Below are 64,174 nucleotides of genomic sequence, written 5' to 3'. Positions count from 1 at the left end.
GGGGGAGGGGGGGGGTGTTGTAAAATGCATGATGCGCAGTTTAAAATGAGCTAATACTGAAAAAAAAAATTAAATTAAATTTTGTTTCAATATGATTGAAAATCCTTATCGAAACTGTTTTAAATGTAGGGGTAAAGATTGAATTTATTTCATAAAAAAAAAAATCCTCTGATGACTCAGATTTAGCTTTAAATGATACGTATCAAATTTCGAACCAGGGGGTACCCTTAAGCTTTTTTCGAGTTAACTATGAGGAAGATATTATCGTATTTTCTTTCTTGAAAAGATTTTAATTCTCTTAATTTCCTTCATTGTCTGTGTTGCACAAATCCGCGATTTTTAAAGAAAACGCACTGATTTTTGGTTCGACGATCAACAACTTAAAATGAAGGCTCTCTGAAATAAAATGTAATATTTATTTTTTAAAAAGAAAAAATACAACGATGTTTATACCATTTATTTTCGCTCTAAAGCTTCTTTATTTACAATCTACATGTGTTTATTAAAACCTGTATTTAAAAGAGATAAAATTGTTTTGGCGAGCTTAAATGGAGGTGTGTCAATGCTTACTCTAACCTGTTTTAAGTTGAAGTTTTTTTATTTTCTTTAAAAATTTTCAAGTTTTTAATGTTTATTATCTGAACTTCCAATTTACATCTCTAGCAAACCTTTTCGATTAAAGATGTCAGATAACACGCTTATGGGAGAGATCGTTGGCCGTTGTTATGTTTATTTTTGTTTAGTCCCGCAAATGTGGACGCCAGCGTGATGTACCGGCGGTGGAAGGAGAGCAAGGGTCGGGACAAGGAGTACGAGAATATCATCAAGTAAGTCAATTTTATTGAAATCCGGGAAACAAAGATGTCACTTTATTGGGGTTGAAGGTAATAAAATTAGCCTTAAATTCAGAAAAATGCAACATACAACTTAAACCGTAAAAAATCAATTTAATTTCAAACAAATCATTCAGATATAACAACCTACAGTCATCGATTATCTTTCGCCACATTTGTATATAGTTTATATTTTATAATATTTTATTTTTTTAGAAAACGTTTTAACGTAACGTCCATATTTAATAACTAGTCCGTCTATCTATCTACATGGCAATCTATCTTTCTATCTTTGCAGTTTAAAGATTTACTGTGTCCCTGTAAACTGTGTTCAATATGTCTGCCTGGTTGAATTCTATAATATTTATGTTTTATTTTATATCCCTCCTTCTCTCCTCGCTACCATATCCATTAATGTCTTTTTACTCTTATCTTAGATATTCGTCAATTTTCTGAGGGTAAAGGGAAAATACTGTTAAATAAATATTTCTACTTTCCTCACTTGAGTAAACATGTGAAATTATGAAGTCAAGCGTGATGTTTTTATTTCGATTTTAATTCCCACTTTGAGGTTTTATGTTTTTTAATAAAGGTATGAAATCCGTTTTTTGACACAACCTCTACCAATATTTTTTATCGGGGGAACTGGACACTTACTCAAAAACTCTAATTTTCTTAGTCCTATATTTTGTTTACCTGGTGGTTTTACACTGTAATATTTCAAGTTCTGACTATTTGATATCGCTGAGTTCAGATTGCCAAGATATGAGGAAATTAAAATTTAAGTTAATAAAAAGTCGTTCCGTTACTTTATTAGTTAATTAATCTCGTCTTAATTATTTATAAAAACTAATTTTGTACGTTTTCAGGTATTGTCTCAAGCCGAAGGCAAAACCCCCAACTCAGGAGAACATCGACATGACTGATTTCTACGACGACGACTACGATCTTGATGACGACTATGACGATTATGACGAGGAGGAAGACGAAGCTGCCGACGACACGGACGATTCTGGGACTGGAAAGGTATAGAAAATTTACAAAATAAGAAAGAATTAAATCTTTGTCTTTGCCACAATCTGAATTTCTAATTCCTGTATCTTTGCATCACAATGGCGTAGACCTTAGATATTTCAAACTATGAATTCTGTTAAATCAAATAGTCACAAGTTTTAAATATCATATGTTCACACCTTCAGATTGCAAAGATATAGGAATAAGAAAATTTTAATTCAAAGATTTAACTTCTTTCTATGCTATTAGTATTAATTATGTTTCTAGGTCGCCTCATTTAATTTTCTTGCGTATGATTCTCTTTTCTAGCTGATTCACACCCCGTGAGATTTATTATGAACTTTTCTCTCACTTTCAAACTTTTTTATTTCTTAATATTTCCACAATACCGCAATCTTCTGTCCATTGTTCGACAAGTTGAACATAATGAAAAAGTTAAAAACTTGTTATTAAATTATTAAACCCATTAAGGGAAATTTTTCTAAAGGGGATGGTGGAGTTGGCACATTTGATGTAGGGGGGGGGGNTGCAGCCAAAAAATTGGAAGATTTGAACCAAAAATGAAGGCAGCCCCCCCCCCCCTACATCAAATGTGCCAACTCCACCATCCCCTTTATTTGTTTCCTGACTTTAATCTAGCGTTCGATTTTTCCATTTAACACAATTCAACCCTGACCAGTAGCTGTGTTTTACATGTTGTAAAATTAACATTCGTCATTTTTACTCGCTGAAGGAATTGAGTTAAAATGAGGAAATGGGTAGATGCCCTGCGCCGATAAAAAGACAAATAAATTAAAGGAACTGTCTTTGGAAGTTAAAGGAACTGTCTTTGTAAATTAAAGGTAATGTCTTTGTAACGTTGTTTTCCTGCAGCAAAAATGCGCAACTCATTTGGTCCTTGATCTCGATCTTTTGTTAATATTTAGATAAATTAAATTTTTATTTGATATCCGCAGTGTTAATGTACCCTGAAGGGATAACTGATCTCAAGAGATTAACCATTGATCCTCAAGTTAAAAGTGTCCACCGTGGATATACAGATCAAACTATCGGGATTATGAGTTCGAGTATTCACACAAAAGTTACCAGCTCTAAGGCCCAATTTAAAGAATTTGAGCCGCGGTTTAAATTTAAGTCGCGGCTCAAATATGGTTGGTTCCACTTAAGTTTGTATTCCTAAATCATACTCGATCAGACAAATGCTTCTGAAGGTATCGTTGTGAATCGGAAATTCGACTTTCACTTGAAACTTCAGGTCCTTGAACCTTGTTTTATTATTTTCTATCGTATTTCTCTAATTATTCTGTTTTCAGGTTTAAGTAGAGGTGACGGAATCTTGATGAAAATTCAAACTGAAAATTAGGCAATAGTGCATTCTTACTGCAGATTATTTTATACCCGTTAATCCCAGTTAATTACAGATTAATTTTGGTGAGCTATTTCAGTGAGCTATTTCAGTCCTATCTAGCTGTTTCAGTCCTATATAGCTGATGCAGTCCTATCTAGTTGATGCAGTCTAAATTAGCTCACTCAGTCCGATTTAGTTGTTTCAGTCCTATCTAGCTGATGCAGTCCAAATTAGCTGACTCAGTCCGATTTAGCTGTTTCAGTCTAAATCAGCTAATTCAGCCCTATCGATATCTAGCGAATCATTCCATTTCAGCTGATTAAACACACCCGGAAACCTCGGGGTAATATAATTGAACTAAAATAGCTTTTGAGTGCTGGACAAGGCATCTATGGCTGATTAGGACTTGCATTTGCCTAATTATCTCTTGGCTAATTAAGCTCACTCAGGTCAACTAGGCTCACCAGCCTCCTATACTGAATAATTAACTGGGTCTGGTGGGTCATTAGCACATTCATCATTGGTGGATTAGTCATTAGTTTCCTACTCTCTTCATTAATCTCATTAAACTCCTGCTCAGACTAATAATACATTGGACTGTTTTCTGACCGCTCTTAGACCAAAATGTTGAAGATAACCGTTCATGTGATTAAATCTCTTTCTCTTTTATTTTTAATCTCAACATTCTACGCATTAAATTTGTGACGAGTTTAAAAGAATTGCGTCATTCTCTATGCGTATGCATAAACATATACTCATTCAGGGATCAATATATTCTACCCAAATATTAAGATTTTCTTATCTGAGGGTTAACGTCACTGTATATTTTAGTCAGTATTATTTATGAATAATATAAATTTTTAGATAATTTGAAAATATTGGTAGAATATATTTATTTCTCAGCACAATTGTGCTTAAACCTTTGAGAACAAATAAAGCTACATATTTTGCTCTGCTCTGAGTTAGACTTTTACGAACTGGTCTCGAATCAAAACAAAAAAGCTGATGTTTATTGCTGCTGATTCAAGACATTGTTCGTTCATTCTTACTTTTTTGTTCTTTCTGGATTTTAAATATAATGTAAACTAAAGTATTTACCCATCACATGCATCCATTCATCTATTCATCCTTGTATAACACGTGTCTAGGTTTATATGCTTATTATTTATTGAACACGTATCGTAAAAGTTTATTAGTAAGATATGTATATTTGTAGCTGTTCATCACAATGTAGCAAAGTTTCGTTTTACGCTAGTTGCTGAATCCTATCCACATATTTTTTTTAAATCAAGATAATTGGCATTTAATCTTTATACGTCCAGTTTTCGTTTCCATCAATCTAAATCTACAAATAAAGAAATAGATGTGTAATTGATTTTACAGCACCTTCACGGTTTCACCTTTGACGACTATTTGTGTTAAGATTAAGTCTAACTCTTGCTAAATGTGTAATTTTTGTAATATTTAAAAGAACTGATTGTTTTTAAGGCTGAAGAATGACGAAATAGAAATTAGAAGAAAACTTGCTTATTGTTTGTTGAGAGAGTTGGGAAGGCAGGCGGCCATTGATATACAAATATGTTTCCCTTCCACGCTCTTATTTCTTTAAATTTAGTGCTTAGGATCCAATTTGTAAAAAATGGATCCCGATCCAGGTCCTTAACGCTTAACGATGTACTGATTTTTGAAGAAATGAAAATATGTCTTAATTTTTTCCCTTTCCTTGATTTTATGCTTGAACTTGATGAAACATTTAGAGATTCGAAAGTTCTATCTCTCATTTTTGATGCAACATTTTTTAACAGGTTTTGGTGGATTTTGTGCTACTTGAAGTCCTTGAAGCGGATCCGTAGATACGCATATTCTTGCTGGATATACAGCATTGTTAGAATAATGTTCATTAGAATATCATGATTTTAATTCAAGATTGAAAGTGTCGAGTTTTTGAAATACGTTGCAATCTAAAGTTCGAAGAATTTTAGTCCTTTAGTTGTTTTCTTTATAAATTTTTTGGCTTGGAGCACCCTTCAAACATTTAGTTTTACTTCAATCTGAATTAAAAGTTGGAACATTTTAGGGAGGCGGAGAACTGGGAGGAAAAAATAAGTGCTTCACTTGACAGTAAAAGAAATCATTATTATTCACAGTCAAACTTTTTAAATCAAGATTTCTAGACGTTGGCTAGAGTTTTGAAAAACACTAAGAACATTTGATTTTCTTCTAAAAACTATCATTCATGCATTGCTAAAAACATAAGACCTTAAATGTGACATGAACGGAGCGAACAAGTTGTGGGCAGTGCTGAGGTTCCGCAACATTTTGACTTCCTGGATATGGATCCGCAAAAATATGGGGATCCACGGGGCAAAATATTAATCAAGAAATGCAAAAAAAAATTTTACTCTTAAAACTCAAATCTGAGCTGTTAAAAACGGAAGATTATCAAAAAAAAATCTTTTTGTTGAATTGTTTACTAGTAGCATAAAAATAAGAAAATAAAAGAAGAATTTGTAAAGTTTAATTTTGTTTAAAAAATCCAATTTTCATATTCTGGATCCGGATTAATTTTTTCCAGTGCGGATTCCAGATCCGGATCAAAATTAAATGATCCTGAGCACTGGTGTGGTCTAGCTGCGAAAGACGAAAAAGGCTAACTTGTGGCATCAAAGAGAAAATAGTTGTGGCTCAAGGCCGCCTGGCTCCCCTGCTCTTTATGAGAGACGGATAAAATTTGGCAGTTGCAAAATAGTTTAAATAAGACTCTGCATAAGAAGAAATATTTTATAAGAAACCTCAAGAGGTACAAGAGGCTTTTGTTACCTTTACAGCTGGGATTGACAACAAACCAGGGAATTGAGTCACACCTTTGATCGATCTCGAGGTTTTAATATGAATAAGATTTGTGTCAAAAATATATTGAATCCCAGGTGTGACACAATAATAGAGAAGCCAAAGAATTTAAGTTTTTATCCCCATTGTTACCGCCAAGGAGTATGAAATAGAAGGGAGACGGTGACGCGGCCCGCCGTACCATATGATTAGACAATAGACATGCTTTGCAGCCGGTACTCCATTTGTATAAGAAATATTCAGAATAGGTTATTGTATACGCGGTAATTTTACATCAGACAAATATTTCTTATTCAAAGTACCCTCTGCCAAGAATGTAAGGCAAGGAAAGTCAATTACGGTTGTGTATACTATGTGTACATATTGAAACCAGTTCTCTTTGGGGGAATTTGTAAACAATAATAGATGCATCAGTGTTCGTTCAGTATTCGAGGAGGGGGGTTCAATGGAGAATTCCTTACCCAAAAACGACCATAATATAGTTTATAGTTGATAGTTTATTTCTGTTCTTGAGATTTTTTTCAACAAAAAAGACGTTGTGATCCAATTTGTACATTTATTGGGTCTAATTGTTAAATAATTAAAAATGCAGAAGTTTTTCCACAACCTTAGTAAAATATTACAATGGAATAACTTAAAGTTTTTTTTTAATTTTGATAATTTATGTTATAAATTCCTATGACCAGAATAAATCATTGATTTTTTATTTGAAAGATGGATCCCATGTCAGGCTGTGACACCCCTACTCTTGTGTTTAAATTAGAGCCCAAAGACAGTACACTGCAGTACAAAAATTCGTAGACCACTGAAATGACTTTCCTTGCCTTACATTCATTGCCCTCTGCAAAGCATATCATATGGTAGGGGGCGGTAGGACGGACCGCGTCAGTTATATCTCCCTTCTATTTCATACTCCTTGGGTACCGCGCGTAGGAAAGTACACAATAGTAATGTCAATGGTGAGATTTTCTGACTAAAAGGTTCGTAAATCCCTTTGAAAATTTAGATCTTAGAGAGCAAAGTCAAGAGTTACGACAAAGTAAAGTAAATTCAGCGACGGATTAGAATCTAATATGTTTTCACTCATATTACTCCATTTCTTCAATAGATTGAGAAAAGAACATTGAACTTCTAATATTTACTGAATAAATTCCCTGCTCTCATACAGAGCGTCCGGAATATTATGTTAGATTATCTCCAAGCTTTAACGCCAACATAAAACAATAATACTCGAAAAAACTAGTATTTTCCACAAGAAAATTCTTATATTAACCTTATCCAATTTTTCAAAATGATTAATTTTTTTTTAATTTTCTGAATAGTCCCGAAAATCGTAATCGTAATCGTAAACTGTTTACTAATATTGATATACTATGTAGGTTAGGCCAGAATCAACTTATAAAAAACAAATATGCAGTACGCTCTTGGTAAAGTTTATGGCCTATATTAGTAAAGAATTAGCGTACATCATCACACTATACACTATAACCTCGTTGGGGTAGCCTCACGAGTAACGCGTCACATAAATATAACCTCATTCTGCCCAGTTCAGTGAGGATAGGAATTAGGATCTTAACCGCAAAATATTTACCAAATCTTTTTCATTTCAAACACAAAATATAAGCAAGTGTCAAGATTGATAAAAGAAACCTTCCTTATCTCTGACTGGTAAATCAAGTCACAAGTGTCGGCTCATGAAAACTAGACAAGAAAAAAATGACGGAAATTTTGTATTTATGATTGGGATCAATATTTTGTATTTATGATTGGGATCAATATTTTGTATTTATGATTGGGATCAATATTTTGTATTTATGATTGGGATCAATATTTTGTATTTATGATTGGGATCAATATTTTGTATTTATGATTGGGATCAATATTTTGTATTTATGATTGGGATCAATATTTTGTATTTATGATTGGGATCAATATTTTGTATTTATGATTGGGATCAATATTTTGTATTTATGATTGGGATCANCCCCCCCCCCCCCAACCAAAAATAGGAAATTAGGAACATTCATAAAAATGGACTTTTTAAAATGTTTATTCAATTCTAAAATCGGTATTCTTTTACAAAATCAGTGATGTAAAATGTTATTCTTCTCCATTCTGAACCCCCTCTGGGGAATCTGTACACCTAGTAAATGCATGAAATATATTCATAGAAACCTATATTGGCCTAGCTCACTGTGATCTTGCCAGGTTACATTTGTTGCTTAACACGTGCTCAGGGTCAACTATACATTAGGTAGTTCAGACTGGACTGTACATTACAGTGGCCTAAACCCTCAACATTTTGAGTTTGTCCAAAAAAAAATTAATCATGAACAATTATAGAATGTTAGATATTAAAGAATTCTGCGCATAATTGTGAACAAAATGTTCGTAATTTTAAATTGCTCGTTTTTAAGCTAAATTATTCTTTATAATAGCTCACGCGCAGGATAGAATAACTACCTTGAAGTATATGTGAAGGGGGATAAATGCTCTTGGATATTTGATAATTTATGATTAAAAGTGGTGTTTACACAAAGTCGTAAGAAAGAAGAATCACTGTGACCATTTCTTAACACTTTGATTTGAGCTAATATTGTCGAAATTATGATATTCTTCAATGATTTTGAAATTGTTTGGAATAATACCTTTTTTCATCTGAGGATATTATCCCGTTTATTTGCTGCTCATCCTCAACTGCTTTTCCCACGTTAGCTGCTTCTTCAACAGCTGCCATTCCTATAGAAGCTGCACCGTCTCCTGTAGTTGCTATCTGCTGCCTTTGTTCACTGATAATGCTCTTTAAAAAAACGTTTAAGTAATTTTTTTCAGTTTTCAAGGGACTGGCAACGGAATACCTGCTGTATCTGTATCTGTCTCTCTAGTCCTCTGATTCTATCCAGAAGATCTGGGTCCCCGGATACATTAGGAGAGGATAGGCTCAACCCTCGGGCTAAACCTCCCCTGGGAGGAGCAGCGGAGTTGGATCTGAAACCTGAATCTTGAACCTTCTCAACCTCGGAGATTTCAACGACCTGGAGAAAAGAAAGAATATCTGGACCGGTCAACTTTAAGACTGACATCTTCCGGAAGCGCTATTAACTCATTTTCATAATAACTATTCAAAACACTTTATTTTGTTTCGCAGTACTCTTCGCTTTGTACAGATATTTTTCTTTTTATCGAGAAGTATTGAATCTTTAATATACATGTATCTCGATATCGATTGTCTCGAAAAAAATTTGATCCGGTTTTTATATTTAGGAGAGTAGAGTTCTTTGTCATTAATAAGAAATATAAAATGGCAGTCATTTTATAGTAAAATTGATTTCAAAGTAAAATATATTTGAGTAAAGATTTTGCTCACGAAATAAACTTTAGTCTGTAATTTCTAATATTTTATGCAGAGGAAGACATTTAAAACCATCTGTCATGTTTCGTGGGACACCCTGTAGGTTAAGGGATTAAAATATATAAAATTCACAAAATACAGTCATAATCAGAAAGACCCGGAATATTTGACAATTATTCAGACGACTTTATGTATATATCTCTGGTAAAATTCAACACAAAATAAAGGCAGACCACATTTTGGAATTGGCAGTACTAGGACTATTTTGTTATTTTCGTTTCATTAATCAAATTTGTAAAATAGATTGTAAAGTCGTCTGATTATTGATTAATTATAAATTAATTCCGGGTCTTTCTGATTATGACTGTGTGTGTTTTTGTTTGCGTACAGGGTTACCCACAAAAGATAAGACGACTGTACGGAATTTATACTATAGTTTTTATTTATGATTCCCTTCAACTATAAACTTGTTTTTTTTTCTAAACGAAAGAAGTCATTAAAAGACTATATCAAAGTCAGTAGACTTAATTCAATCATGCTATTCATATTTAAAGATTTTAAGGTCGTCTTAACAGACTCACCCTTTGTGGCTAACCCTGTAATATTTCTGACCTGGCCGCGTATATCATTCCAAACATATATTTTATGATCTAGGTAGAGTTTATCATATTCCAGTCTGCATACTCGTTCAGGGGCTTTCTTCTTTATCTACATAATCATAGTAGAATTTATTATATTCCAGTCTACATACTCGTTCAGGGGTTTTCTTCTTTATTCTGTTCTGTTTTGTCTTATAAACCTCTGATCTGTCTTATAAACCTCGATCTATCTTATAAACCTCTATCTATCTTATATACTTCTGATCTATCTTAAAAACCTCTGTTCTGTCTTATACACCTCTGATCTATTATATAAACTTCTGATCTATCTTTTATACCTCTACTCCATCTTATAAACCTCTGATATATCTTATAAACCTCTGATTTATCTTTTATACCTCTGCTCTATACCTCATAAACCTCTGATCTATCTTATAAACCTCTGATCTGTCTTATATACCTCTGATCTATCTTATAAACCTCTGATCTATCTTTAATACCTGTACTCCATCTTATAAACCTCTGATTTATCTCACAAACCTCTGATTTATCTCACAAACCTCTGATCTATATTATAAACCTCTGATCTATCTTTTATACCTCTGCTCTATATCTTATAAACCTCTGATTTATCTTATAAACCTTTGATCTGTCTTATTAACCTCTGATTTATTTTAAAACCTCTGATCTGTCTTATATACCTCTGATCTATCTTTAAACCTCTCATCTATCTCATAGACCTCTGATCTGTCTTATGAACTTCTAATTTGTATAATGAACCTCTAATCTAATATCTGTCTAATGAACCTCTAACCGGTGTTATAAATTTCTGATCCTGTTTAGTCCTGAAAACAGCTCTTGTCTATTTTTATACATGAACTAACCTGTCTCATAAACCTCGGTAGCTCTTGTCTATATTAGACATGAACTAACCTGTATCATAAACCTCTGTAGCTCTTGTCTATACTAGACATGAACTAACCTGTTTCATAAACCTCTGTAGCTCTTGTTTATTTCAGACATGAATATAACTAACCTGTTCCATAAACCCTGTAGCTCTTGTCTATATTAGACAAGAACTAACCTGTTTCATATACCTCTTTAGCTCTTGTCTATTTTAGACATGAACTAACCTGTCTCATAAACATCCGTAGCTCTTGTCTATATTAGACATGAACAAACCTGTCTCATAAACCTCCGTAGCTCTTGTCTATATTAGACATGAACAAACCTGTTTCATAAACCTCCGTAGCTCTTGTCTATATTAGACATGAACAAACCTGTCTCATAAACCTCCGTAGCTCTTGTCTATATTAGACATGAACTAACCTGTCTCATAAACCTCCGTAGCTTTTGTCTATATTAGACATGAATATAAGTAACCTGTTCCATAAACCCTGTAGCTCTTGTCTATATTAGACAAGAACTAACCTGTTTCATATACCTCTTTAGCTCTTGTCTTTTTTAGACATGAACTAATCTGTTCCATAGGCCTCTGTAGCTCTTGTCTATATTAGACATGAACTAACCTGTCTCATAAACCTCCGTAGCTCTTGTCTATATTAGACATGAACTAACCTGTCTCATAAATCTCCGTAGCTCTTGTCTATATTAGATATGAACTAACCTGTCTCATAAACCTCGGTAACTCTTGTCTATATTAGACATGAACTAACCTGTATCATAAACCTCTGTAGCTCTTGTCTATACTAGACATGAACTAACCTGTTTCATAAACCTCTGTAGCTCTTGTCTATTTCAGACATGAATATAACTAACCTGTTCCATAAACCCTGTTGCTCTTGTCTATATTAGACAAGAACTAACCTGTTTCATAAACCTCTTTAGCTCTTGTCTTTTTTAGACATGAACTAATCTGTTCAATAGGCCTTTGTAGCTCTTGTCTATTTTAGACATGAACTAACCTGTCTCATAAACCTCCGTAGCTCTTGTCTATATTAGATATGAACTAACCTGTCTCATAAATCTCCGTAGCTCTTGTCTATATTAGATATGAACTAACCTGTCTAATAATCCTCGGTAACTCTTGTCTATATTAGACATGAACTAACCTGTATCATAAACCTCTGTAGCTCTTGTCTATACTAGACATGAACTTACCTGTTTCATAAACCTCTGTAGCTCTTGTCTATTTCAGACATGAATATAACTAACCTGTTCCATAAACCCTGTAGCTCTTGTCTATATTAGACAAGAACTAACCTGTTTCATAAACCTCTTTAGCTCTTGTCTTTTTTAGACATGAACTAATTTGTTCCATAGGCCTCTGTAGCTCTTGTCTATTTTAGACATGAACTAACCTGTCTCATAAACCTCCGTAGCTCTTGTCTATATTAGATATGAACTAACCTGTCTCATAAACCTCCGTAGCTCTTGTCTGCTTTCTCTAGTTCTCTTAGACAAGTCTTCTGTTACGGTTACAGCTGATTTTTTCAGTACCTGACAAGAAAGAAAAAACCAGATTTTTTCATTGTTTTTAAATATACCAATTTATTAGTATGTATTTGACAATATTATCTGTCAAAATAACCATTGCATATCCAGTGAAGAAAAAAAAAACTTGCTTATCGTTTAGGGTAAGCTAATCTTAGAGATTCACTATTCATGTTTTTAAACTTTTAAATTTTTAAGACCAACCTTGGAATTTTTTAGAACATCCTCTCTATCCTTAAAGTTTTCGAATGTTACAAGAACAGGTCGGGTCCCTTGGACTTCTGGACCTACAGGGGGAAACGATAAACATGAGGAGTAAACTTTGAAAAATGAAAAGATCATATTTCCTCCATCCCAAAATATTCTGAGTTTCCTAAATTCCGCAAATAAAGTATGATCTACAATACATATTTTGTACACAACTGTGAACAGTTTAAAAAACATATATATACTAGAAATTCAAGGCGCTTCGCGCCCTTCTTTCTAGGCTTTTAAGGCGCTTCGCGCCCATCATCTATTTAAATTGTGAACATGTTCTTTTTTTGTTTACATTTTAAAACAAAGAGGAAAAAATTTTTGCGGATTTTTAAAAAAAAATTCGCGGATTTTCAAGAATTTAAATTTTTTTACAAAATTAAAAATCTTTAAAACACATGATTTAAATTTCTATCATTCATAAACCTTCCCTGTGGTCACGTGATGTCCCACAAAAAATTTGGGCCCGATCGGTTCAGCCGTTTTGACGTTTATTGGATACAAACAAACAAACAGACAAACAAACAAACAGACAAGCCAAATTTATATATAGAAGGTACGGAAAATGTCGTCTCCTAAGGTAAATAGAGAAAAACACAATATGACGTCACTGATTACAGAGGCGAGAGTGACGTCATATTGGGTTATTATCTATCTATCTTTTGAGACGACATTTGAGTGCATCGAGAGTAAAGAACCTTATTATACAACCTTCCCAAAAACTTACTCTAATAAATGTTGATTAGACCAATTGTTCTTGATACCTGTGTATATTCTCTAATAAATGTTGATTAGACCAATTGTTCTTGATACCTGTGTATATTCTCTAATAAATGTTGATTAGACCAATTGTTCTTGATACCTGTGTATATTCTCGTTGCTTTGACAATTGGTAGATCGCGTCTAATATTCAAATCTTGCTTCAATAAACTGACAATTTTTTGCCTGCAAAAATAGTTAATAATTTCAAAAGAAAAAAATCAACACAAAGATCCTGAATTTATTTTGATTTTATTATTCTGATTTTTGGATTTTAAACGTGTATTTAAACCAGAAAATAATGAATTGAAATGAACTATTTAAGCAATATCTCCATCAATTTTGTAATTTATTTAAATAAATTACTTTGGAACCTAGAAATTTTTGTTTTAACATGGATTTAAATTAGAATTTAACTTTTATAAAATCACATGAAAAAGATGTGTTTTTCCACCTGCTCACGTCAAACTAAAGTAAATTGTAAATAAAATTGAAAACTTTGCTTAAGATCAAAATTAGAGGAGCTAAAAGATCACAAAGGCGTTCCAGTAATTTCTCATGAATTTGAACATCTTCTGTTTAGGTCACAGTGAGCGATGAAAACTAAAACTTCATCAAAAAGCATGTTTTCCTTAACTTGTAAAGAATTGTTTTGCAAGTTGAAAAAAATGCATCACAAAGTTAATTTTGGCAATTTGATTAAAATTTTCATTAGAGAATATAAATGAAAAGAAAATTGTAAATTAAAACATTTTTAAAGAAACATATTAATTCTTTTATTTGAAAAAGCATTGTTTAAATTGTTATTCATGTTTTCAGCTTTTAATGAATTTGTAATTTGAGAAAGGGCAAAATCTAAAAAAATGTGATCTTCTATATGGATCTAGTTCGCAATAGAATCTTTGAAAATATGGTTAAAACCTTGAAATGTTTAGAACTAAGTAGGAATCTTTTAATCATGGAAGAAAATGGAGGAAAATAATGAACTCGTTTTTCTAATCCTAATATCTTTGCACCCTGAAGTTGTTAACCTTCAATATTTCTAACAGAACTAAAAATTTAAAGATCAAATTGGTTTACGACACCGGGTTGTAAACCTATGATTTTTAAACCAATAATTTTTTGCTGGAAATAACCATAGATAAAGATAGATTGCACATATAACGACATTAATCAACTTATCAGATATAAATGTACACAGATCTTTGATAGATATGCAAATTTGATTTGTCCATAGAAATAACGTATGAGATTTTATTTCTGGTGACAGCAATTTAACATTAGTAAATACATTTCAACGATGGAATTCTTCATTACAAATCTTCAAATTCCTACATTGTTTAAAGCATAAATAAATTTTGATTAATCCATAAACCTTTAATATAAGTATATACATCTAACTTTAATTTTCAAGTTTGCTGGGATCAAAGCAATTTTAAAAATTCGAGTACTTTTCAAAACGAATTTTCTAAAATAAATTTAAATTTTATTCTGAAGTAAAAATAGTTGCTGAACTTAACATTTGTTTTTAAACTTCGTCTTCATTCTCTACAGAAGTTCATCATTTTTCTTTTTGATTCAAGCTCACTTCAGAGAGACTGATATTTAAGACAAATAAGTACTCAGCACAGGGTGTCTCAATAAATATGGGAATTGAGAGCATGATGAATTCGATATCGTCTTTGATAAGAACTAACAGTCTAAATTGTAAGACATAATTCCCATATTTATTGGGACACCCTGTATGTAGTCTACTTGAACATAGCACGGACTGAAAACAGTTGGAAAATATGTTTTTTTTTTACCAACAATTCAGATATTGATATGATATCTGCAGTTTTATATCATCTTTTTCTGATACCATGTGTATTTCGGTTTTTCATGCTTTTCTTTTCTTTTTTGGGACACTGTTCCTACAAATTTGTCCTGCTTTTTTGGAACACTGTTTATACAAATTTGTCCTGCTTTTTTGAAAAATTATGCAACACCATGTAAGCTGGGTCTGTTTACCTAAGGGTTTCCTGATTTTCTTTAAATTCTTGGTACAGCCCGTAAAAGATCAGATTATTTCTCTTATTCTGCTCGAAATCATACATCTTCTCCTGAAATATAGTTAACAACATGTACATGGACTTTACACTGTACAATACATCTTCTCCTGAAATATAGTTAACAACATGTACATGGACTTTACACTGTACAATACATCTTCTCCTGAAATGTAGTTAACAACATGTACATGGACTTTACACTGTACAATACATCTTCTTCTGAAATATAGTTAACAACATGTACATGGACTTTACACTGTACAGTACATCTTCTCCTGAAATATAGTTAACAACATGTACATGGACTTTACACTGTACAATACATCTTCTCCTGAAATATAGTTAACAACATGTACATGGACTTTACATTGTACAATACATCTTCTCCTGAAATATAGTTAACAACATGTACATGGACTTTACACTGTACAATTCATCTTCTTCTGAAATATAGTGAACAACATGTACATGGACTTTACACTGTACAATACATCTTCTCCTGAAATATAGTTAACAACATGTACATGGACTTTACACTGTACAATACATCTTCTTCTGAAGTAGAGTTAACAACATGTACATGGACTTTACACTGTACAATACATCTTCTTCTGGAATATAGTTAACAACATGTACATGGACTTTACACTGTACAATTCATCTTCTTCTGGAATATGGTTAACAACATGTACATGGACTTTACACTGTACAATACATCTTCTTCTGGAATATGGTTAACAGCATTTACATAGGCCATAGATATACAAGAAATTCTTGTATATCTATGACTTAGACTTTACACTGTACAGTACATCTTCATCTGGAATATACTAATCAACATGTACATACACTGCACAAGGTGGTATAGAATACAAGCTGCGCATCTGATTGTACGTAGTCATATTCAAACTTTTATTTACATCTTATGTCAGATTTTTTTATCAGTTGCCTGATTGTCTATCTTTGTCTTTGGTATGAATTATATCAAATTTGATCGTATTTTAGAAAAATCTAGAAATTATTTAACCTGAACATCTTCGAGTTGTGTGGAGATAGTTTCCATTTTACCGAACAATGTTCTTAGTTCAGAACTCAATTCACGCAGTTCATCACGAACCTCTGAAAATATGCTCATAAATTTCGAACATGAACAGTTCATGATTATAAAAAGGAAATCCTTGTTGTCATTTCTGTGATCAAATCTGAAATATGACTTTTCTAAATTTACTATACATATATAATCATATTCCAAACTTCCGCTGTAAAAATTCGCTCTAAAATGCCATTTTTAACTATTTAACATGAAAAAAAAATTCTTCCCCCATCACCTGAGTTAAACCTAAAACTTCATCTATCTTAATGGTTTTCTGTAAAGTTGAAAAGTTTGCGAAAAAATTTTACAAGTTTAACTAAAATAAAAAATCAATTAAATTTCAAACTCTGACAGCACCGTGTATACAAGGGGGGTAAAAAAGCATGGTATTCCACGCTATTCCAAACATGTTTAGGCTACGTAAAAGTTGTATGCAAACCATTCATTATTTTAACCAAGGCTTCCTATGACAAATTGGCCTGTAAAATATACAAAGTGCGATAGAGCTGCCTTGGCAACCCTAAGTAAAAAGCCATTAATTTCCGTTATGCATACTTAATTAAAACCCCTTAGAGGGACTGCAAGTGTAGTTTCAAGGATAACATTTCCCGATTTACAACGGCACCCTTGAAACCTTTATCTTATCAAAAATGTGGAATTGACACCGTCTTTAATTCTAATATTTTCTACATTGCTTTTTATAAGCAAAGGTAGACATATCTAGACATCCCTGTTATTGGTTCTTTAAGTTTACACATTGGTACGTCCTACACTCCATTATCCGATGTCTACTGACGATCCCTGCCCCGTGGAAAACTTTAAAGTGCAATAATATAAGAAGATTTAAAAGAGAAACAGACTAATGAGAAGAAGAAGCGGAAGATGAAGATGTATGGTGAGAATATTAATTTTAAACTGTATCTAGACATAACAGTTATTAGAAATTAATAAAGTTCAAAAAAGTTTACACATCGGTCCGTCCTCTCCAATATCCGATGTCTACTGACGGTCCCTGCCCCGTGGAAAACTTTAAAGTGCAATATTATAAGAAGATTAAAAGAGAAACAGACTAATGAGAAGAAGAAGTGGAAGATGAAGATGTATAGTGAGAATATTAATTTTAAACTGTATCTAGACATAACAGTTATTAGAAATTAATAAACTTCAAGAAAGTTTACACATCGGTACGTCCTCTCCAATATCCGATGTCTATACATACCTGTTATTAAAAATTAATAAACGTTTAAGAAGTAAGAAATAACATTTAAACACTGAAAATCCTTGGTGTTAGGTACTTTCCCAAAGGCGTTTTTCAAAGGCTGACTTCCCAAGAGACAATTTCCCAAGTGTCAACTTCCCAAGTGTGCAATTGGGGGGTCGAGCGCTGTGGCTAGGATGGACTAGGGGGCCGAGCGCCGCGGCTAGAATAGGCTGTGTGCCGAGCGCTGCGGCTAGGACAGACTCGGGAAGTTGCCACTTGGACAGATAATCTTGCGAAGTTGCCACTAGGGAAAAATCCTTTGGGAAAGTACCTAACATCAAATGGGTGACCAGCCATGCTTATTGCTTATTGCGTATACGATATTAATACATATATAGTGTCCGAATTTAATGAATTTAAGCCGGGTCACAAATCCCCCAAAAACCGGTTTCAATTCAGTGCCAGCTTAAATCTTGAAAAATTTAATACAATTTTAAGTGGAACCAACAGTATTTGAGCTCAAATTCTTTAAATTCGGCCTCGGGAAGTACAGCATTACAAAGAGATAAATACATCATGGGATGCATAAATACAGAGATACGGGGATACAAGTATATATATTCAGAGATGGAGAGATACATCATGGGAAACACAAATATAGAGATACGGGGATACAAATATATATATATATATATATATATATTCAGAGATGGAGAGATACATCATGGGATGCACAAATATAGAGATACAGGGATACAAATATATATATATATATGTATTCAGAGATGGAGAGATACGGGGATACAAATATATATATATATTCAGAAATGGATAGATATTGAGATCGGAGAATACTAGATGATCAAAACCCACTTCAGATTGATATTTAAGAGTTGCTCAAAAACCTGTGTACATTGTGTATATACGCAGTCTCAGACACTTGGTCAAAATAAGCAAATATGTTCATGTATCGTACTGCAATGTTATCTTTCAAACTGGAAATAATGGTAAACATATTTCTGTGCAAGGAAGATTTACCAGAAACCCCAATATATGTGATAACAAAAAGTGATTCTGCAATTTTTGGGAATAATATAAACAATCATTATATCTGAGTAGTTAACATTCCTTCTACAAAATGTAGTACACTATTTATTCGAAGAAAAATATATACGGGGTTCCAGGTGTATCTCCTAACAGATAGATTGACAATTAACTTTTTAGATATTTGGAAGACAGGGTTACAATGATACAAAGATGCAAGAGTACCTGACTCCCGACTAGATGAGGTTTGGTTTGCATTGCTAAGTTGTGATCCTAAATCTTCTCTCAATTTATCGATCTCAACTCTAAGTATTAATTTCAATGAAACAACTTTTTATTTATAGAAAGGAATTGAGTCTTTGCCACTAACTCAAATTTTCAGAACCTTATATCTTTGTAACCCAATGATTTACAATTTTGATATTTTAAACTAACTAACAGAATTTATAGTTTGAAATATCAAAGGTTGTAAAGCTTTAAGAATTTGAAAATTTGAGTTTATGGCAAAAACTCAGTTTCTTTCTTTCTCTCGATTTATTATTTCTGAAAATTGGCAGAAAATAGGTTCAGAAAATAGGTTCAGAAAATAGGTTCAGAAAATAGGTTCAGAAAATAGGAAAAATTTACGCCTTAAAACTAAAGCTGCGCAACAAAAATTTCCACCCCCCCCCCCTTTAAAAAAATACCCAGTTGCGTCTCTTATAAGGTCTTTTGAGCATGGACATTTCGTTTTTTTATCGGCAAATACTGACTTCAATGGTGGCAAGAGACCATTTTTGTTTAACAAATTTAAACAAAGAATTGAAGAGGATAATGATGTTTGCAGCTGTTCAAAGTCGTCTTTTAATCTCATGTTTTATTTAATATTTCCCTGATTTTCTCTCCGATTTCTGAATCTAGAAGATTCATCCTAGTTTCTGCTTCACGCTACGCAGGTTCAAAACCAAACCAAACATTTTAGGGAAATTTTCAAAAGTTAGACTTGATTTTTTGATGAAATAAAACTATAAACAAATCAATCTTAAAAATACTGTAAGCGTAATTTCAAGTGACCCTTTATGCAAAGATGACAATGCCTGATTCACAACGGTACCCTTAAAAGCTTTCTGTGATCAAATATGAATTACAAATCAATGTGGGTTCTGTACAAAAGTGACTTGCGCATTTCCACTGCAGGAAAACCTAGAAAAACGACAATATCTTCCACATTATTAATCAGATAAAGGTTTCCAGGGTATCGTTGTGAATCAGACTTTACAATCTTTGCATGGAAGGTCACTTAAAATTATGAATTATGAAAAATAAATTTATTTATCAGAGTCGTCATATCCTTTATCCTTTATCTTTTTTGGATTATTTAAAATTTGATTTTCTCTCTGAGATAACATTTGTTAAAATTATACGTTTAAATACAAAGAAACTGAACACTCGCCACTTATTCAAATTTTCTAATCCTTATATCTGAGGGTGTAAACCCTGTAAACCTTAAGATATTTCAAACTTGGACTATTTGATCTTGCAGAATTTGTACTTTAAAATATCAACGGTCTAAAACAATAGATTAATCACTAGATAAAGGGACTAGAAAATTAAAAGGAAATGAGTCTTTGCCACAAAATCTTATTTTCTAATTCCCACATCTATTCAACCCAATTTTGTATAGACCTTAGATATTTCAAATTATTAAGATTAAATAATCCAAGCTTGAAATATCAAATGCTTAAACCCTAAGGTTGCAAATATGTACGGACTTAATTTATTTCAGTATTCAGTTCCTTTCATTTTACCAGCTCATAAAAGCTTTATTGATGTTGGTGTCCTGTTTATTTATTAAGCATTTACAAAGGAAAGTATTGGTTCCTTGGTGCTTATACACATTTCTTTTATTTCTCCAATCTTGGTTTCATAATCCTATCGGAAACGAAAACATGAGATGATTGTTTTAAAATATTTTAAACATTCTTTTTATTCCATTTAAACAAAATATATTTTCTAAATATGACCAATACAAGGTTACCCCCAAAGGATAATACTGTAAAGACACCCAATTCAAAGGTTGAATTAAGTCTTCTGTTGTAAATGATTCAAGAAAATTTTTTTCAGTTTCTTGGAATTTTAAATCTAAGGAAACTGACAGTATAAAAGTCCGTTGTACAGTAATATCCGAAGTCTCGTTCTTTGTGGGCAACCCTGTAGATAAGATTTGCTAAGAATAATTTACCAATTTAAATAAATTTTGCAATTATACTTAATTATCCTGTTCCTTCTTGAGTACAGTGATACTCTCCTCCAGAGCTCGATCTACCCTGAGCTCCAACTGCTCCGTCCTAGTGTTCAGGTTCGTCCTGCTCTCTGCTCCTGGTTCCAGGATCTTTAAACCACTTCGTTCTTAATGTTGAATTGATCTGGATGCGGAACCAATCTACTGATGGATTGTAAGAGAGGAAACGATCAGTCAATCAACTAGATGGACGATCAGACAGTCGATCAGGTGGGATCAGGTGGACGATCATATGATTAACGAGATGAACGATCAGACGGTCAACAAGACGGACGATCAGACGGACATTTAACTCTAAAACATGTCCAAATGAAGTGTGTCCACAAAAAAAATGTTTTTCTATTGGATATTTACTCTCTATTTAGCAATGTGGAGTTAAAAATCTGTGAAATATAGAATTGTATCTGAGGTTGGTGTTTTTTTCTGGACATAAAATGGACCTTGGGAGAAAATTTGATATTAAACCCTCAAAAAGATGTCTTACTCCAGCGGTTCCAACTTAACAGCCTAGGAAGTATAGAGATAAAAATTTCTTCAGATGTATTGTGAACCAAATCATACACGATGTCAAGCTAAATTTATCTTAAAAACTGATGAATCGGATAGATTGCAGATTTTCGGATAGATTAAAAATGATCAGATAGATTGAAGATGATTGCATAGATTGAAGATGATCGCATAGATTTTAGGTGATCTGATAGATTGATAGATGATCGGATGGATTGTGATGATTTGATAGATTGTAGATAATTATATAGAGCGTAGATGATCGTATAGTGTGTATATGATCGGATAGATTGCAGATGATCGTACAGATTTTAGATGATCTGATAGATTGATAGATGATCGGATATATTGTTATGGTCTGATAGATTGTAGATAGTTGTATAAAGTGTAGATGATCGTATAGAGTGTACATGATCGGTTAGATTGTACGATCGTATAGAGTGTATATGATCGGTTAGATTGTAGGATCGTATAGAGTGTATATGATCAGTTAGATTGTAGGATCGTATACCCAACTAGGACAAAGTTTAAAAAGTGTTAAAAGATCCAAACCTGAGGTATCCAACTGCGTCAGTTTTGTCTGAATCTCTTCTAACTATAAAAAGAAGTTTGTGCAAAAATGAGTTTTCTTTTAAATGAAATTTACCGGAAATAAGATCGGAACCATTTATATTTTTATGTTTCTTTTTAATATATCTATTTTATATTTATTGTTTAATATCGGCTAAATTCAACGGTCGGACAAGTATTAATTATGTGATACAATTCTATACAAAGGAATTGAGTCTTTGTCACAAACACAAATTTTTAAACCACTACATTTTAAGAACCCGATGTTGTAAACCTTTGATATTTCAAAATCAGATTATTTGATTTAACAGAATTCATAGTTTGAAATATCTTTAGGGTCTACAACATTTGGTTCCAAAGATTTAGTGATTAGACTATCAGAGTTTGCATGGCAAAGACTCAATTCCTTAACGATATATCTGTAATACTGTACTTTGTCCAAAGTAAATATTATTATTATTATTATTATTATTTTTATAATAAGTTATTTAACCAAATCGATTTAGGAAGGACACTTCTCTAATTCATTTAATTCTTTTAAAGAGTATTTAAACACAGCTTTTTGAATTGGATCTCAATCAAAAGCTGTCTGCCTGTCCTCTACTACTGCAGTGTACACAGTTAGAATGGAGAAATGACAGAAATGTGTGAAGATGTAGGATTGTAATAAAAATAAACCAATCATGTATCATGCTGCTATTAAAATAACTGGTTTTCCTTGAATCCCGCTAATCTAAAAACTTACTTTTGCAGGACCATGTTAAAATCAGTTCTTTTGCAGGACCATGTTAAAATCAGTTCTTTTGCAGGACCATGTTAAAATCAGTTCTTTTGCAGGACCATGTTAAAATCAGTTCTTCACAACACCGTACACTAAGTTAACTTGGAAGTATAATTGAAATCTTTTATGTGTTCAATTATAACTCCTCCTATTAAAGATCTTTAGAGAAGAATGCAAATGTTTTAAATTTACTAATATCTAACTGAAGAAATTTTTGTTTCTTAACTTTTACATAAGATCAAAACTTGAGGTCATAAAGTTGTTGCAGAAATGTCATTTACTCTCAGAAAAATTAGAACCAATGGAGACGAATTGAGTCTTTGCAACAAGCTTAAATTTTCTAATCCCTACATCTTTGCAACCTGACGGCGTAAACCTTTGATATTTGATCTAACAAAGTTCATAGTTTGAAAAATCTAAGGTCTATGACGTTGGGTTTCAAAGATATAAGGATTGGAAAATCAGAGTTTCTGGTAAAGACTAAATTCCATTAAACCCCCTAGTGATTCTGAGAGTAATTAATACATTCATCAAATTCATCATTCGATCAATCAATTTAGGTTTAACCTGTGATTGAATTGTTAATATTTCCTCCTCTGGGGTTGGACCTTTAGCTACAGATCTTCTTCCGCTAGGACCAGGGTTCAACTCAATATCTCCAGCTATATATGTTATATATGTTTATAGTAGGACCAGGGTTCAACTCAATATCTCCAGCTATATATGTTATATATGTTTAAAGTAGGACCAGGGTTCAACTAGTAGATGTGTGTCTTTCTATGAGACTATAGAAGCAAGATCTAAGCTTTGCATTAGATTTCTTTCTAATTTATGCAAAAATGACCTTAACACAGTTCTTGGCAGAAATTTATTTTCCATTGCAAATGATTGTTCTGTAAATCTTTCTGATCTTTGTAAAATGTTAGTTATAGAAACAAATGATATATTTTGATGCCCCATCGTTCCGATGCATGGAAATTTCCGGTTTTACAAGAAATACTAAATACAAGAACGAATAATTTATAATGTTAAAGGATTCGATAATTACGTAATAACTGAAATTATAAATATGTTATGTAATGAGTAATGATCGATGTCGCCTATTTGTGCATAATTTTGCATATTCTACTTTTTCTTTTGTAAAACTACACCATTTATATATGTATTTATATCTTTGTGTGTGAATAAATCTTTATAATATAATAATAAATATGCATTAAAAATATTACTGATTAAATCACAGATTAATTGGCAGTACGTGTTATTTCTTTTCTTCTTAAAACTGTTTCATTATATGTTCTCTACATTTAAACGAAACTAAAAATCCGTGTCAAAGGAATTGAGTCTTTGCAACAAACTCAAATTTTCTAATATTCATATCTTTGCAACCTGATGTTGTAAACCTTCGATATTTCAAACTATGAATTCAGTTAGATTAAATAATTCTAAATTTGAAATATCAAAGGTTTATAAATTTGAACATTAATCCCTTTGTAAAATTAATTTACTTTTTTTGTATGCACCGTGTCTTTTAATGCTTGGACTCATTAAAATTTAAAATTTTTATAAAATTTTCAATCTGAAATTCGCGTAAAATTGTTGAGAAAAAAAGCTGACACACACAAAAGATTACTTGAAAAACATCAAATTCAAAAATGTTATATAAAATGTTTTTTATAGTTTATTGAAATGAGTCTTTATCACAACCTCTGATTTTCTAATCTCTATATCCTAATGTCTCAGACCTGAAATATTTCAAACTATTTCTATTACATTTAATAATCTCTAAGGTTAAAATATCAAAGGATCAGACTCGTTGCCTTTACGAAAGAAAACTTCTGATCTAAGACCGAACAATAAAATATGCATGTTTCACTATACCATACCCTACCATCTTCATCTTATTCTATAGTACATATTTATTAGACAGGATTAAGTTCAATATCTGTTTCAATTATTTGAAAATAGAAGAAAAAATATTTATATTGATACATAAAAAAATATTTAGATCAAATACGAATATTTATGGCTTTAACATATTCCTAAAAGAAGAAGTACAGAAACCAAATACATATCTATCTGTCAAAATAAGAGATTATTTATCTTTTAATTTTGGTAAAAACAGAAGCCTCAGAAACTTGAGCCCAACAGCTCACGAAAAAGTACGAAAACTTTTTATCTTTAATACTTACTGAAAAATTGAAGGAAAAAAATTAAAATTTTTCAAAATCGGAAAAGTCAGCCTTTAAAATAATTCAGCTAAGTATTAACTAAAATATAAAGCTTACGAATGACATCTTATTTGAAAAAAAGAATAAAACGTAGACTGTCTTTTATTAAGATATATACTCTTTTTAAAGTATTGTTACAAGTATTGTTTAGAACTGCAATTGTTCTCTTTCTAGTTGTTTTCTTTGGACTACAGGATACCAAGGGGTAAAGGGTGGCAGGACACGAAACCATAAACTTCAATTTAGTTACCAGGGTGATCTATTGTAAAAATGCTGATTAAAAGGGTTATCTAGTGTTAAAAGTGTAGTTACCAGGGTGATCTATTGTAAAAATGGTGGTTAAAAGGGTCATCTATTCTTATAATTGTGGTTAACACTCTTAACAAAAAAAATTCTTAAATCTCTTTTTATCTTTTGATCTCTTGATCTTTTAAATCTTTTGATCTTTTGATTTTTTGATCTTTTGATCTTTAATTTTAATACATGGTTCTTTTGATCTTTTGAACTTTAAGTCTTTATCCTTTGATCTTTTAAACTTTAATTCTTTATTCTTTGATCTTTAGAACTTTCAGTATTTATCCTTTGATCTTTTATCATTTTATTTTATCTTTAAATCCATTTCTACAAAATATAATCCTCTGATTATTGAATCCCTTGAACCCTGCGAATATAAACAATCTGACTCTTTGCAAAGTTGGTTTTCCTGGAATAGGCCTGAGTTGCATGAATTGATTGACCTCCAGGGATTTATGAAGAGGGGGGGGGCGGGAGGGAGTAGGAGGTGGGGAAAGAAAGGGGGGGGGTGTAAAAGCCAAAAACAATGATAATAAACAACTAGAGAAGAAAGTTAAAGTACCAGAAAACAAAGTTTGTGCTGATAAAACAAAATTTAACTGCAGTGCTTGCTCCATTTAATCTAAACCTAGAAGAATTAAAATATTGTGTTTTTGAATTATTCCATGATATGTCAAACCCAAGGAGTATTTCAATCTTGGGAATTTCAGCAAAAAGAATTTCTCCAACGAACTCAAATTTTCTAATTCCTATCTTTGCAACCTGATTGAGTAAACCGTAGATATTATTAAACTTAGAATTTCTGATATTACAGTTCTCTTATAGTTTGAAATATAAACAGTTTACGTTATTGGGTTGCAAAGATGTAGGGATTAGGAAATCAGAGTTTTTGACAAGAACTCAGTTCCTTTAGGTAAAAGTATAACTGAGAAAAAGCGAAAATTTATGTTTACTGACCGCGGTTTAAATCTGCCAAAACCCGGTTTAAATTAAGCGCCGGTTTAAATCTTGAAACATTTAATACAATTTTAAGTGGAACCAACCATATTTAAACCGGCGCTCAAATTCTTTAAATTGGGCCACTGGTTAAATTGTCATCGAAAGTCACGGCTGGCTTGGATTTAAAAGACATAATTGTTAAATCCGCGAGTGCATAGTGACTTGTATTGTTACGTATTAGGAAAAAATAAAATAATTATCACATAACATAAAAACCTGATTTTACCAAGTCCAGTGTTTCTACCTGTACATTAATCTCACTACTTGCTTGATGCGTGATCACGTTGTTTAACCTCCATCTTGAGTAAACCAACATTGAAAAAACATCTCATAAACACTGAAATTAGAAAAAACGACACAAAAGTGTATTTGAGGCACTACACTATAAAGAATCTATTATGTATACTTATGTAAGATTCACAATGTACTTGTAATATAAATTATGTTTCATTATTCTATCTATTAATATTCCTGGAAGAATACATAATGATAAAGAAAATAAGAAACGCTTTTGTAATATCATTGATATTGATAATAAAAATGCGTTCATAACATTGAATATGTGAATCAGGGAATAAGAAAGCTTAATTAATATTTTTATTGAAATATTTTTTAATAATTTTAAATTTACTTTTAATTATGCCAACTTAGGACATTGACATTGATTCAGTAGTATTTTTTTTAAAGGTGCAAAATTATATTAATCATTGAATTCTTTTTACAATAATGTTTACAATAAAAAATGGTTTAGAAATTAAAGCAAGTTATAGACTAACAAGTATGACTTTCGATCCATATGATAAATGCATTACGCTTAATTTAAATAAAATAAAATAAAAACACATTTATTTTTACAATTTGAACTTTCATTCGACATCTTTGATATAAAATTTGAAGTAAAAGGGAATGTTCGCGAAAATTAAAGGGGGTATAGGCTTTCGGCGAAAAATAGACGCTTTTCATTGCTACTAATCTTAATTCTATCTGTTGCGCCTATACGGAGAAAATTGTTAAAAACGATTCATACCAAAGAACGTAGCGTCCATACAAATTTGGAAAGTTGCAACATTCAACTCGGATCGCAAAATAATCAATTTAATTCCAAACAAATCATTCAGATATTAGAAACAATAGTCATCGATTATTGTGTATTGCAACTTTCTGAATTTGTATGGACGCTATGCTCTTAAATATAAGACGTTTTTAACAATTTTCTTCTTATAGACGCAACAGATATAAGTAAGATTAGTAGCGATCAAAAGTGCTTTCTTTTCGGTGTAAGCCTATACCCCCTTTCATTTTTCGCGAACACTCCCTTTAAAATAAAAAAAATGGCTCCGCGGCTATGCTTGAATTTCAAACCATTTTAAAAATGAATATTCGGATTTAGGTTTATGTATATTTAGATAAATAAACGCAAATACAAATATAGACTAAATATGCTCTAACTCACATTCAATATAAGAATATAAAATATACGTAATTGGGAATTTTTACCGAATATTTGCCAAGATTTAAAACAAATATTAATTTTTACAATTTTTGCAGTTATAAAACATAAACAGTGGTTAGCGATTATATCACTACAATGAAGACGACTTTTATTTATTTTTTGATTGTAAACAAGTTTTTTTTCTTTATTGTATTGATAAAATCGCCTGCTACTGTATAAACATATTATATGCGAAGATTGTATAAAACAAGAAACATTATGCAGGCAAGTAATACCCAACATGTGCCCCAAAACTTTGTTTGATCAAGTATGAATTTCTGTACAAAAGTGACTTGCACATTTCTATTCTATTCTATTCAGAACCTAACACTTTTAAACATAGAAATGCCGGGATATCTTCTATTATTATTGATTAGATAAGTGTTTCAAGGGTATCGTTGTAAATCAGCAGTGCCAACTTTGCATACAGGGTCACTAGAAATTACGCATACAGTCTCTTTGAGAAGGTTGGTTGACTAGGTTGGTTGAGTAGGTTGGTTAATTGACTAGGTTGATTGAGTAGGTTGGTTAAGTAGGTTGATTGAGTAGGAATTGGTTGACTAGGTTGGTTGAGTAGGTTGGTTGAGTAAGTTGATTGAGTAGGTTGGTTGAGTAGGTTGGTTGAGTAGGTTGGTTGAGTAGGTTGGTTGAGTAGGTTGGTTGAGTAGGTTGGTTGAGTAAGTTGATTGAGTAGGAATTGGTTGAGTAGGTTAGAGAAATCAATTTAAGCAACTTATATTTTACGCGTCTCTGAAATAATTAATTTTTATTCAATACTAACTTAATGTACTTTCAAGGTTTGGAACCATAGATAAATAAATAAACATAGATAGCTTATGTACGCAAAATCACCAATAATTGTACAGTCCGCGAAATCATACTTCCAGGGGTCAAAGTGTACTTCAGTGATAAGCGGGGTGGTTTGGTGTTTTAATGGATTTCTTAATTAATAAACCACTCAGGAGTGAATTTTATTTTGAGAATATCAAATTATCAAATTATCATATTGACGAGAACTGAAGAAGGACATGAGAAGGACTAAACTAACTTAAATTTCTCTCTACAGAACAAATGTACACCACAAGTACTCAATAACATAAGAACAGCCAATGTTCACAACCGACCTTGTTCATCTATATAATAGGAATAACTTTAAAACATCTCTGTACATTTATATTTTTCAAGATGAAAAATGTCGTCTTATGCGCAATATATCTTTATCTATGTTTGGAACTTAAGGCTCTACACAAATTTAAGGTTTCATAATTCCAGAATTAATTATTTTAAAATTGACTATTTTTTAATGCAATATGCTAAAGTTTATACGATACAACTCTCTCGTCTTCTCTCATGTGTAAAAATATTCTGATAATGAAAACTCTTACAAAATAAATTTTCCTAATATTAAATCCTTTTAAGTTTTTTGTGATGCATTGTAAAAATCTTTAAACTTTTATAGTTTTAAAAACACCAAGAAATTGCCCAAGACAACAGTTTAAACGTACCTTTAAGTCACCCTTCATTCCTAGAGTATAGCCAATGTGATTTAAAGGTCCCAAGCTCTCAAGCAAATATCGATAAAAATTTTGACAATTACTTCTCATAAACTAAAGCTAACAGCAAGTGCTAAAATGTACATGTAAAGGGCTACAGAAAAGCCTAAGTAAGTCAGAGCGGTAAAACCAAAACACAAGGCGTTGCAACACTTTAAAGTCGACACTGGCTTCTGAACCAAAGGAGAAAATATCAAAATTCATCACTTTTCAAGCAAGAAAACTGGCGTTATCTTCCACAATATTGGTGAAATTATTGGTTAAAGTTTAAACGGTGTGAATCTTCATTTGTAGATTCACTTGGAATTTCAACGACATTTCAACGATTTTCCCAATTGTCGTCTTCCCTTGTTTCGGGGATATTCTTCATGACTAAATATCTAATTATAATAAAGTAGTAATCTTTACTTACATATGTATATAATAGTTGTGTGATTATAACTCTAGAACATATTGCATAACCGATTTGCCTCAAACTATTTTTAAGAAATCGAAATGTTCTTAAACTTAGTTTATTCTAGCATCTTATATTTATAAACAGAGTGAACATATTTTGACAAAGCAAATGAACTTTTCAGGATATGTTATATGTATATTGTATACTATCTTTTAGACGGACCAATAGTCAAACACAACTAAATTTACAACTGCTTGAACATAAAAATAACTATTTCCAACTAGGGCCTTTCCGGAGTCATATTCCCAAAACAGAATACAGGATGTCCCAAAAAACATAAGATTTCAATGAAGAATTGGATATCGTTTTTGTTATTAGCATTGTAATACCTAATTTCAAACCCATAATATTATTATGTCTGCTAAAGTTTATTTTATAAAAAGGGTAAAAGACTGTAAATATATGTCTGTAATGTCTCCGCAAGATGAACAGTGAGGACGGACAAGTTTACTCTGTTTGTATACTGCAATTTTCTTGTTTCACTAAGTACAACCGTATGCAGTCAAAACATAAACAAACAAAATGTGAACATAGCAGACGAAACTTATACAGATTACAACTTTCTCAGTAGGTATCACTATACCAAATCAAAGAATTATATAAAAAGACTATATCGTCACTGAATTCCCATGTTTATTGGGACACCCTGTACTTAAAGAACCATATATTTTTCTGCTAATTTTTATATTATATTTCTATATACTGTTATCCAAAAATCTTAATTTACAGCTGTGCTCGGAGAAAGCTATGCTCTATCCAATATGATTTGTCGATTGGTTTATATTTCCTTAAAAGCTCGATTAATAATTACGATATATGTAGTAAATGCCCTACTTCATAAGGGTTTCTGAAATCTGTATCTATCCAGGAATAACAACACTCAACAAGGACACGATCTCGTGAACTATCAATGCCAAACCAATGGGCACATCCTTGTCAGCTATTAATGTCAACACAGACACTAGCTTGTAAACTATCAATGCTGAACCAATGGGCATGATCTCATCAACTCGTTCCTTTAAAACAAGGAACTATTACTCTCTCACAGTAATCAAAGTGAAGTATCTTCCAACTAACTATATCTCCCTTTGTTCAGTTCTCCATCCTACGCCAGTTCTGGTATTTAAATCTCCAGCTTTGGTACACAGGCCCGGGTCAGGCCTTCTCTCGGCTGGTTCATATATTACGCATCAAACTTTCAACTTTGATGCACTTCATTCCACAATAAAATAAGAAAAATAGTAATGATAAATAAAAAAATTTTATTTTTTATTAGTTTACACCCTGGATTAGTTTTGCTTCGTATAGAACCCGGAAAAGTTTGTCTGGAGACCTGAACGCCTGGTGTGTGTATGGGGGGGAGATATCCTGGGACGGATCAGCCTGCAGTATCCTGACAGATACCAAACCACCTGTATCCGCATACCGACCTTCCAGTGAAACTAAACCATGCTGGGACTAGATTTCTCCAGAGGACCAGGACGATATCTATCTCCGGTATAAGAGTAGGATGAGGAGGGTTGAATGAAAACACAAGTAAGTGAGTGTACAGCAGTGTAATGCAATGAAAGTGTTAGATCAAGATTGTACAGGTTTCCTTCTGTCACGGTCACATTCCCGCAGCTAAAGACGTAGATTTTATATATATATATATATATATATATAGATATATATCATACATGTTATATATCTATATATATATAATATTTCAGTTTTTAAACTTTACATTTTATTCAATAAACTATAAATATAAAATTATATTTAGGATTATTTTTAGACATATAAAAATAAAAACACAGACAGATTTTATACAGAATACGTAAATACAATTTACATGAAATCAGTCCCAACAGTCCCTAAGCAGTTAAATTGCTAGAAATATCAAAAATAATAATTAATAATCGAAAAAAATAGTAATAGGTACATTATTGAATATGAAAAGTTGTTCTTTTTGGTGCTTAAATTTTAAAGTTTAGGAAACATTTTATTTTAATAAAAAGTTTTAAAATTTCTGAAATCAGATCACATAAAATCTGCTGCAAGGAAAATTGAGTGAAAATGTTGAAAGTTTGTGAATAACTGATAAATACTAAATTCTTTTGAACTTTTTATATATATAAAAAATACACAATGCAGAGAGCCAGAAAGCAATGGAAATCTTGAAGTCTAATTTTTTCTTTTAATTGAAATGTATTTTTGTAAGTGCCTTAAACCTTTTACTATCAGTTTCAACAATCCTTGGGGACAATCCCACAGTTTTCTGGTGCTCACTGTACAAATACAAAATACATATTTTACACGTATATGTAAAATTGAATGGATTTCTAATGGCGCGAATATATTTACCGTTTATATCCATGTATGAAGGTTTATAAGAAACCATCTGTCAAATATTTGAGGACACATGGATATTAAATAAACCTGTATATTGTGTTGATATAATAAATCTATCTATCTTCACAAATATCTATCTACCTATCAATACGGACAAATATCTATTCCTCAATACACAAAAATAAATGTCTATAAGAAAAAAGTTTTAAAATTATTTATATTAAAACAGTAAAATTAATTATTATTAACAAAATATTGCGGTTAGAATCATAAGCCAATTCTCTCACAAATTGTTGACAAAATTTTGCCGAAAAGTTTGATATTAGAACTTAACACTAAATTAACTATTCTCCCCTCTGAAACATCTTCCAGAAAATTCTTAATATTTATCTCTCTATCTATCTATGAAACTATTTTTAATAGGTTTCTTTTGATATTTGATGAATATAGTTCCATCATCTTCCTAATATTGATAAAGCATTAATACTAAAAACTCCAGATAAATTAAACATATTTAACAATATTAGACCTATACTGAAATAACGTGGAAGATTTGGATATTAAAAGTACCCCTGCCCCCCCCAAAAAAAAAAAAAAAAATTATTAAGTCTAAAAGATGATTTTTAGCACTTTCTGAAAGCTGAAGATTTTTTAAGTTAAAATTCGTAATTTTTCAGAAATGGAACTGAGCTCTTTCTGGCCATAAATTCAAATTTTCTAATATCTACATTTTTGCAACCTATATAATGGTGTAAAACCTTTGATATTTCAAACTAAGACTATATGATTTAACAGAATTCAATGTTTGAAATATCAAAGATCCACGACACCGAGCTGCAACGACATAAAAATCATTGTTTGTGAGTCCAGGGGCGTATTCAGGAATTTGTCCAGGGGGGGGCTTAAATTTTTTTTTCTTTCCAGGGGGGGCTCAGCACTCGTTGGGGCCTAAAAACCCCCTGAAATCAATAGATTTCACTAGTCCCCCCTGAATATGCCCCAGTTTGTGACAAGATCTCAGTTCCTTTTCTTAAAAAACAAGTTAAAACGAAACTTGATTTGGAAGGATTTCTTCGCCATACTCAAAGGAATTAAGTCACTAACTCTGATTTATAATCCTTATATCTTTCAACCCTATGTTGCTAGATCTTAGATATTTCAAATTATGAACTATGTTGGATCAAATAAACAGGTTTGAAATTTAAAATCTTTATGCAATCAGGTTGTAAAGATATATGGATTAAAAGAAATTGAGTCTTTGCAAAGACTCAATTTCTTTGGAAAGCCGTCCCTGATTTTTTTCCAAGACGGTATAAGGAAAACCTGGAAAATTGAGAATTTGGAAAATTTCTTATAAAAGTTTTGCTCTGAAAAACCTATCGATCCATCAAACCATCAATCATACATAAAATAAGAGAATATACAAAATCATGTATTCACCTTTCAAAATAAAAACAAAAATTGGCAGAGTTGAAAATAGAAATATATTTGTAATTGAATAAAATGAAATGAAAGATTTCTCTATAAACGGCTTGAGAACTGGCGGATTTGTAAAGGTTATGAAATCCCTGGGAAAATCAGCTGTCAACTCAACATTCCTGTGACGTCATTTTACTGATTGAAAATTTTAAAACTCGCCAATTCAGTTAACTTTTTAAAATTTCTTTATGTTTGTTCTGAGTTTCAAAAGAATTTATTCTTTCTCTTGTTGCACACATATAGTTTCTTGTTAAACATAAAGAGCAAGTGATGTACATTCTAATTAAAACTTTGTTTTTCTAACTTGGATTCATTTAATGAAATAACATTTGATATTATGGAATAATAACAAACCATTTCATTGAACAATGTTTCAATTCAGGAACATAGCTTTACTGTGGAATTCCATGTGTTCTTCTATAATACATGGTATTGCCTTTCATGCAACATGTTTTCCTACAATGGAACTCTGCTTCCTATTATTTAACATAATTACTAAATCAAAAGAATAAAATAGGATTGAAGAAGAAAGAAGAGCATAGGATAGAATTATTAGGATAGGATATGTGTATAAAGATACTAGATTAGAGCTGCATAGAATAGAATAGAATAGAATATAATAGAATAGAATAGAATAAAATTAAAAAGAATAAAAGAGACTAGAATATATATCAGATTAGCGCGAGCAAACGTGCTCCAGAACAGTGCAGTGCGCAAAACTATAGTATTCTTCTCTCCACTAGACTGTTGCACTTTTTTCAACTGCAACACCAGTCAAGTAATAATTTGATTCGTTCATTGTTAGGTTCACTAGTGGTTTTAATGAAATATATGTCCATAGACTAATTACAAACTAGATATCTCAATCTAAAAATCTGGGGTCTCTGCAACTCTAGCTTTTATCCATTTTTAAAAATTATTCTCAAAACCATGGCAATACTTTACCATAAATGATTTATTTTAGGAAAAAAATTATTTTTTGAGAATTTTAATTTTTTTTTCTAATGTATATTTTTCGTAGATACACTGTACACTTTTTTCAAGTAAAAAAAATCTACAAGAATTAAGTTTTTATTCAAAATAATTAAAATACATAAAAAAATATAAACAGTATAATATTTCTTCAAGATTTGTTCTTTTTTTTCAATGACAAATGTAGATACGAGGATATCGGATTTGGTTTGAGTTGAATGGTATGCTGCAATTTGCTTAATTTTCAACCACATGATCATAATTTAATCGTAACCCACATAAACTGAGATATGTTTTTGCAAAACTTTAAAAATTTGGTTCTTATGGCCATATTGGTCGTTTTCAAATCATTTGATATTTCTAAAAAATCCTCGAGCAAAATACGATCATATTTCCATTGATAAATAAGAATATTTTTGTCTTCTTATTCTTAAACTTTAATTTCACTTTTTTTAGAACAAAACCTGTGACATTTTAACACCTCTAAACTAATATTTACAAGTACTAATGGACGTTTATGTATGAATTACTTGCAAAATTTGGCTGTGTGTGTGTGTGCAATTTTATAATTTTGCAATGTCATACTATACATTTAACACATACCGGAACTATTAAAAACTATTCAATTATGAAACGTAACTTGTAATCATTTTTAGTAACAAAAGGTTTAAAGGAATTTAAAACAATTAAAGAGATTCTCAACGTTCTACAATACAACACAATACACATGTCATGGTAAGAACTCTTTGCAAAGTAAGGTTTATTTCTACTCCTTTTTCTTAGTTAGTTTTGTTTAATATTACTCCGGGTTAGTTTTGTTTCTTCTTACTCCGGGTTAGTTTTGTTTAATTTTACACCGGGTTAGTTTTGTTTAATTTTACTCCGGGTTAGTTTTGTTTAATTTTACTCCGGAATAGTTTTGTTTCTTCTTACTCCGGGTTAGTTTTGTTTAATTTTACACCGGGTTAGTTTTGTTTAATTTTACTCCGGGTTAGTTTTGTTTAATATTACTCCGGGTTAGTTTTGTTTCTTCTTACTCCGGGCTAGTTTTGTTTCTTCTTACTCCGGGTTAGTTTTGTTTCTTCTTACTCAGGGCTAGTTTTGTTTCATCTTACTCCGGGTTAGTTTTGTTTCTTCTTACTCCGGGCTAGTTTTGTTTCTTCTTACTCCGGGCTAGTTTTGTTTCTTCTTACTCCGGGCTAGTTTTGTTTCTTCTTACTCCGGGTTAGTTTTGTTTCTTCTTACTCCGGGCTAGTTTTGTTTCTTCTTACTCGGGGCTAGTTTTGTTTCTTTTTACTCCGGGCTAGTTTTGTTTCTTCTTGCTCTGGGTTAGTTTTGTTTCTTCTTATTCCGGGCTAGTTTTGTTTCTTCTTACTCTGGGTTAGTGAGGGTTAATTTTGTTTCTTCTTACTCCGGGCTAGATTTGTTTCACCTTGCTCTGGGTTAGTTTTGTTTCTTCTTACTCTGGGTTAGTTTTGTTTCTTCTTACTCTGGGTTAGTTTTGTTTCTTCTTGCTCTGGGTTAGTTTTGTTTCTTCTTACTCTGGGTTAGTTTTGTTTCTTCTTACTCTGGACTAATTTGTTTCATCTAGCTCTGGGTTAGTTTTGTTTCTTCTTACTCCGGGTTAGTTTTGTTCCTTCTTACTCCGGGTTAGATTTGTTTCATCTTGCTCTGGGTTAGTTTTGTTTCTTCTTACTCCGGGTTAGTTTTGTTTCTTTTTACTCCAGGTTAGTTTTGTTTCTTCTTACTCCGGGTTAGTTTTGTTTCTTCTTACTCTGGACTAATTTGTTTCATCTTGCTCTGGGTTAGTTTTGTTTCTCCTTACTCTCGGTTAGTTTTGTTTCTCCTTACTCTGGGTTAGTTTTGTTTCTTCTTACTCCAGGTTAGATTTGTTTCTTCTTACTCTGGGTTAGTTTTGTTTCTTCTTACTCTGGACTAGTTTTATTTCTTCTTACTCCGGGCTAGTTTTATTTCTTCTTACTCCGGGCTAGTTGGTTCCTTCTTATTCACAGGGTAAGTTTTATTCCTCCTTACTCATCTAGGTTTTGGTAAAAAGTTTGGTTTGATTCTGAACTAGAATGGATATTGTAGAGTGTGAAAAGTGTGAGTCGAGAACGTGTAAAAGAGCATTGATGAAGAATTTCCTTGATATTTAAACTGGTTTTACATCTAGCTCCTAATATAGGCATAGTGGTTCCGTGTGGTTTCTATATATGTATAGATTCATATACACAGCATCCTATCAGTGTAAAACTCGAGCTATATCACAGGCATCAAATACACCTAGTTTATATACAGTGAGAACCAGAAAACTCTGAAATAGGAAGACGACTGTTAGACTCAAATTATGACTCTGAATAGTCCAAGGAACAAGAGACATAGCAATTGTGCAGTGCACACAGCCCCAGTGTTCCTTAATGTTGTCTTACTATTTCGCAGTCTTCTGTTTCTCACTGTAGCAAATAGCCATAATCAAAATATTTAACGTGAGAAAAATAATATATTAACATTACAGCATTGAATTGCCATGGCACCTTTGGTTTCATATTTAAACTATGAGGAAATCATATTTATTATTAAATTTCAGACATCCTGCTTGAGCATGCATAGTCAAATACATCCTGCTTGTGCATGCCTAGTCAAATACATTATACTAGGGCATGCCTAGTCAAATACATTATACTAGGGCATGCCTAGTCAAATACATTATACTAGGGCATGCCTAGTCAAATACATTATACTAGGGCATGCATAGTTAAATATATATTTTCCTTCATTCCCCCCCTCCCCCAGGTGCAGACTATAGTCCTAGTATACCACTTTACATCTTGGCTTAAATGTATCTGGGTCAGAGGAATCATATTTATATTAGAACCATGATTCTCCTGTATATGCATAACCCCCCTCCTCCCCCGACATATATCACTATCACTATCACTAGATTCTCAAATTCATGTTTAGAGGAGAATAGGAAAATATCAGTCCCAATTCCTTTACCTAGATTAAGAAAAGGGAGGAGGATATGTTTACCGGTTAGGTTGGGAGGGGAAGGAAGAATAAGTTCTTATGTAAGTTATAGGAACAGGATAAGTTCCAAAGTTAGGATGGAGAGCAGGATAAGTTTTCAAGTTAGGATGGGTAGCAGAATAAGCGCCCAAGTTAGGATGGGGAGCAGGATAAGTGCCTAAGTTAGGAAGGGGAGCGTGATAAGTTCCTAAGTTTGGATGGGGAGCAGGATAAGTTCCTAAGTTAGAATGGGTGAGCAGGATAAGTTCCTAAGTTAGAATGGTGAGCAGGATAAGTGTCTTAGTTAGGATGGGAAGCAGGATAAGTGTCTTAGTTAGGATGGGGAGCAGGATAAGTACAAGGGCAATGGGGAGTAGAGCAAGTTATTAGATAAGGGGTAGATAATAAAGTCCTAGGTGACGATGAGAGAGTAATAAAGCCCTATGTCAGGATGGGGAGAAGGGGGAAGTAAAACAGGTCATAGGTTAGAACTTAGATCAGTAATCATCTCTTCTTCATGCTATTGTTTAAAATTTTCTATCAAAACCCAACAAAATCCCAATATTCTCTCTGTTCCTCCTGCTCCTGTTGACACTAGATCCCACCCCACTTTCCACTCCTGACTCTTCCTCCCTGCACCCCCCCCCCCTCCTCTCATCCTCTGTTTTGAAACAATGATTGTGAAACCACATATTGGCTTAACAATGGAAAAACCTCATGGAACTCAGGCTTTACGTTGAGATACAGGGATACTAGGATAACGGGATACAGAGATACAGGGATACAGGGATACATAAATACAGGGATATAGGAATACAGAGATATAGAGATAAAGGGATACAGAGATATAGAGATACAGGGATACAGGAATACAGGAATACAGGGATACAGGGATACAAGGATACAGGGATACAGAGATACAGGATACAGGATACAGGGATACAGGGATACAGGGATACAGGGATACGGGGATAAAGGGATACAGGTATACAGGAATACAGGAATACAGGGATACAGGGATACAGGGATCAAACTAAAAATCTTTTCAAAGTAGAATGTTTTTATGAGGCAAAGTTTTTTATTATGTCCGGCTATAAACTACTCTGTTTTCTTACAGGGATCGAAGAGATCTTACAGGGATCGAAGAGACTAAAAAGTCTGCCAGATCATTTCAGCTGTTTTGAGATAAACCAAATATAGATAGATAGATGTGCAAAAATATTAACTCTGAGATTTTTATGAACAAAATTCACAGTGGGTTTCTTTTTTTCTACAGCCCTACCTCCACAATACCTCCTCATCTCATCCCCAAACCCCCTTCCACCCATCCACGCCGCAATAAAGGTATAAGAGAAGTTACGCAATATCCTCTATCTCTCTCATTGTCTCTCTCTCTCTTGAACCTAACCCCGTGACCCACTCAAAATTACTTCCATCCAGATTTTCCCTTTCCTTCTTCCTCCAATTCTTCTCAGTTTACCATCTTCTATTTCCAAGCCTTCTAATCGTACCATCGTCTCTTCCAGTTCTTCTCATATTACCATCTTCTCTTCCAGTTCTTCTCATATTACCATCTCTGACTTTCAATTCTTCTCCTATTTCCATCTTATTCTTCTGGAATTGGACTTCTCATATTTCCATTTTCTCCTTCCAGTTGTTCTTACATTTTTTTTTCTTCTTCCAGTTCTTCTCATATTTCCATCTTCTCTTCCAGTTCTTCTCATCTTTCCATTTTCTCCTTCCAGTTGTTCTTATATTTTTTCTTCTTCTCCCAGTTCTTCTCATATTTCCACCTTCTTCTTCCAGTTCTTCTCATATTTTCACCCTCTTTTCCAGTTCTTCTCATATTTTCACCTTCTTCTTCCAGTTCTTCTCATATCTATCTTCTTCTTCCAGTTCTTCTCATATTTTTTTCTTCTTCTTCCAGTTCTTCTCATATTTTCACCTTCTTCTTCTAGTTCTTCTCATATTTCTATCTTCTCTTCCAGTTCTTCTCATATTTTCATCTTCTTCTTCCAGTTCTTCTTATATTTTTACCTTCTTCTTCCAGTTCTTCTCATATTTTCACCTTCTTTTCCAGTTCTTCTCATATTTTCACCTTCTTCTTCAAGTTCTTCTTATATTTCCATCTTCTCTTACAGTTCTTTTCATATTTCCATCTTCTCTTCCAGTTCTTCTCATCTTTCTATTTTCTCCTTCCAGTTGTTCTTATATTTTTTTTCTTCTTCTTCCAGTTCTTCTCATATCTATCTTCTTCTTCCAGTTCTTCTCATATTTCCATCTTCTTTTCCAGTTCTTCTCATATTTTCACCTTCTTCTTCCAGTTCTTCTCATATTTTCATATTCTCTTCTAGTTCTTCTCATATTTTCATCTTCTTCTTCCAGTTCTTCTCATATTTCCACCTTCTTCTTCCAGTTCTTCCCATATCTATCTTCTTCTTTCAGTTCTTCTCATATTTCCTCTTTATCTTCTTCTTCCATTTCTTCTAATCTTGTTTGCTTATCTTTTTATTTCAGTTCTTCTTCTCTCTTCTGCATTTTTAATATACCCCCGTGTCTCTAGTTCATAATTACCCCATATTTGCAAAACAGCTCTAATGTTTATCTTATAGATTTTGATTTGGTAATTCTTCACTTTCTTTCTCTTCTTTTGGTCCTACACTTTTAGTTTTTATTTGTATTATTTGTTGACCTAAAGAAGAAGAAAAAGAGATCTGCAAATAATATGTTTTCAAGAGCAGACCTCCAGCTTTATCTGTTACATTAGTGTTGTCAACATTAGCCAAGGACTGGGCAAGGACAAAATATATATAAAATGTTATCATCAAAGGATGAGACTTTAATAACGATCTGAAATGTTTAAATACAATTTAGTAAGCTAAATTTGTAAAGGAATTGCGTCTTTGCCACAAACTCTGAATGTATAATCCAGCTATATCTTTAGAACCCAATGTCGTAAATCTTTGATATGTCAAACTTATATTATTTGATCAGATTTGAACAGAATTCAAAGTTTGAAATATCTAAGGTCTACGACATTGGAATCCAAAGATATAGGGTTTAGAAAAGTAGAGTTTGTGGCAAAGACTCAATTCCTTTTGCCATAAATGGTCTTTTAATCGTTTGTTAAAAACTAAAAACATATAGTTCAGTCTCCTCTGAAGTCTCATCCTTTGTGGGTAACCCTGTATATCTTTCCTGCCCGTTCTCTGTGCACAAATATTTCTCTAACCTTTTCTTTAATGCAAAAAATGTGTTAATGTCTCCACAATAAATATTTAAGACTTTTAAATGGAAAAGGTTATTTTTCCGTCTATCAAACTTGATTTTCATACTGAATCGAATGTGAACAGTGCAACGTACTTGATAAAATATGGATTGTTTTTAATCTTTGTGACAGAAACAATCTCAAGAACTGACGAGGGTCAACCCAGACCGAAATATATTTTCAATAATTGTGGAACTAACACTTCTTTTTTTACTCTACAGAGGTTTGGTCCATCACCATTACCGAATTTTAAATGATTAAATATAATTCGTACATTTCAGAAGTTTTACGCGTCATGAGCATGGTAAATTTTGGAAACGTGTCCTACATTAAAGAATGGATCTAACTTGAAGCTGTAAAGCGCCTCCCCCCCCTCCTAGTGCTCCAGCAGGGGGTAGAAAAGATATAAAATCATCATTGTAAAACTGGTTATAACTTACAACTAGACGAGCGACCTCTTGACTTAATAAATCGTTTTTAACACGAGGATTAGGAAACTCTTTAAGAAAAAAAACTCTTGAATTTAAAAATTTAACTCTTGGCAATAAAAAGACTCTAGATCCTGTACAAAATTCTTGAATCTCATAGGAAACTCTTGGTCCTTAAAAGCTCTGATTTTCTCATCCCTATTTTTTGCAACTTTTTATAGTAAAACCTTGATTTTGCAATCTATAAATTCTGTCAGATCAAATAGTCTAAGTTTGAAATATCAATGGTTTAAACCATCAGTTTACAAAGATATATGGGATTAAAAAATTTCAGTTTGTGTCAAAATCTAAATACCTATCTTTGGGATTCATTTGATATGAAGAACGATTGAAAGGATTCAAAGATATTTACAAATTGAAACTAAATACATTTAAACACACATAGATCGAGCAAAGAATTATATTCTACAATAGCATTCTTTAATTTATTGTTAAAACTAGTGTTTTCCTTGTTTAGTTCAACTTATCAGATGTTCGTGTTAAATCGGAGATTTTATTTGTTTACTCTTTCTGTAGCTTAAAGCAGGCTTCCAATTCAATTAGGGAGTAAGAAGGAGGGGGAATTAGTAATNAACTTTTAATGGTCAAGACCTGAGAAAAGTTGAGGAAAGTTTTACCATAAAACATTTGGTTTTCATGAATAGGAACACTATTGCATACACAGGGTGTCAGGAAAAAAACACCAACAAAATCGTAATATTTTTTATTAAAAAAACAACAATCATGTTTTATAAATTATATTTTCGTCAGAAATATATGGCATAACTATTACTTAATGATCATATTGAAATAATTCTTGATAAACAATAAACATTATTTACAGAAAAATGATTAACATACATGTCGAAATGTAACACTTAAGTCGCCATTTTTAATACGGGGGGGGGGGGTAATCCCCCTCACTTCAGTCTTTTAAAACTGAGAATTCCTAGATACAGTGTGTCTCACGAAACATGAGAGTTCGTGTAAAATTTGAATATGTTCTTCCATAGATATTAAAGATTTTTACAGTTTATTTCATTAACAAATCTTTCACTCAAAATACTACTTTGAAATCAATTTATCACCATAATATTACTACCAATTAATATTTGTTATCATTCTCTTTGGTATTAAACAACTTAACAAGTTATGAAAGAAGACTATTCAACAACTTTCATGTTTCGAGGGACACCCTGTAATTTTTTCTTCCTGTGTCCAAGTATTTCTGTGGAACCCTTATCCTTAACCATACTTCCGTCATCATTTTATGATAGTTTCAGCACTCTCTCTATTCTTTATCTTGGGCGTGCTGTAATTCTTATAATATCTACGCGGAGATATTATGCGTCATCTTTATATATTCACGAACAGACCGTATTATACGCACATTTTTTGCAACTTTTTAGCCGGGTCTTCATAGAGACACCGCCCTAGCGCCGCGTAACCTTGGTTATATCTTGCAATATGCACTCAATGCTGTAGAAACAAGAAACCAAGTATTATAGAGGTGTACAGTGTAGGAACCAGGAACCAAGTAGAGGTGTACAGTGTAGGAACCAGGAACCAAGTAGAGGTGTACAGTGTAGGAACCAGGAACCAAGTAGAGGTGTACAGTGTAAGAACCAGGAACCAAGTAGAGGTGTACAGTTAGGAACCAGGAACCAAGTAGAGTTGTACAGTGTAGGAACAGGTGTACAGTGTAGGAACCAGGAACCAAGTAGAGGTGTACAGTGTAAGAACCAGGAACCAAGTAGAGGTGTACAGTTAGGAACCAGGAACCAAGTAGAGTTGTACAGTGTAGGAACCAGAAACCAAGTATAGGTGTACAGTGTAGGAACCAGGAACCAAGTAGAGGTGTACAGTGTAGGAACCAGGAACCAAGTATAGTTGTACAATGAAGGAACCAGTCTAGGAACAATTGGAACCAAGTAGGTTTGTATAGTGTAGGAATTAGGAGCCAATTAGGTTTGTGCACTCTGTGTAGAAAGCAGAAACCGAGTATATACGTACAGTGTAGGAACCAATTAGGTTTGCACATTGTAGGGACCAGGAACCAAGTAGAGGTGTAAATTGACGGAACCAGGAACCAAGTAGAGATGTGTTCAGTGTATGAACCAGGAACGAAGTAGGTTTTCAAAGTGTTGGAACCAGGAACTAAGTAGGTTTGTACAGTGTAAGAACCAGCAACCAAGTATAGAGGTATACAGTGTAGGAATCAGGAACCATGCAGATCGTAACGAAGGAACCTGTAACCTTGTTTTTTGTAATTCTTCGAAGAAACTAATGATAACATTTAGCATAAAGAACCCAAAACGCACGTGTTACAATGCACTGTAATTATACAATTAATGTAGTACATAATTATGGAACAACTAAAAATTCTGGCTTGAAATATGCATATACCAGCTCCATAAAATTTGTACAACTATTTCTTGATCAGTAATAATAAGGAAATAAAGTTTTTAATAAGATTAAATAAATGTTTACAGGATCAAATCAAACCTTGATCAAACAAATTAGTTTAACCAAACAAACCATGAAACAGGAAACAATCACAAATAAGATATAATTAGGAAATTATTAAATGTAACTTTTTTTGTTAGATTTATTTGTTAATATTTATATTTTCAGGAAATGGATTGGTAGAGAGAGAGAGAGAGAGAGAGAGAGAGAGAGAGAGAGAGAGAGAGTCAACAGGAGGTGGAGTTGACTGAACCTGCTCAAGATGTTCGCCATGCACGATATTCTTGACCTTGCTGACCTTCAGTTCGAGGACATAGCAGAGGCTGATCTCTGTGACCTTCTGCGCTGCGGTGTGAGCGTGGACGAGGTGAAGAAGGAGGTGAAGAGGTCCAACTCACCTTTCCTCATGGAGGAGGAGGAGTCCTACACTCATATAACCCTGATCAACGGTGAAAGAATCTGCTTGAAGGAGGACGGACGGATGGAGGAGGACGAGGATTCCAGGTTCTCCCCTGAGACGAACCAGGATATGGATTTAAACTACGTGCTCCAGGCTGGTGTGGTTGAGAGGGTTGATCCTGCTGAATCCTCTGTATCCTCCTCTGATGGTCTAGATACTACCCTAGACTGGAACGTTGAGTTAAGTACTCGACTAGAACCAATAAAACCAGTGAAATCTTATATTAAACCTCTTGCTACTATCCTAGCTAGCCAGCTACCCCAGCCCGTCCTAGCATCCTCTAGGATAAGTGAGAAGGCGTTGAGTTTAATAAATCGACAAACTAACATTATTATAACCTCAAGTCAATTAAATATGAAATCTAAAAATGACAACAATAATAACACCAATAACAACAACAACTCGTTGTTGAGGTCGGCCCTGACCGGAAAGTCCACCGTCGTGGTTACAGAATCTAAACCTCAGGAGGTCAGAAAGGCCTTGTTAACTACTGTTAAAAGCGGAGGAGAGAAGCAGGTTGAGGACATTTTTCTTCTTTCCCTTGAGGGCAAAGAAGCCATCGCCAGTCTAAAGGATGGAGCTAGTCAGTTGTTTCCCAACACCAGAGTAACCTCAGAACCAAGCACGGAAACCTCGAACCTCATCTCTATAGAGGTGGATGTCTCGGGGAACCTAGTGCTTCATAAATCCAGCCTAGTCAGCAACCAGACCCAGGAGTCCATTAGTCCCACCTACACCTCCTCTTCCATCTCCAGCCATATGGCCAAGGTGAGAAAGTATCAGCGAAGGGTGCGGGAGGAACCTAAGAAGGAATGCAGACTGCTTCACTACTGTCATATCTGTAACAAGGGGTTTAAGGACAAGTACAGTGTTAATGTACATGTGAGAACTCATACAGGAGAGAAACCGTTCACGTGTCAGGTTTGCGGGAAGAGCTTTAGACAGAAAGCTCATCTAGCGAAACATCATCAAACCCACACTGTTAAATCTAGTTTAGAAACCAGATCTCCGGGTCAAACCTTGATACAGCTCGGGGTTCAAGACGAGAGTAATCATTTATAAAGGATTAGTTTTTCTTCTTACCCAGACTAAGAACAGACATGATATTTTTCCTCCGCAGACAAAGTTTATTGGGTTGATTGGTATAGCAGGAGAAGGATATGTGCGGTGAGACGCTACTTACTCCAGATATATGTTGAGACCGGTTTCTCCTAAACCTAACCATCCTGAACCACACTCTCACATATATACATATACATCTACCCTTGACATTTAGCTTCCGTACCAGTATTTTGCAGTTACCTTCCCTATACATACACTGAGCAACTGTTACCAGATTTATTTTTTTATATGCATGGGACATGGAACTTAAGCTTAACTCATTTTGAATCTGACATAAAAAGATTGAAGTGAAATTTTACACTTCTGATATTTTACTTTTGGTACTTTCTGTAAAAATGTTTTTCTTGATCGTTTCCCGTCATGTTTGATAAACGTCATCGTATTTGTAAACAAAGAAATTTATCAAGAATGCTTTATCAATTCTCTAAATCTTGAAAACAAAGTGAATTTTAAAATACTCTGTAAAACTAAACTTACCATTAAAGTTTCGTAGATTTTATCTATTTATTTTGTGAATTTATTATTGTTTGGATTAGATATTATCTGAACCTATAACGGTGGTGTATTTTTCGACCTACACATATCCGCCATACTCCACTTCTGACCTACGCCAAATCCGCTATACTACACATCCGACCTACTAGCACGTGGTATTACAGCTGCTATATGGACTTGTGGCCGCAGCGCCCGGCCCCCTAGCCTGTCCTAGCCGCGGCGCTCGGCCCCCTAGCCTGTCCTAGCCGCAGCGCTCGGCCCAGAAATTGTTTTAACCTAACCTAACCCTCATATTAATACTAAAATAAACAGCTGGCGTAGGTCCGATACTGTAGTAGGTCGGAAAGTTAGTAGGTCAGAAGTTCAGTAGGGGGGATGTTGCGTATAGACGATGTAACATTACCCCTATAACAAATGAAAAATTGTACATTTTTTTCTTGACGTATCCTAGAATGAAATTGTTTCTTGCCAACCTTATTATCCAAATTTATTTATTGCCCTTATTCCACACAAGAATCATTTAGATTCGTTAATGGTTTTATTTCAAAGCAGTATTTTAGCATGAACATATTTTTTATTGGAAAATGTTAAAGTAAAAAAGAAGGAAGCTAATTTAACTTCCATAAAGTGTAAATTTTCAGAAATATTTGCAATTAATTGATAACTTGGTTATTTGCTCAATGCTGTGATGTTTTTACAATCTAGATTTTTTTGTAATTTCAAATTTATAATTTAATAATTAAGAAACAAAAATCCGGTTTCTGTAGAAAGATATTTATATTTATATATATTTTAGACTGATTGCAACTCTAGTTTAAATAATTGAATAAATTAACATCATATTTTGTTTCAAATAAATTATTGAGAAAAAAAAACAATATGGTATTTAGTCTAAAGAGATGTGTTTTATAAACCTAGTCTATTCTCGATCAAATGCTTCATTATTTTTGCTGTGAAATCATTGTTTTCTCTGATCAAAATATAATTTTAATAAGATTAAGTTTAGAAGAAAGATTTCTTGTTCAAACCTTTTCAATTGATTTCAAACAAACATTCCTAACTTTTTTAGATTATTTTGATTACAAACATATATTTCACACCGAATATAGCGGGTATAGGTGTGGAATTTAGAGAAGTTTGAGCTGAATATTTATAGGTTTGCTTCAAATATACAAAATATAGCGGGTATAGGTGTGGAATTTAGAGAAATTTGAACTGAATATTTATATGTTTGCTTCAAATATACAAAATTGTATAATACAATAGCGTTGTAGTTTATTGTTCATCTACACCGAACTAGAGAGTAGGAGATTTTTGTGACATTACTGGACGACTTTGTGACCGCTTAGCTCCTCTTTTTCAATTGTACGCGCAATATAAAAAAGCAAATTCATCCGGTTGCATATTAGAAACCAAATCATTTTTATTCTTCTCAATAGGGTTTAATGATTGAAAAAATGCAAGTTTTCAATCTTACATCACCACTTGACATTTTCCAAAATGAGCTGAATTATGCACTGCTATTCTTTCATACTTTGACTTATTTCTAGGGGTGGGACTTACTCTGACTTACTCTGATCGTATCAATACTTAATTCTAATTAATTTTAAATAAAATATATACTTATTACTAATACTTTCAAAATTAAAAGATATTTCATAAAAAAAATATAAAATGCTATGTTTAAATTGTTGAATCAGTATTTTTTTCAATTTATCTCAATGGGTTTGATGCTGAAGGATCAAAAAGAAAAGAACAAATTAAAAAAAAATTTAAATGACAACAAAAAATGATCAATTTATTCGCTAAACTAAATCTTGAAATAATTTGTCTCTTAAAAAAAAAAACAATTGTAAGAAAAAAGTAACATTGCATTGTCAAATTTTTAGATTGTTTATCTGGGTTTAAACCCTGCCAATACTGCAAACCACACAATATTTCTTTTAAAAAAGAAAAGAATTGTATCAGGCGACAATTTATTTATTTCCAATGTATAGATTTTCGATTTGCAAAATTTCTTGCAAAAGACTGCAAATTCACTGGGCGCTTGTTGTTCATTAAATATTCACAAATTTCTGCCACTTTCCAGTTATACACTCTACAAGTCTACACAGAATAAAGATTAGAACAGAAAATTTACATTTCAATCTCTAAATTTTCAAAATAATCATTTACATTTTCATGAACTAGTGTTAATCTTGCTCATGTTTTTATTTAATGTATGATTTAAAAAGCATGAATGGATTTCTGATTTATGTTTTTATTTTCAGATATTTTAGCAGTTATAACAAGGAATTGAGTCTTTGCCACAAACTCAAATCATATAATTGTCTTTGAAACCTGATAGTTAAACCTAAGATATTTCAAACTTAGATCATTTAATATGACAGTCCGAATTTAATGAATTTGAGTCGCGTCACAAATTCCCCCAAAACCGGTTTCAATTGAGTGCCGACTGCGGCTTAAATCTTGAAAAATAGAATACAATTTTATGTGGAGCTAGTACCATTTTTGAGCCGCGTCTCAAATTCAAGCCGTAACTCAAATTCTTCAAATTTGGCCTCAGAATTCATAGTTTGAAATATCTCAGATCTACGACATGGATTTGCAACGATGTATGATATGAGGATTATACAATCAGAGTTATAGTGGCACTGGCAAAAACTCAATTCCTTGAACCACGTTTAAAATGGTGCATATAACTTTATTAAAAAGATTAGTTGGGTATGAAAGGTATCTGGTTTTCAATTATCTTCATGTGGGTTATAAAACTAGGTTCATCTCACCACGTTGAAATGTTTATTGGTTAACCTTTAAAATGGGGTTTATTGGCGAACCAGTGGAGCTCAGGAGAAATCTTATAGGTAATGTTACATCGTCTACGCAACATCCCCCCCACTGAACTTCTGAACTACTAACTTTCCGACCTACGGCAATATCGGACCTAAGCCAGCTGTTTATTTTTGTATTATTTGAGGGTTAGGTTAGGTTAAGACAATTTCTGGGCTGAGCGCTGCGGCTAGGACAGGCTAGGGGGCCGAGCGACGCGGCTAGGACAGGCTATGGCCTGGCACTGCGGCCAAAAGTCCATCTAGCAGCTGTAAAACCACGTGATACTAGCTGTCGGATGTATAGTATAGCGGATTTGGCGTAGGTCAGTTAAGTGGAGTATATATATATATTGGATTTGAGTATACTCATTTGAGTATACTCATTTTTTCAATTCATTTGCACTTATAAAATATGTTCCTTTGTACCAAAGATAATATATATAGAGATATGCAGGCAGGTATAAATTTTAAGGTCTTGAGAAAAAGTACGATCAGCACCATCTCTGTCGTACGCATGGCATTTTATCCTCTGGATTGTTGCTAATTTATTACTTTGTTTATGCGTGATAACACTAAATGCGTACTATAGTATCAACAATGTATACTGCATATTGTACTTAATGAAACAAATTAATCAATGCAAATAAAACTGAGGTAGGAATTTTACTAAACAAAGTTTAAATGTGCAAGTTTAAGGGGAGAAAGGAATATAGAAAGTAATCAATTTGCTATAGATGTCTCTCCTTGCACTTTATCTCAGAGGGACAAAAATTAGTTGTCTGCTACACGCAATTTAGGAAGGACGTTTCTACCTGCCTGCATATCTATATATATATTATCTTTGCTTTGTACTAATAATATTTTATGGGCACTGGTGAAATTTTAGATTAGTTCGATCGAACATTTTTTGTTCATGTTTACTAAAATATGCTCATTTGTACTATAATAATATTTTAAGGGTGAGTGTGTATCCCAGGGGTGTCAGCAGAGCTTTCTAAGGCTGTTGAGAGAAAGGGCGCTATGTGCGTTGTACTTGTATAGAAGTCTAGATAGCAAGGACCTTCTCTCCACAACGACCACAACTGAGTGGAAAGCGTGACTAATCCGGAACAAGATTATAGTAATAAAGATGAATACTGAAGGAATACAGAAACTCAAAACATCAGAGATGAAGTACACGTTGATACAGGTTTTAAGGGGGAACAGAGCCTTCAATAGACTTTAAATCAAATACCATAACCTGGTTTTTCACCCTTCTCAAAATGGAAACTGGATTACTCATGGCAGACCTCTGACAATGATAGGCAAAAGACACACTCCCCGTGTTTTATAGCGATGGGACAGCATGCTTAGCGGGTTATTTTTTCTTTAAAAAATCTGTCCACGTGGGAATTTACACGTTAAAAGTGAGGACTATGGTATATCTCATACCTGTTACCCTTACACCCCCATCCTCATCCGCCTACCTCCTAAATTCCAACCTTATCCTACTTCACGAGCAGATATAGTGGAACTCAGAAACTGCTTGCTGTGGAATCTTAATCAAAACTAATTCTGAGAGAGCTCATCATTGGTATCATGGATGTTCCTTTCCTAGGGGGTACACCAAATCACCTTGAACCTAGCCGAATGCAGTTAAGGCTAGGAGGTCTTTTAATTTCTTTCTAAATTACTGCAAGACACTGATACATGTAATGCAGCTGACAAAGGGAAGTTCTCATTACAACAATGTCAGCAATAAACCTGCATAGATGGCCGATATCAAAAACAACTGAANAATGTCTTTTACTATCTCTAGTTTAAATACTAAATATACCTATAAAAGTATAATAAAATGTCGATTTTTTAGAAATAATGCTTAGAAGGTAATTATTTGGACTGTATGTGTGCCTTTTAAGTATCTTATACTTATGCCTGATATCCAAGAAGCCAAGTGTTATGAATTTACAGTTCGAATTTTGCCCCCCCCTAGGAGCTCCTAGGGGGGGGCAAAAAAAAATCTTGCCCCCCCCTACATTTATTTCTGTATACGCCCTTGCAATCAATTAACCGAATTCCGCTAGAAGTTAAAAAAATAGTTCTCCACTTGCTTAAAAAACCTTCCACGTGGATTTTAGTTGGATTGAACAATTAATTGTTCAGTCGCACTATAGTGCGAATGAACTTTAGTTCGAATGAACGTTATAGTACGAATGTACGTTAGTCCGATCAATCATTAGTGCAAATGATATTTCACCCTTATGATTATTGGCAACTTTCACAAATTCAAGCAAAGACGACAGTCAAGGCTGCAAAAGAAAGTTTGTGAGTATTCAGTGGCATTTCTCTTATTCTGCGCTTTCAATCGCATCAAAATCCTCGGAAAAATTGTAACCTAAAAATTAAGACATTTACAATTACAAATTCAATTGGATTCATTGGATACAGTTTATTAAATATATTGTGAGTTGAAATGAATTATTTCTTGAAAATGAATCACGGGTTTGGCCTGGGACATATTTTACAATCCTTCTACTAAACTTTCAAGCCCAGGGCAGCCCTGGAAATGTTTATATGAAAAATTACAACTCTGATTTCAAAAAAAATATCTTGTAGACGCAAGAGCTTACTTTAACTCGAGTCGCCTGACCGATATATTTTCTAATTATATCAATCGTTTTTTTTTAACCAAGAAACTCTTTCTCCACCTCTTTACTAAATAAGACTTTGAAAATGGCAATATAATGAGTATTTGATCCAACAGGCAGGTTAGGTTATTTTCTAGTTGTGATGTAGCTGCGATATCCCGGACTAGCTCGACAAGGAAGTCGCAGCTATAAAATGTATCCGACACATATTTCATAAAGATCAATCGATTATTTTCAATAATTCAGATAGATGATGGCATCTTCTTTTGAAGATACAAGTTTAGATACAACCTTGACAGAGTCTAGTCTGGATACTAAACCAACAGAAGATACTTCACAATCCAGGTAGAATAGATAATCGTCAAGGAGTACTACAATTAGGGTCAATCTTAGAGAACGATTTTTTTACCCCCCCCNCCCCCCCCCCTCCTATCAATATTGTACATCACCTAGATCCCAACTTTTTCATCAAAAAATATTTATTTTGTATTATTTAAGGGTTAGGTTAGGCAAGGACAATTTCTATGCAGATCCAAGGGACAAATTATCGATATCTGAACTATTGTAAAAAGAGAGATTATAAAAAAATTTCCTGATTTCTGAATTTGTCATCAAGTTTTAACATGAATAACCTGGAAATAACCTTGTTCCTGATCCGGATTTGGATCCGGATCCGTTTTTTGCAGTGCGGATCCGGATCCGCGTAAAAATTAAATGGATCCTAAGCACTGATTAAAAGATTCAGAAAGAATGAAAAACTTGCTTAGATGTCCATTTTCCCCGATCATCGAAAATCCTTTGCAAAATTCTTGAAATATATACCTCGGGGGGAGGATTCTTGAAATATATACTTGGGGGGGGGGATTCCTTAAATATATACCCAGGTTAGATCCTTGGAGAGTACATCACAGGAGTAAGCCAAAAAAATCCCCTCGAAACTGTTATTCCCAGATGCTAAGAAATATTTTTCAAAAATTTATGTCCAATATTTTGATCTTCCATAGAGATCTTCCTATCTCTCCTCCTTCTAAATATACCCTCGTTCAAAGCTGCAATAATTAATTTCACCTAACAATTTTTCAATTATAACCCTTCGATTGTACTATTCTTTCTTTTAAAATTACTAACAGTGATTATCAGATTAATGGATTATTATTGAATATCACATTGATTATTACATTGATTTATAACTCAATTGTTATTATGTTCTAAACTTTTGTGTACGCAGGGGCTTTAACTAAGTTATTAATTAAAGTAAGCAAATACCACACTAATTAGTATCCTTGAAACCTTTATCAGATTAAATTTTATGGAATATGTAGTTTAATTCTGATAATTACTACATTAAAATGCGCAAGTCACTTTAGTAAGAAAATCACTAATGAAATAAGTAGTATTTAAAACACAAAGACATGGAGATCTAATTCATACTTGATCAGACAAAGCTTCCCATGGTATTGTTGAAAATCGGACATGAACCTCTATCAATAAAGGGTTACTGAAAGTTACACTTACAGCTCCGAGCTTTAAGTGATAATTTGATCAATAATTTTCTAATGGTTTAGTGTAAACGGAGCAACGGATGCAAATACATCTGGTACTGTTGGTGAAACTGTAGCCGAGGATGAAGACGATGACGACGAACTTCTTGCTCTCAGGTATTTAACATTGTGTCTCTTGTTTATCGATTATCAATTTGTTGACGGTTTTTCATTTCGGCTTCATCTGAAACTATAATTATCCCACAATTCTTGAAAAAGTTTTTCTTTTGAGTTAGTTGTAAGGCAACTATTTATACCGGGGGTCCAAATGTTTACACTTACGGAGCTGAAGTCAATCGTTTTTGATAGAAGAACAAAAAACTAATCATGAAAGTGTCCTTGTGTAGTTTATGTATTACTAGCTTGGAAACCCAGCGTTATCCAGAGTATTTCTAGTTATACCGTTTTCCTGCACTTTGTCTTAAATTACGATTTCAGCTATTTTTCCCCATAAAAGCTGGCCCACTCTACTTGAATCTTAAAACTTAACTAAGAAAATTTCCGTGGTTTTCTCGAGTAACCCAGTCAAAATTTGAGGCAAATCGGTCCAGGGAGTCATGAGTTATGATCGTACATAGGAAAAGAAATCTGAAAAAGAGGCCCTGTTATGGACCCCCAGACCGCCTCCAAACCGAGATGACAACTTTACATATACCCTCAAATACCCTCTCAGACTTTTTATTGATTTGGCAAATCTTGGCCAATGTAGACAAATATTATTAACATTGATCAGAGTTTTTTTTTACAATTTCTTGTTTTTTATTATCCTAACGATATGGAAATATCATTTAAAACTTGAGAATAGAAATGAAATAATTTTTTAATTAGAATTGCAGCACTTGAGTCGATCAAATTGAAGGAGAAGAATGCCACCAAAGCTGAACCTGTTAAGCCTAAAGTTGAAGAGGAGAAGCGTCCTGAATTTGTTATAACTGCGCACAGGTCGCGAACCAATCTAGTATCAATCATCACCCAGCAGGAAGAAGTTGCTCAGACCCTTGTTCCTGTTCCAACCCTTCCTCTACTTACCAACATTCCTCTACCATACTACAGTCCACATGCTCCTCCACCCCCCTTCAACCCCCTGGTAGCTCCGCCCCCTTTCAGACCCGTCTCTCCGCCCCGCACACGCAGATTAAACTCTCCGCCTAGTCCAGTCCAACACTGGAGATACAGATCTAGATCAAGATCATACGAACGGAGGCGATCATTCTCCCCCATAAGACGATCCCCACCCCGGAGACGGGTTGGATCTCCGTATAGATCGCCGCCCAGAAGATGGTCTCCAGGAAGACGCTCTCCTCCTATGAGAAGATCGCCCATGCGACGAACCCCGCCGGGACCCCGTCGATCTCCGTTTGACGGACGTAAATCTCCTCGACGTGTAGATCCAACCCGACCTAGATCCCCTCGCTCAGCTCCTCATCAGCGCAGGTTATTATTCAATATTAATTATTCAACCTTTAAATCTTCTTTTACAGTAATAATTTGTTGCATCCGTAATTGTAAAACATTTGATATCATAGCGACTTAAATTGCGCTGCGAAGAGAGTAAATTTGTATGGGTTTATTCCTTGAGTTGTGTGACTAAAATCAGAAATATCAAAAATAAGTCCAACTTAATATTCATTCCTCATATCTTCGTAACCCAACCCCATATTTTAATTCTTCAAATAACAGAATTTTTTAAATTCTGGACCTTAACACATTCGATTATAAACACTAGACAGTCTAATGTTTTAAAGTTGAAAACTTTGTTTTATTCATGAACTACTCCGTGTAATTATTAAGCTTGTATAGATCTCCAAGACGAGGGCCTCCTGCTCCCCGGCCTCCAAGGGAACCAAGTGTATCTGAGTGGGAGACGGATACAAATCCTCCGACGGAGGATGAGGACGAGAAGGAGGAGAGTAAGATTGAAACAAAACCAGTGATCAAGGTAATATGCCAGGGGTTTATATTTTCTTAGAATTTCTACGGTAAGTTTCTTTATTTTTTTTCATACTTTTTTATCTAAAATATTTTATTTTACCTTTAAAATCATATATTTACCCCAATTCAGCGAATAAAACCCCTTAAAATAAAATGTCTAACTTTGGAACCTTACCTAGAGAAATTTTTGAACGTCCAGAACTGAAAAAAAGGATTTAAAATAGATCTATTGGAAATCTGAAAAGAAGTGGAAAAAATTGCAAAATCTAAAATTTTGTTTGTTTTAAATGATAAACGTAAAAAATATGAAGTTCATAGACAGATAAGGGTTTAAAGCGTCAATACAGCCTAATTATTCAGTATTTAAAATTTGCACTGTTGATTTTCTTATCCAGAGATTGGATAGCTCCTAGAGCTCATTTTTGAAACTCCTGAAATTGAATTTGAATTATATATTGAGAACGAGTAAAATGTTTGAATGAACTTGTGCAAATTATTAGATTAGTTTCAGCTGGAATAAAATAATGAAAAATGGAACTTTCACAATCAAGTTTTTTTATTTCTCGGAAACTGTAAGCAAAATATTCATACGTTTTCCTTAATTCAAGGCAAGTTACATCTTGGTTGTACTCAAATATCAGGTTTTTAGGATTTTTCAAATTGTACTAAAAATACGATCATTGTATGTTTTTACTTGACCTAATATTGGTTAATTCATAAAACAAACAAATTATAATTATCATAATTGTAAGAAAGTTTGTTGATAAAACCTGAGAGCTCTTTTTCTAAATCTTACCATGGGAGGAAATGTGCTTTTGCATATGTTTCTCTCTGTGCACAGAGCTACATAACCTACAAACATGTAAGATTTATTTCTCAACGTGAATTAACTGATAATTGGTCAAGTAACAACAAACAATGTTCGTTTTTTTCTAACTACTTGAACTAAGATTTGAATCGTGAGTAATGAATGAATACCGATCCCTAAATACCAATTTAACTGGAACTTGTTAAGGATAAGGAGAAGGAAAATCTAAGTCAGGACGATCAGACTAAAAGTAAAGACGTGGTGAATGATATAAAGAACTCGGAAAGCAAAAAGGTAAGTCTGTCTTCTAACAAATTTTCTAATGGGGAAATATATTTTAAAGAACCATAGGGGGGGTGGGGCATCTTCATTTCCAAGCTTTTAAACTAATATTGATGCTTTTTAAAATATCTTCTAAGCTTTATTAACTCTCTTTGATGCAGTTTACCAAAATAAAAACTCATTTATTGATGTAACTGAAATATACCTTACAAAAGTTTTTTTTTATGTTCCGCTTTAAATTTGGTTTCTTTAAAAAATCTTCAAACTTCTGTATATCTGTTTAAAATATCATATTATTTTTAACTGAATTTAATTTGAAAATATTAAGACCGACGAGACAGATCCAAGTATGGACGATGTCCTGAAGCTTGACGCTACAGCCGAGGTAGACGAGTTCTCCAAGTACTTGGACGAATTCGCGGACGAGGTGTTGGCCGAAAATAAACCGGCTGAGAAGAAACAAGAGAAAAAACCCAGAATACAAACAGAACGAAAGATAATCGACGGAAAGAAGTTAAGAAAGAAAATTAAAGTAAAACGTCATGAGAACGGACGAACACCGAGCTTAAGTCCGGATGGTGATCACTGGAGACGAAGACGATCTCCCGTGAGAAATTCTCCTTTCCAACGCGATTCGAACTCAAGAGGACGAATCAATCGCCCGTCTCCGGTTGGTGGAATGAAAAAGGGAGAGAGGAGTTCCCGTCCTAAAGATGAGACGGAGATGAACGGAGAACAGAAGGAGACCAAGTTAGAACGGGAGGAGAGAGGGAGAAGAGAATATGAGGAGAGAATTTCTAAACTTCCAACCCCGGAGAGGGAAAGGCTTGAAGCTCGAAGAAAAAAATTCCAAGCACAGGTTTGTGCTATTAGACATCTAGCTTCCCACCGAGCACACATGTTTTATAATCCTGATAATTGTTTTATTTGATAATTATATTTTGTGCTTACTTATGATTTTCTTGTTAAGAATGTTGTGAAAGCGTCTGAACCAAAAAAGATCTCCCTGAGAACCAGCTCTGGAGATTTGAACCCACGGAGCGAGAGGTTGGATGAAATGCTCCCGGAGCACAGACATGAATTTGACATGAACGAGAACGGTAGAATAGGTCGAGATGCTGGCTTATCTTCTCCGAGAAAAATGCAGGTATCCCCCTCCTTCACAAGTTAACTTAATATTTTACGGGGGAAGGGGAATTATATTCCCCAACCAAATCTTTATAATTGAAAGAATTATAAGAATTATCTCCAGGTTACTGATCTACGGGTTCAGTTGCACAAGAGAAAACAGTTAAAAGAAGCGGAAGAACCTCCTTACCAACACAGACGAGATGATCTGCAGCGCCGGGACGAACAGAGTAGAAGGAACGATCTACCCCAGCGAGTCGAACTACTGCAAAGAGATGAGGAGGAGGAGGAAGTGGAACGGAGAACACAGACTCCGGAACTAGAAGATATAGATCTTGATGATCTTGGTCCTATTGTTCCATCCAAAGGAAGAAAAGTTGTTCCTCCAAATGAAAGGTTTGCTTCATCATTTTTAATTTTTAATTCGTTATCCTCGAAAATTGTTCTAAATGTATTTCTCTCTATCGACTTCTTGATTTCACCAATGCTCAAGGCTAATCACCCCTCCCCCACGATCTCCTGTACTGTATCCTTCCGGATTACGAGAATTATGAAGTTAGCGTTACATGTGAAATGAGTTTTGTCTGTATCTACAGCCAAAATTTAAATATTATTTCTAATGGATATTTGTTTAGTATAATCAAGAAGAAGAAAAAGAAGAAGATAGTTCTAAGTGAGGATGAATCTCCGTCTCCTCCCTCCCGCTCCGTCCTAGGAGAGAACAGGCGGATCATGGTTCGAAAAGTCTCAATTTCTCCGGAGATTCCAATCAGAGTTAAAACTTCTCCGCCTAAATCAACACTTAAGTAAGTCTTTTTTATTTTTTATTTCAATTAGAAAAACAAATATTGGATTTTTGTTAAAAAAAATAGTTTTTTTATTAAAAATATTATTTTCTAGGAAATCTTTGCATTTACGGTTGGGGGACAAAGTAGAGAACCTGAACTTCACCGAGGAGGAGATCATGGCAGAAATGATCAGACAGAAGGAAAAGAAAACTAAGAAGAAGAAGAAAGATAAAAAGAAGAAGAAGAAGAGAGAGAAGAGCGCTGTGCTGAGCGAAACGGAGGAGAAGGAGCTAGATGAGGAGGAGGAGGATGTGTTTAAATATTTTGAGAGGGAACTAAGTCCTGTTATATATGATACCAGAGTTAAATCTAGGTAAGAGAACACTGGATCAGTATTAGTTACCTTTTTATTCATTTTTCTCACTCTTACCTAAATTAGATCAAATTAATCGATAGTTTGAGAAACTGAACTTTCTCTTTTAAAAAATAATCCATTTTGTTAAGAAAACGCAGATTCCTTTATTTCAGTGCTTAAGATCCGGATCCGTTGGATCCGCATTGACTTCCTGGATCCAGATTCGGAACTGAAAAAATATGTGGATCCCCGGATCAAAGGGGGCCAAATAATAACTAAAACCCAAAATGTTGCTCTCAAAACACAAATCAAAATTGTTGGCTAATAATAGATTAACACAAAAATATCAAAATTTCTGAATGGTTCACCATATCACAAAGTTTCAGCAAAACAAATTCATTTGTTAAAAAAATGAGTAAATCTTGAAGAAATGTTCAGGACCTTGATCCGGATACATTGTTTTCCAGTGCGGATCCGGATCCACATCAAAATCAAAATGAACTAAGCACTGCAGTTTATTTTGTAAAATTTTAATTGATATGGAAGGTTTAACTTTGGTCAGGGATAACTTATATCCACCGCGTGCGTAAACTTTTAAACTAAAGGAATTAAGTTCAATTATGGTGATACAGGGAAAATCCGACAAGAGATGAAAAAGAAAACAATCAAAGAGAATAACAGTTGTTTCCTTCGACTTGAATGAAGCCTCCAGGGAAGGGGGGGGGGGCGAGTGAATTAAGAACATATTTTAAATAAAAAGTTTTTACTTCAGAATGAGTAGCGGAGATAGTGGAAGGTTGAGGTTTAGCTCCGGAGAGGAGTTAAACCAGAACAACGGGGAGAAGAATGTACGGGAACGGTTGGGAGAGAAACTAGACGGATCAGGAGATAAAACCCGTCCTGGATCCAAGGTTAAGTCTGCAGAGAAACCCCGGTCAGCTGAAAAAATCCACAAATCTAGATTGCCGGACAAAAAATCACCGAAAGTGGGGAAAAGAAAAATCACAGATTTGGATGCGGTAGGTTTCTTTTATTATTTCTAACAAGAATCATATTTGTTGTCGTAATTATAAACTTTTTATGAAGTCAATAGTTTTTTCTAAATCAGACCCTTTTCTTCTTGGCATGATAAAATTTCCGGTTTTTGCCAATTAACATTTGATAAATAAAACTTAAACCAATAGTGTAAAAAAATTCTGATCGGGATAATGCTTCTTAGGCTTTATATTTTTGAGTGAAAATTTTTTTCTTGGTTTAGAAGGGTCAAACTACGGGGCAGTGTTTAGATTCACCTTGCACCAGTTCAAAAGTTTTCTTTGAGACAGTCAAAAAAGATTCACATTTCAACTTTTTTGTACAAATCAAATCACTAATGTAAACCTTAAAAATAGTCTTCAAAAGAAATCAAGATGGGGTCCAGATTATCCGTCTTGAAAACTGAGTTTAGAAAAGTAAAAATCTCATAAAAATTTTTGAAATTATAAGCAAAAATCGTTTTTTGTTATTGATATTAGTTCGAGGATCAAAAAATTGTTGTTTTTTTTTACCCTAAACTAAAACAATTTTTGCAATATCTAAAAAAAGGGACAAATAGACGATAATTTACATTCCCGTATGAACTTTTTTTATCAGTTAATAATTAATAAGTTTTGATTTTTTCAATTTTTTCACATTGTTTCTAAATCTAATTTACTACTGTTTAAGATTTGAAATTTTCGATGAAATAGTTTCAACCTGAGTTAAATGAAAGTTTTTATTCTGCAGAGCATCGAGGGAGAAGATATCCTGGAGAAGATGAAAAGGAAGAACGAGAAGAGATTGAGAAGGATTCAGGAGATAGAGAGGGATAAACTTCTCAACTCATAAATAAGAGGGATTCACACCTCGTACAAAATAAAACTACATATTTACTAATTACAGTTTGTATATGTATTTGTTTGCTTCCAAGGATAAACCGGTATTTTATAAACATGTGAATGTGTAAAAAAGGCAGAAACGTTAAGAAAACTAAGAAGGCATTATATCTGATCCGTATCTTAAGATTTTGGCCAAACCTTTAAAAAATGGAATGATATTTTGGCCAAACCTTAATAAAATGGAATGATTCAATTTTTTTCTTTAATTATTTTGTCCTCCAGGAAGCAAACATTCGTTTCATGTTTTCAATAAAAAAAAAAATAAAAAAAGAGATCATTCAGAAAAAGAAAAAAAATAGAAGAAAAACAGAGAAAAAAGAATGATATAAAGAAAATTGAAAACATAGTTGTTGTTGTGTTTGTTTATGTTTTCAGGAACCGGGTTTTTCATCAAGGGTGAGTAGAACAACTTAATCGCAAGTACATTTGTATTTGCATTGCACTACTGCACACTGTTCACTGTACAGCGTACACGATGATAAATCATTTATCATCATTTTTATTTATTTGGTTTCTTACAGTTTCTACTTGAATTTTATATTCCAGCTGGAGTGTGTTTGATCCAACTGAACAATGATAAATGTGTTATTTAATAAGAACACCACCAAACTATGGTGCATTGCATTTTATTGTGATTCTAATGTTGAATACCACCTTTTTCTATAATTAATCAAAAAAAAACACTCTTCGCGAAGTGTTTGTTATAAAATTATTGTCGAAAGAATTAAATACTGGTAAATGTTTTATAAAAGTTAACTTGGGGTTTCATTGAAAATTATTTGACTGATGATTTATAATTCTGAGCTTTTTTCAATTAAAAACATTTGGTCTATTTTTGCAAGTACGCAAGTGCTACAGTGGATTTTTTAATTCAATGTTCCAAACATGTCCTATTGCGTTTTAAGCACATCAAGGACCTATCCAAAGGGAGCTTGTATACTTATTTCTTAATTGAGCTTAAAGCGTAATTTCAAGTTACCCTCCATGCCAAGAATGCAAGGCCAGATTCACAACGGTACTCTCTCAATCTTTGTCTTTACAATTCGGAAAACTTATTATTTTTGATCGTGGTTTCCTGCAATAGTGACTTCCGCATTTCTACTGAAGAATAACATTTAACAAAAAGCAGAATTGAACACTTCTAGGCTTATAAAAACGATATTGTCTTCCACGTTATTTATCAGATAAAGGTGGCATGGGTACCGTTGTGAATCGGTAATCTGTACTTGATTATATGTGATTTTCTGGTCGCGGGAACCCCATTTTCATTTTTCGTTAACACTCCCTTTAATTCTGGTTGAGTATGTAAACTCCACCCCCTACCTCCTTGTACCATCAAACCATCTAATTTATACATTCCATGTGACCACAACGCGTAACGTTCAAGGATTTATAATATTTGTTAATTTAGCAAATATCCACACTCGGGGGGTTGGTCTTAGGAACGGGACAAAAATTTAACAATCAAACATGATCAAAAAAATAAAACTTTATTTTGGAATTTTGTACAATATAACTAAACTTTTACACTGTCTACACCCCTGAAATGTTGAAATGTGGCTCCCTTGCTTCAGTATTGACTTATCTTCCACCCTGGCCACGGATATATGTATATATATATATATATATATACATATATATATATATATATCTTATATATTTAAAATATTGTTAACCACAGCTTATAATGTGCGTGTTCCACTACAAACTACAGATCAGAAGCCTATATTTGAAAATGCATTGAAACACGTTGTTTCCTTTTCATTTAATCCCTTCCTTCATAAACAAACTTTAACGGTTTTTTTTTCAAAGATATGTTTTTTCATACTGAGTTCAGTTGGTCAACCGAAAAGGGAAAAATTAAGAGTGTAACTCCAGAGTCCGAATTTAATGAATTTGAGCCGCGTCTCAAATCCGCCAAAAATCATTTTCAAATAATCGCTGGCTTGAATCTTGAAACATTAATTACAATTTTAAGTGTAACTAACCATATTTGAGCCGCGTCTCAAATTTAAGCCGCGGCTCAAATTCTTTAAATTCGGCCTCTGGGCTAAAAAGTTGATCTTAAACTACAATAACTTATTTGTCCTAGTTAATTGTCTTGTGATTTTAATAATGTTTTGTTCGACAATTCTGCTCATGACATAATTAATTTTTTTTTTATTTCCGGTTAAATTTTTTTTTATTATTTTTAAATATTTCGTTTAACTGGCCGATTTGTTTTATGTTTGAAATTGTTTTAACGGACTCTGAGTATATTTTCCATTTTGAATGGTTTGTAACTAAACTTTTATAACTTTTATAACTAAATGCATTTTACATAACGTTTGGTAGTTATAAATTTTTCACTTTTACATGTACATTTGTAACTTTTTTCTGTTTTGTTGCTCATATTATGTACGGGACTACTGTCTTGTACTGTACCTCCAATGTGTTGTACACCACTTTTGTACCTGCTCCACTACATGAAGAGTGGTCTGGGCGATTCCTCGGCTGTGATGACGAAGATTGATCTCGACTATATTCCAGAACTTAAAAATGTCTGAGAACAAGAAGACCGCCATGTCCTCCTTGGACCTGTTGAAGGCTAGCGGAACTCTCGTCGTGGCTGACACCGGGGACTTTGAGGTAACATTTTTTAAATCTAAATGTTTTAAAATGTTGGTTAAATTTCTGGAAATATTGGAAACATTTAATTTTTTTCGGATTTTTACCTTCTCGTAAGTTGCGAGTTATGCATTTTACATTCTTTGAAACATAGAAAACAGTGAAACTCTAACAGATAACATATTTCATAAAATTGCCAAGTATTTATAAATCTTCATATTTTTTTATTATTATTTTGAAATATATCAGGCAATTGCCAAGTTGTATAACTCTCGATTTTTTGTTTTTTATTTTGAAATTTTTCAGGCAATTGCTAAGTTGTATTTCTAGATTTTTGTTTTTGTTTTGAAATTTTTCAGGCAATCGCTTGATTTCTTGATTTTTTATATATCAAGCAAATTGCTAAGCTAAGTTAACATATTGTATAAGTCTTGATTTTTATTTTTTTATTTTAAAATATTTTAGGCAATTGCCAAGTTTCAACCTCGTGATGCAACCACCAACCCTTCTCTTATTCTTGCCGCAGCGAAGATGCCGCAGTACAAGGTAGAAAAATATGATTATACTTATATAGTAATATGACGATTTCCACATTTAAATTCTAAAATTGAAGAAATAATATAGAAATCAACTCTTATTTTCAAATTCCTAAGATATCCTAAACCTAATTGTGTAACTCTTGAGGTATCAAATTTTGACTATTTGAACTAGGAGAATTTATAGTTTGAAAAATTGAAGTTCTACAACATTAGGTTGCAAAAATATAAATATTGTAAAGGACCTCACTAGTCTCCTGGAGTTTGTAATAACTCTTGTAATAATAGAGATAAATGGTGCTAACTTTGCACCTATATTCTTTTAATCCATAAGGGGCATAAAAATATTTCAAATTTTTTTTTTCTTAATCAGGGGCGTAGAAAGGGGGGTATTTGGCCCAAAACAGGTATTTATATATATAAATATTTTTTTGCCGATGTATCATTAGTTTTCAAGATTTTAGGTCTGACAGAATATTAGACCATGACAAAATAGCCTAACAAGGACAGATTCAGCTTGCAGGAGGAGCCCTGTATGGTTCAGGGGCTAAAAAGCCAACAGTGAGGTGGGTCCTTTGATCCACATCAGACTCCTGAAAAATGAAGAGGAATCAGTGCCAATAATGCAAAATTAAATAAAAAAAGGCAAGTAAAATTCTAAAAATGTTTTGTAGTTATTTGAAATGATAAATCATAAATATATACTTCTTCAGGGGCGTTAAGAGGAAAAATATCA

The 64,174-nt window shown here is 33.2% G+C and overlaps 6 protein-coding genes across 10 annotated transcripts in view; 4 read left to right on the top strand and 2 right to left on the bottom strand.

Moving 5' to 3' along the window:
* Positions 1-4,721, top strand: part of LOC111696918 (ubiquitin-conjugating enzyme E2 R2) — a 9,851-nt gene extending 5,130 nt beyond the window's left edge. Inside the window, exons 4-7 of one of the 5 annotated variants that reach the window (XR_002764189.1) lie at positions 744-827; positions 1,703-1,859; positions 3,161-3,278; positions 4,412-4,721. Coding sequence is in view for 1 of the 5 variants with exons in the window: in XM_023466705.1 (XP_023322473.1) it covers positions 744-827; positions 1,703-1,859; positions 3,161-3,166 (247 nt within the window). In the remaining 4 variants the exon portion in view is untranslated. Of the gene's footprint in view, positions 1-743; positions 828-1,702; positions 1,860-3,160; positions 3,279-3,704 lie in introns of all 5 variants that reach the window. The other 4 variants (XR_002764188.1, XR_002764187.1, XR_002764186.1 and 1 more) reach the window with 4 other exon arrangements.
* Positions 4,722-8,077: 3,356 nt separating this feature from the next.
* LOC111696926 (uncharacterized) lies at positions 8,078-19,861 on the bottom strand. Its single transcript, XM_023466716.1, has 11 exons — positions 19,725-19,861; positions 19,079-19,158; positions 16,543-16,634; positions 15,475-15,566; positions 13,568-13,650; positions 12,655-12,737; positions 12,367-12,456; positions 10,010-10,105; positions 8,904-9,080; positions 8,694-8,845; positions 8,078-8,188 (listed from the first exon to the last, which is right to left on the bottom strand). Exons 1-11 carry the CDS (start codon positions 19,760-19,762, stop codon positions 8,146-8,148), a joined length of 1,026 nt encoding a protein of 341 aa, XP_023322484.1. The 5' UTR covers positions 19,763-19,861; the 3' UTR covers positions 8,078-8,145.
* A 381-nt stretch (positions 19,862-20,242) lies between these two features.
* Positions 20,243-25,067, bottom strand: LOC111696925 (uncharacterized). The gene is made up of 5 exons (XM_023466715.1): positions 25,035-25,067; positions 23,560-23,654; positions 22,194-22,236; positions 21,117-21,211; positions 20,243-20,764 (listed from the first exon to the last, which is right to left on the bottom strand). Exons 1-5 carry the CDS (start codon positions 25,063-25,065, stop codon positions 20,684-20,686), a joined length of 345 nt encoding a protein of 114 aa, XP_023322483.1. The 5' UTR covers positions 25,066-25,067; the 3' UTR covers positions 20,243-20,683.
* A 6,332-nt stretch (positions 25,068-31,399) lies between these two features.
* On the top strand, positions 31,400-46,225 carry LOC111696915 (histone-lysine N-methyltransferase PRDM9). Its single transcript, XM_023466703.1, has 2 exons — positions 31,400-31,554; positions 44,179-46,225. The coding sequence occupies exon 2, from the start codon at positions 44,273-44,275 to the stop codon at positions 45,530-45,532; it is 1,260 nt and encodes a 419-aa protein (XP_023322471.1). The 5' UTR covers positions 31,400-31,554; positions 44,179-44,272; the 3' UTR covers positions 45,533-46,225.
* Positions 46,226-51,791: 5,566 nt separating this feature from the next.
* LOC111696913 (serine/arginine repetitive matrix protein 1) lies at positions 51,792-60,341 on the top strand. Its single transcript, XM_023466701.1, has 12 exons — positions 51,792-51,890; positions 53,111-53,203; positions 53,915-54,520; positions 54,887-55,025; positions 56,034-56,120; positions 56,437-56,967; positions 57,079-57,255; positions 57,361-57,632; positions 57,872-58,042; positions 58,137-58,397; positions 59,152-59,398; positions 60,144-60,341. The coding sequence occupies exons 1-12, from the start codon at positions 51,796-51,798 to the stop codon at positions 60,243-60,245; spliced, it is 2,781 nt and encodes a 926-aa protein (XP_023322469.1). The 5' UTR covers positions 51,792-51,795; the 3' UTR covers positions 60,246-60,341.
* Positions 60,342-62,523: 2,182 nt separating this feature from the next.
* LOC111696914 (transaldolase) lies at positions 62,524-63,448 on the top strand (the record flags this gene model as incomplete). The annotated part of the gene is given in 2 exon segments (XM_023466702.1): positions 62,524-62,923; positions 63,368-63,448. Coding segments are annotated over 2 exon segments (171 nt in total), but the record flags the coding sequence as incomplete, so codon positions are not given.
* Between the last annotated feature and the right edge of the window lie 726 nt (positions 63,449-64,174).

This window comes from Eurytemora carolleeae, unplaced genomic scaffold, assembly GCF_000591075.1.
Source record: "Eurytemora carolleeae unplaced genomic scaffold, Eaff_2.0 scaffold271, whole genome shotgun sequence".
Taxonomy (NCBI): domain Eukaryota; kingdom Metazoa; phylum Arthropoda; class Copepoda; order Calanoida; family Temoridae; genus Eurytemora; species Eurytemora carolleeae.
This window is presented reverse-complemented; position numbering and strand designations above follow the sequence as displayed.

Excerpts from the sequence above, each read along its gene's own strand:
- LOC111696926 (XM_023466716.1), bottom strand. The coding sequence starts at position 19,762 with ATGAATCTTCTAGATTCAGAAATCGGAGAGAAAATCAG. Across the intron at positions 12,738-13,567 it reads AGCAACGAGAATATACACAG|GTCCAGAAGTCCAAGGGACC; the intron begins GTATCAAGAACA and ends TTCCCCCTGTAG. Across the intron at positions 12,457-12,654 it reads ATGTTCTAAAAAATTCCAAG|GTACTGAAAAAATCAGCTGT; the intron begins GTTGGTCTTAAA and ends CTTTCTTGTCAG.
- LOC111696925 (XM_023466715.1), bottom strand. The coding sequence starts at position 25,065 with ATGTATTTGGTTTCTGTACTTCTTCTTTTAG. Across the intron at positions 23,655-25,034 it reads TTCTGTACTTCTTCTTTTAG|CTGGAGATATTGAGTTGAAC; the intron begins GAATATGTTAAA and ends TAACATATATAG. Across the intron at positions 20,765-21,116 it reads GTATCACTGTACTCAAGAAG|GATTATGAAACCAAGATTGG; the intron begins GAACAGGATAAT and ends CGTTTCCGATAG.
- LOC111696915 (XM_023466703.1), top strand. The coding sequence starts at position 44,273 with ATGTTCGCCATGCACGATATTCTTGACCTTGCTGACCTTCAGTTCGAG.
- LOC111696913 (XM_023466701.1), top strand. The coding sequence starts at position 51,796 with ATGATGGCATCTTCTTTTGAAGATACAAGTTTAGATACAACCTTGACA. Across the intron at positions 56,121-56,436 it reads AGAACTCGGAAAGCAAAAAG|ACCGACGAGACAGATCCAAG; the intron begins GTAAGTCTGTCT and ends GAAAATATTAAG. Across the intron at positions 56,968-57,078 it reads GAAAAAAATTCCAAGCACAG|AATGTTGTGAAAGCGTCTGA; the intron begins GTTTGTGCTATT and ends TTTCTTGTTAAG.